Source organism: Elgaria multicarinata, chromosome 1 (assembly GCF_023053635.1).
Source record: "Elgaria multicarinata webbii isolate HBS135686 ecotype San Diego chromosome 1, rElgMul1.1.pri, whole genome shotgun sequence".
Taxonomy (NCBI): Eukaryota; Metazoa; Chordata; class Lepidosauria; order Squamata; family Anguidae; genus Elgaria; species Elgaria multicarinata.
Genome location: NC_086171.1, coordinates 158,458,625 through 158,530,713, shown reverse-complemented (window position 1 = coordinate 158,530,713; position 72,089 = coordinate 158,458,625). Strand labels below are relative to the sequence as shown.

Below are 72,089 nucleotides of genomic sequence, written 5' to 3'. Positions count from 1 at the left end.
AATAATAATAATAATAATAATAATAATAATAATAATAATAATAAGGCTCCTACCGGCAGGGCAGAAGTGAGGGAGCATCATTTTTTTTCTCAACCCCACCCCGCATGGGAGGGAAACATTGATAGCACCTCTGAGGCTCACCTACATTTCCCTCAGTGTTGGGGGCATGATGGGGTAGGGCTGGGAGAGCTTTGGATAGGGCATATCTGGAGCCTCCCCTACTCCGCTGATGCCACACTCTCAATCCGCCCATTCAACATTGGAGAGGGGACATTCGTGGGGATAGGGAGAAAGGATGGGAAATTCTCCTCCAGCATCAGCCTTAATGGGTTGCCTCTTATCACCTTAGTATGGGCCAAAACTCCCTAAACATCATCTTAAGACAAGAGTTTAATTATGCTTCAGCTTAATATCTTGTTAAGTATTCCTCTCCTCTCAATGAGTCATCTGTCCTCCCACTTGGTGGTGATAAAGTGGCTTAACAGCAGGACTCCTCTACTCAGCTTGATTGGTTTTTTTCACACTGGGTCTCTGGCTGGATCCTGGAGAGCAATTAGCCAGTGAGGCAAAGATTTCTTTTTTCTTATGGCATTTCTGCATTTGTTTTTTCAGGTTTATATCTTTGGTCATCGATAACAACACAAGAGGTCCATCAGTCTAACAATGGCTATTAGTCAGGATTGCTCTGTGGAACCTCCAGGCTTAGAGTTCGTATACCTCTGCATACCGAAGTCTGCAGGAGCCTTGCCCACTTTTGTAGAGTGACCATATACAAAAGAGGACAGGGCTCCTGCAGTTTTAACTGTTGTGATGAAGAGGGCATTTCACCAGGTGCTGCATGGGTCCAAATGACACCTGCTGAAATTCCCTTTTTTATACAATTGTTAAAGATCCTTGTCCTCCTTTCCATATGGTCACCCTAGCTCAACTTTATCATGCAAATAATGGCTGACCTTGCAAGGAGTGCAACTAACCACCTTGAGCATCACTTTAGCTGCCTTGAGCACCATTTTCCCAGTGGAAAGGCAGGGTACAAATCAAATCAGAACAAACCAAAGGGCAGTATTCAATGGCACTCCTGCACAGAGTAGACCCTAGTGTATGTAGGACTACCATTGGATACTGCCCAAATCAATCAATAGCATACTGTTGGCCCAGTAACATGCTGAGAATAACAGAGCTAGCCTTCCTTGGGAGCCCTCTCTTGTGGACCCCCCAGACAATCTGACTACAGCCTTTAAGTGTCGGTGGCTCTTTCAATACTCTCAGTGTTATTTTCATTCTATCTGCTGTGAGACTCTGACATTTTGTGGTCCCATTTTTTTTATCATTGTTTATTTCCATTCAGAAACCACTAATCGAAGAATCACGTACAGAGTTCTATAGTGTCCCAGTTTCACACAACTGCTGAAGCTCAAGTGCTTTCATTCCTCCTCTAGAGAAGGGTCCTTGCCCACCCTGTGCTGGTTCTATTACCCTGATGAATCTCAGAGCAGAAGCAAAACAAAAAGCTCTTTCTCCCTGGTCTTGTCTCTGCCTATCTAACCAGCACTTGAAATGTTATCTTCCCTTGACAGCCGCGTTCCTTCATTAGGATGCTTGCATGACATCTGACGGAAGGGTCTGTCATGGGAGCAATTGGTATTGACTAAGGGTAGGAGATGACAGGCTTGGAATCTCCTCTGAGAAGGCTGCCAGAGAAATGTCTGCAGGCAGCTTTTTCAATCATCCCTTTTATCAGCACTGATGTTAACTGTCCTCTATACTGCTGTTTCTCATTTACTGGGATGGGGCCCAGAACTGGGACTTGGTCTGCTTCATACCAATCCTAAGGAGACAAAGGGAAGATAACATATTACTGATGTGCTGCATTGTTAGCAATGAAGTTTTAAAGAATTATTTTTATTGTAAGTTTTCAAAAAAAAACTAACCCAAAAAAGAACAAATATTGTAGCAATGTGTCAATATATCAATTTCATCACATCCATATGCAGTGTGTGTGTGTATGAGAATTTGGCTTTCAAAGAATTATACATAAACTTCAACAAAAGCAGACCTAACATCCAAATCAGCATCCATTTGCAGGTTGCATCTATGCACCAGCCATTCAAATTTTGGTGGCCAATTCCGCAGGGATGGGAGCAGCCCCTGGTGGTGTCCAAGGGAGTAATGCAGCCCCCGGACTGCTGGATGTTGACCACCCCTGCTACACACATGTTGGGGTCAAGCCCTGCTGAACTCAGTTTTGAGCAGACATACATAAGCTCAGTCGACTATTCAGCAGGAAGTGTGTTTTGACTTACTCAGTGGTTTTCCATGTATCTGATGAAGCTAATCTAGCTGGGCTGTGGTCTACACTTCATTCAAATCTCACTATTCAAACAGACTGAGGACCACTGCAGTAAATTTAAAGTGTCACAAGGGAGTCTTTCAGCCTGCTAATACCTTACAATGAAAAGCTGTATGTTTGATTTCATATTCACTGACCCTGTTCAGACAACATGCTAAGCCATGGTGATTAAGCATTTTGAGCTAAATGTTACATTATGGCTTAGTATGTCATGTGAACCATTTCTAACCATGGTGGCTCCATAACCACTGTTTAAACACACTCACTAACCATTTGCTGCAAAAAGGTTAGTAGTCAATCCATGGCTTAGAGTGTTGTCTGAACGGGCCCATTGTGTTTTTCATTTCCGAGTGCTCAGACCCCAATATAGTGTCAAAGCTGGACTGGGATGAAAGAGTTCTATTTCAGTCTGAGAGAGAGAGGGGGGGGGAATCCGCACGTCGTTCTCAGGGCGCTTCTAAGCGACCCCAGTGCGGCCCTAAAGCAATCGTGTAACTTACCTGGAGAAGAGCCAAGGAAGAGACGTCCTTGCCGCCGCCGCTGCCGCCGCCGCCCAACTCCCTCCTCGCCGGCCGGCTCGGAGAGTTCGGCTGAAGAAGGTGGAGTGGAGAGCGGAAGAAGCTCTCCACCCCGCCTTCTTCCCCCGAGCTCTCCGAGCCGGCCGGCAAGGAGGGAGTTGGGCAGCGGCGGCAAGGACGTCTCTTCCTCGGCTCTTCTCCAGGTAAGTTACACGATCGCTTTGGGGCCGCACTGGGGTCGCTTAGAAGCGCCCTAAGAACGACGTGCGGATTCCCCCAGAGAGAGAAAGAAGCCCACCATTCCAGAGGTTCCAAATAAGCACATCTTTTCAAAATCTATGTGCACAATAACCTTAGCATCACCTCTGGCAAATTCTTTGTCTCCTTGATTAATTCCACTTTTCTTCCCTCCACATCACCTGGTAATTGAAAAAGTCACGGAGTCAGTTTTGTTCTTGATTGGCACATTTTAAACCTTTTCACATTTTAACCCCCAAGACAGCTTAGACATGGGGATGGGGGACATCTTCATTGTCTTCATTTTAGTTACTAAGCTCAGATCCAGAGGTAAAAGGTGAGAGCCTTTTTTGGCTGAATGGCGGCATAAAAATACTTAAATAAATAAATTAAATAAATAAAGGTGTAACCAGGGCTGTGAAATGGTCGGAACCTTTTAAACCCCCAGCCTACCAAAGAGAAAAAATCTCATTGCACACTGCAAAGGAAAACAGGGGGGATCTACACTACTGCTTTAAAGCGCTTTAGAACAGTTTTGACAACTGTTGGGGCCCAGGACACACTGCATATACAGTTTTCAAAACGTTTTCAAAGTGCTTTAAAGCGCTTTAAAAGCAATAGTGTAGATCCCCCCCTGGTAGTCTCTCTTTTTACCCTCCCTTTCCATTTCTGAACAACCCACTGGCTCCCACGCTTTGTATTTCAGCCACACAGACTAAAAGGAAAGGCATTTCTCTCTCTTTTGTTCACTGCCTTCCCTGCTGGTCAATCAGCCAGCTGGAACTCTGTTTCTTGACTTTTTCTTAAGATCTTGCCAAGTTTTCCTTATCTTTTTACCAAGTTTTTGTTGGCTCCAGGGAAATTTGTCTACTTTGAACATATTCCCTCGTCCTGGCCGTTTGGAGAATGACTGCATTACTGAGTACCAAGAGAAGGTATCTTTTTTGACCCACTTTTTCTTCTGACTAGAATCATAGAATCATAGAATAGCAGAGTTGGAAGGGGCCTACAAGGCCATCGAGTCCAAGCCCCTGCTCAATGCAGGACTATTTAGGGATGTGGTAGCAATGAAGAACAACCCTTCTTCTGGCTATTCAAAAACAGTCTGTGAGGTAGTATTCCTCAGTGACCCAGGGATAAAGTTTGTCTCCAAAACCTCAACATATACATACTCAGTGAATTGGAAATGAGGCTGCCAGGTCATTTCTCCCCCATGCTTTCCTCCTTACCGAACTGTCTTCCTCCCATAGCTGCAAAGCCCTCTGCCTCCAACCTCAAATATCTGTGACCTTTTTGTACCCCAACACTCACTTTTTATTCTACTACCCACATTGTACTAGAACAGAGATGTACAACCTTTTTGGCCCTGAGGGCAGACATGTGCTCACATGACTAAAAAGTTCAAGGGGGTGGAGCATCTCCCTTATAATGGAAGTTACAACAACTGGGATTGTTTAGCTTGGATAAAAAGCTGAGTAAGGGGAGACATGATAGAGGTGTACAAAAATATGCATGGTGGATAGGGAGACCTTTTTCTCCCTCTCTCAAAATACTAGAACCCAAGGTTTTCCCATGATGCTGATTGGTGGAAGATCCAGGACAGAGAAAATGAAGCACTTCTTCACACAGCACATAGTTAAATGATGGAATTTGCTAGTATAAGGTGTAGTGATGGCCACTAATTTGGATGGGTTTAAAAGGGGGTTAGACAAATTCTTGTAGGGGAGGGCTATCAATGGCTACTAGTCCTGGTGGCTATGTCTACCTCCAGTATCAGAAGCCATATGACAATGTACAGCAGTTGCTGGGGAACATGGGTGGGAGGGTGCTGTTGCATCGTGTCCTTGCGGGTCCCTGGTCGACAGCTGGCTGGCCACTGTATGAACAGAATGCTGGACTAGATGGACTCTTGGTCTGATCCAGCATGGCATTTTTTATGTTCTTACAGGCACACACATGTACACACCTGAATTTGAAAGATAAGGGAAGGGTTTGTATTGCTAGCACTATCAAAGGAGCCCCTTCCTTATCTCTGATCTCTATGCAGAAGTTGGTGAGAAGGGAAGGGATTACCTTGCTAGTGCTAGCAAGGAAAACCCGGGACAGTGCTGATTTTTTCAGTAGTGGCAGATGCAGGGGGATCTGTTGGGCCATCAGAATGGCTTGGCGGGCCACACTTTTCACAACCCTGCCCTAGAACTCACTCGTTTGCAGTATCATCACTTTAAAATTGGATCATAACCTTGTCTATCCTCCTTTCTCCTCCCCATAATTGGACACACGCACACAACACATGTTTACATCTCTGTTAGCAATTGCTGGGACTGCTAACTTATGTGGTATCTTTAAGCTATTGTCAACCCAATAAATGGCTGCTCTTATTCAAACTCTTGGAAAACAAACTCCTTAAATTTGTGTATTTTTTAAATTCTTAATAAGCAACATATTATTCTTTCAAAGCCTTGGTCTCTAACCTCTGAATTCCTTTAATATCTGGGTATCCACTTTCAGTGTGCAGTAACTTAAAGTTAAAGGTTCGCTTACATGTATTCAGAGTTCACATCAGGTGGCCTTAGCCAGTACATGTTTATACATCCCACCTTTATTCATCTTAATATACCTCACCCCAACCTGATACTTTCACTCAGGAGCACTGGGTTCCTTTCCTAGCTCTAGCCAAGGTCAAGTGGTTCCAGCAGAGGACTTTAATTATGTTTCAGTTTCATTTAATCCTGTCTAATTCAGGAAAGAAAGCAACTTTAAATTTGCCTGGTTCTGGTTTTATAGCTATGTATGGAACAGAAAATGCTTGTTTTCATGCCAGCTTAAATGGATATTAGAATTTCATCGAGTTTCCCGAATTAACCTCTCAGAATAACACCAAAACAATGAAGTAATAGTCATTTCAGGGCTGACTCTCCCATGAGGCAGGATGAGGCCCTTGCCTCAGGCGATGGGAGATCATGTCCCAGCTCCAATCCACTGTCTGGAGGGCTGTGCACCACAACCAGTGTATTTCCTCAGTTGTGGCGGTGCCTGGCCCAATGCCTCACTCTCAGGGTTTTTTTGGCACTGCACCATTGCTCAGTGGCGCAGGCAATCTCTGCCAAAACTTTGCCTGCAATGCCTCATTCTGAGGACCTCTCAGAGGAAGGTATCAAAGGATGAGCATGCAGCTAAAACAAGGCAGCCAAAACAGAACAATAACCAGGAGGGAAGAGAAGGAGGCAGTGGCGAGTCCTCCAGCCTCAGGCACAGCATCTTGCACCAAGTTTAGTAGCAAGTTCAGTAGTTTCAGGGGCTTGGTGCTGTGGAGTGGAGGGCTTGAGCCAGTGGAGGCTGGTGACTCCGACGTCAAAGGGGCAGTGAATCCACTCCAGGTTTCCGTCGGAGCCATCCAGACATCTAAAAGAGCTATCCAAGGTGCAAAGCACCTTGTGTAGCTCCTCCAGAGTTTTGACAGGCTCTGACGGAAACCTGGAGTGGACTCACCACCCCACTGACATCAGACCCACCAGCCTCTACCAGCTTGAGCCACTGTATATAATCAGGCAACATGTGTGCGCTACCCTCCTAGGCAGCCTGCCATGTGGCAGTTGAGGCTCCACAACTTAAGCATTTCAATTTGGTTTCTGTTGGTTAGATAAAATTGAAATATGAAGCGCATTTTGTCACTGGATTGGCTCTGCATGTTTCTCTGCTTGAAGGTGGGATTATACATGTCAGAGTCTTTGAGCCTGACAGCAGTGAAGTCCTGGGGGAGGTAGAAAGGAAAAGGGAAATAGTGCTGGTGAAGCAGGGTCTAGTGTGGCTTCCAGGTGGAGGGATCCTAGCCCTTGCTATCAGAGGGCATTGTGCAGCTCTTCCAATTTTTCGTCCTTAATGGATTTTCCATGGTAAGAAAAAAGATGAAAGAAGTGGTGGGAAAAAACAGAAAAGAGGCAGTGAGATTGCATAATACTGTCCTCACCTGGAAGCACCCTTAGATCTCATCTTGGGATTGTCATTTCTCCCAAAAGTTCTGGGCTAATCAAATTGCTTGTAGATTTGCAAGCCTGAATAATGATTGTGATGTGACCTTTTTCCAGGACACAGATCCATTTCACAGTGGCCATTGACTTCACAGCTTCCAATGGTAAGTTGTTAGGTTTTGGGGTTTTTTTTATAGGGTTGAGTTGTTTAAACCATGGGTTGTTTCACCGGGCTGCATGCTTAGTTTGCACATTACGAGAACAACCTGGAGTTAACACAACAACAAATTGTAGGTTAACTCTGGATTGTTTAAACCCTTAACAACTCAGAGTGTCTGAGTTCAGACATCACACTACGAACCTATGAACAGGGAAATTGTAGGTTGTTCACTGAAAGTAGATGAGTGTACCGGAGGCAGTACACTCCATCACTCCAACTCATCCCTGACAACCCATGGTTTAAATAATCTAGAAGAAACAGGCAAGAGTGGTCAAAAAAGCCAGTCATTCTACAATGTAGTACTACAGTGCTGCAAAGGTATTTGAGAGTGGATGAAGGAGGAGGGAAACAATCCAGTGATTAAGAAAACAAGCCACAGTTTGTTTGATCATGGTTTGTATGGCAACAAACTATAGATTAACCATGGATTAAATAAATCATGGTTTAGCATTATGTGCGAAGTAGGACAATGTGTTGTAAAAATTAGATCCAACCCACTTTAGAAATGAATGGGCTACACTCTTTCATCTACTTTAGTTAAACTGGAATGAAGGCCAACATGTAAGCAAGACCAATGCTTGTTTTGAGTGATGAGTACACTAATCTAAAAGAGGTGTTCACACGCCAGGGAAATAGCAATTGATCAGGGCTGATCTTATTTTGCTCACACAAAGCAGTCTGATTCTTTAGAGATGGGATTTCGCTCGTACACTTGACATGCATCTGTTTATATTGTACTTGTAGCTAAGTTCACTGAATAGCCAGTCTTACTATGCAGGCCGAAGAAGACAATTAAAGATAACTACATGGGATGTAAGAAAACGTGTACCAGTACAAAGAGCATATTGCATGGACCAACCCAGCACATATCATTTGCCATACGTTTGTTTCAGCCATTTATATTCCGCCCATAATATTTATCCCAGGGTGGTTTACCATGCAAATTAGAACAAGATATACAATAAAACCATTAACAAGAGTTTTGAAAACATAACACAATTAAATGCCAATTTAAAAAGTGTAGCAAATGATTCATTTCCAGTGCTTAGAATATAGCATCCTTTCCATATTAAAAGAAACAAAAACACTAAAATGCCTGAGAGAATCAAAATGGCTTAATCTGAGGCCCAGGTGAGGCTTCTTGGGAAGACAGTTCCATGAGAGCCAGTGTGGTGTAGTGGCTAAGGTGTTGGACTGGGAGTTGGGAGATCCAGGTTCTAGTCCCCCCCCCCCAGCCTTGGAAGCTCATTGGGTGTCTTTGGGCTAGTCACAGACTCTCAGCCCAACCTACCTCACAGGATTGTTGTTGTGAGGATAACATGGAGGGGAGGAGGATTATGTATGCCGCCTTGGGTTCCTTGGAGGAAAAAAGGTGAGATATAAATGTAATAAATAAATAAATAACTGGGGCTCCACAGGTGAGAAAGCCCTGTCCTTTGTGGCATTGGTGGAGACTTCGAGCGTCATCAGACAAGCATTTTATCGCATGCTCACTACTGCCTACTTATGAATGTTTGCACATCCTTTAGACAACATCGTCCGCCTTCTCCGCGCCTCCTGCTCTTTCCACTCATTTTTCATTCGCAAAATAGGCCCCTTTTAATCCACCTGTTTTTTTTTAATGGAATGTGCTGCCATTTCCTGCTGTGTGCAGGAAAAGCAGCGCAATAAAAACAGACCCTGAATGGGCCACATGGTGGTTGCTGCTTTCTCTTTCTCTTCCTGTGTAAAGAGATTGTCACTATTGTGCCATAGCGACAGCAGAGAAATGCGAAAATCCACCTGTCTGATGACACTCTTCATGAATGTGACTGGCTGCCAGACAGTGAACCAACTCCTCTCTCTCTCTCTCTCTCTCTCTCTCTCTCTCTCTCTCTCTCTCTCTCTCTCTCTCTCTCCCTTTGGCAGGCAACCCTTCTCAGTCTACCTCCCTTCACTATATGAATCCATACCAGCTCAATGCCTACGCTATGGCACTGAAGGCTGTTGGCGAGATCATCCAGGACTATGACAGTAACAAAATGTTCCCGGCACTTGGATTTGGAGCCAAGATTCCACCGGACGGGCACGTGTCCCACGAGTTCCCCTTGGTACTGACACCTCCCTTTGAATCACACTGGCGCTCAGAAAGGGCTTCTGAGTTATGCTTTGGTTCCACTTAGATCGAGTGACAGACCGACCGGCCCAATCTGCCAACATTCTCCAATGCCTTTTCTTGACAGAGCAAAAAGTCATGGGATCGCATTTGCCAGAAGCTTTGCTTCACTGGAAGCAGAATTAATAAATCTCTTAGGATGCCACCCTAAACACATTTACTTGGGGGTAAGCCCCAATCAACTCAGGGGGACTTACTTCTGAGTAAACATGGATAAGATTTCATTATGCATTTTGCCTTCTTTGGTTAGAGTCTGATCCTTCAAGGCCTGTAGAAGTTTTTCAGAAAAGAACAGCTTTGACTACCAAGGTTAGGTTAGTGCAGACACAATGTTTGAGGTGGGGGTGGGGGTATTTCTTTATTTCCCTGTAAAATCAGCATGAGCTTGAGCAAAAAGAGAGGGAAATTGTCTTAACTTGCTGCTGGTAAACCTCTAAATCTCCAAGAGACAGCTCTCACTGCACTTCTCTAATCTGTCCTTGGTGCCATTCATTATAATCCAAAATGTCAAGTTACACTTGGCTGACCATATGGAAAGGACAACAGGGCTGCTTATCTTTAACAGTTGTGTTGAAAAGGGAATTTCAGCAGATGTCATATATATGCATGCAGCACCTGGAGAAATCCCCTCTTCATCACAACAGTTAAATCTGCAGGAGCCCTGCCCTCTTGATCAGATACAATAGAAGGAAGGGCTGCTACAGCTTCGACTGTTGTGATGAAGAGGGAATTTCACCAGGTGCTGCATGCATACAAATGACACCTGCTGAATTCCCCTTTTCTATGCAACTGCTGAAGATACAGGAGCCCTGTCCTCCTTTCCATATGGTCACCCTGTTACAGATTACTTTAAAGGCATAACTGGCACAGCTACATCTTTAATTTATAGTTTGACCCTTAGGTAGCAGTTCCTTTGGCCGGTTGACCTTTACTAAAGGGAAGTTATGATTTGAAGCAGACATTGAGCATTGGGGTGGGTGGGATTCAAGAGGGGAAGGAAGGGAGTAAGGACACAACCTCTGCCTGGGAACTTTCCCTCTAGTTGTGTCTCTCTTTCTCTGCTACAGAATGGCAACACTGACAACCCTCATTGTAGTGGAATAGAAGGAATCCTTGAAGCCTATCACCAGAGCCTCAAGACAGTCCAGCTCTATGGCCCAACTAACTTTGCACCGGTGGTTAACCATGTGGCCAGGTATGTCCCACAAGTGCAAGGTCCCATCACAGAGCACAACAGGTGATTGCTATGAGATGAGTAACTGCTTCTCACTCCTTCTGACTAGCTTGTTTCTCAAACTTGAATGGGTGTATCAGCACATATGGCCGATTTCTCATTCCCCCAGGATCTCTCTCCTTAACTAATATAACCCTCATGATGCCAATGACCTCATCTTTAGTGTTGGACCTGATGATACCACCATTCCTATTTTCTCAATGTACCTGGGGCTCATCTACACCTGCAGTCCTTTGGGGAGTGGAGAAGGACAATCCTGGAGTTTTCCACTTCTGGGATCATCCCTCAGGGGCCACAGGCCAGCGAGTTGACCCAGAAGTAAAGAGGGACAGTCCAGGGCAACATTATTATTTTTAAAGGAGACATTTGCGCAATTGTGCAATTGCACAGGCGTGATCCTGTGCGAAGGTGAGATGATGATGATGATGATGATGATGATGATGATGATGATGATGATGATTTAAAAAAACAAAACTCGGTGCTAGAAGACACCAAGCACCATCCCAAAGATGGTGAAAATGCTCTCCCCCTCACCCCCAATGCCCACGGACTCTCCCCCACAGCTCTGTGCCCATTTCCTGAGCCCTTCTATGTGCGGGGAAGAGGGAAGACCCTGGGAGGGAGGGTCACACTGCCTGCAGAGCTCGGGATGGTCCTGAGTCAGTGGGGGGAAATGGGAAAAAGCAGTCCCAGCTATCCTGGGGGAACTGGGTGCTCATTCCCAGTCCACCCCAAGATCAGCTGTGCGTCATTTGAACACACAGGGATGACCTTGTGACCACCTCAGGATAAGTGGCAGGTGTAGATTAGGCCCTGGTCTGCCACTGATACAGTAACATTCAGAGGTATCCCTACTAAGTGCATGTCTACACCAGCCATTTATCCGGGGATTGTCCCAGGATCATCCCTGTGCATCCAAATGACACACAGGGGAGCCCAGGAGCAGGCAGGGATGATCCCTCCATTTTCCTGGGATAATCCTTAGGTGTAGAAAGGGCCTATGTTAAGCTACGTGCTGTTTCCAGCACTTGACCAATGCATTCATAGCAGCCTCCCTCCATTTCCAAGAATATATTCCATTACTCATAGTTTTGTTATAACATATCCATACAGAACTAGTCACACCTACAAGATACAATAAATTCCCATCATTTCTACCCACTTGTTCTGCTACAGCTACACGGGGCAGTGGCTTGCAGGTATTGAAGAACCAATTCCTATCATTGTGGGCAGATGACCGCTTCTATTCTGGTGGCTCCTTACAAACTCACTGAAAGAAAACTGCATAGAGATTATATTACTTTTACTGAGCTGGTGTTCGGCTGCCATATGATATGCTTGAACTGGGCATGCCACAGATCCCTCTCCCCTAAACTCTACTGTTCTGGAAGATTCCTTCCTTCCTTCTTGTGACAATAGCAGCATAAGTTGTTTTTATATGGGAGGAGAAGAGGTACATTTTCTCTTGATGAGTTCTGTTCAGTCACCCCAGAAATGTCCAAGACTGGAAAATAGGACAAGGTGCTATGAACAGTTGCCAGAGAAACAAATCCCTTGCTATTGCTGGCTGAAGGTCCTGTAAGGCTAAATGTGGCCCAATCATGCAAACGCCGTATCACATCAGGCTACCGCTAACTGCAGCTTTTGGGCTGTAGAATGTGGGGGGTTTCAGTTCAGGATTCAGACCACCCTGGCACAAGCCTGTCTCTGTTCCTGTCTTCATGTGATCTCCTCCTAACTCAGGTATGCTACAGCGGTGCAAGATGGCTCCCAGTATTTCATTTTGCTCATCATCACTGACGGTGTGATATCGGACATGGCCCAGACAAAAGAAGCTATTGTCAATGTGAGTAGTACACAAATTGGAGCTATCCTGTTCAGATTTGCAAAAGCGAGATGAAAAGCTTTAGGTTCAGGTGGCCAGTGGAACATGTTAGCAAGTGAGGTTCCTGGGATTTAGTTTAGCTACAGAAAGAGATGTGGTCTTCTAGCTACAGCATAGACTTGTTTACCCTACTGCAAAAAAAGAGAGAGAGAGAAAGTCAAGTGTTCCCCAGGGCTGGCCCAAGACATTTTGTTGCGCTAGCTAAAGGACAAGATGGCTCCTCCTCCCATTCCAGACATGAAAGCCAACTGGACTAGCAGATGAATCTGTCTTCAACACTGGTGATGAGACATCCTCCTCCACTGCACTGAGCACAGCAAGATAACTTAGGGGGTGCAGAGCAGACCACACAACGTGCAGGTTTCTCCTCCCAACACCCTGCTGCTGCCACCGCCCAGTATCTGCTGCCTGAACCGACGGCTTCACTGTACTAACTAAAACGCAGTAAATGCCCATTTAACTAATCTTGGGAACTATTGAAAAGTGTGAATAGGCTGCTACTGCTGCTTCCCACCTTATAGCCAACCCCTGCTACAGTAGAATTACTGATATAGTGTTTATAATAAGATTTAGACTTTTTGGTACTTCACATAATTATCTCTGCAAACCTTACATAATCCTATAATATAGATTAGTCTTATTATCCTTACATTACAAATAGGGAAAACCAAGGTAGCAGCAGGCCAAAAGCCATGCAGTGAGCAGATCGGTGGTAAGATTTAAACCAGGGTTTTCCCAACTTATTTATTTATTTATTTATTACACTTATTTACCACCCCATAGCCGAAGCTCTCTGGGCAGTTTTTTAACCATTGTGCTGCCTCAGCTGTTACCTCCTGCCTCATCACAGCAACTGATGAAAGCTTAAGGGTGAGGAGAAAATGACTTGCCCAGGGCTACTCTTTCATGGGCTTCAAACACAGATCTCCAAGACCTCTTTGAACATCCCCTGAACTAGCTGTAGTTTCCTATTTACACCATAATTTGCTTTAAACACCCACTCACTTCCTTGGGCAATTTTCCTTTGTTTATCCACTGTTTGCAGCCATTATGACACTGCCATGTGCTTTTGGTTCCAGTGGTGATGAAATTTGCTCATTATTAAACTGTTGCAGAGCTCCTTTGTTAAAGCATGGCCAGAGATCACTCCAAGCAAAAGCACTGATTATGACCACTTCTGTGTTTAACAGGAGAAAAATAATAATCAGTGATTGCTAAAGGGGAAGAGAAGGGAGCTAGGTAATTGGGTAATAAGGCAGAGAGAGAGAGAGAGAGAGAGAGAGCAGTAAGAACAAACACAGGCAGCGTGGAAAACACAAGGAACCTCTATGATTTCTTTGCCCTTGTAATAAACGACACAATGGCAAAGCTCATTATCAAGAAAAGGAGCATGAGGGTCAAGGAAAGGATGCAGAAAGTTTTATTTTCATGCAAACAGAGCAGCATAGTTTATTACAACCTTACCCAATCTGGTGCCCTCCAGATGTGTTGGACTGTGGATTCCACTTCCGTGATGTAGTTATCACGAGGATCAAAATAAGTGTGCCATATTTAAACTGTCAGGTGTATGCTAGGCATGTCATGTTTTCCGAACCCAGATGCCATGGCTTGCTGGAGGGGGAACAACCCTCCAATAACCCATGGGCTGTTGTAGAGTTAATGGGGAGTTGTTTCCCCATCCAACAAGCCTTCCCCCCTGGGTTCAGATGACACAACAAGCCATGCCCGGTCGATGAATATGGAAATGATGCCCAACACGGCCATGTTTTAAATAAGCCACATTGGCTTAGTTTGATCATGTGATCCAAGTCAATCTGTTAGTGTGGCTGAGAGTTGCACTGCCACCACCATTTCTTAAATGAACACATACACCCAACCCAAATTATACATGTGAACATGTAATCGGGCATTCAAAGTGATAGCAATCATTACATAAATGAATCACCATAAAATTGCTATGTATCTACAAGAGGCCTAAACAGCCTTCACCTTAATTCTAGAATTAGGGCTGACTTTCATTCTAGCTTGCTTATTTTTCTGTGACACATGAAGAAACAGCTGCTCTGATCCCACTTCCTGCCCTGTTCTCTTTCCTTCAAAAGCGCAAAAGGACTGGCAGCGTGGCCTCATTTCTGACATGTTGTTTTATCGCTTTCTGCCTCAAATGCCTGCTCTTTCTCTTTCTCTTCTCCCCATCTCAAATGCTCTCCAACCCTCTTTCCCACCAACCCATCTTTTCTCCCTTGTTTCCTGTTGGCCCTAAGGCTGCCAAGCTTCCCATGTCCATAATCATTGTGGGAGTTGGACAGGCTGAATTTGATGGTAAGAACCTGATTTGTGTTACATTATCTCCAGTAATGACATGTGACTTTCGTATGCCTTAACTAAAAGGCTGGTTGTCTGCTTCTGCTTCTGTTGGCAGCTGTTACGACATGGCTGATGCCAGAGTAATAGAGCCACAGTCCTATGATTCACCAGCAGCAAAACAACAGCAGAATGTGTTAATGTACAAATGTTCATCTGCTAGTGTTAAGAGCACAAGCGTGAATGTAGCCACACAGAGAATAAGTCCCACAGCAACTCTGGCATCAATACCAGCCATGTTGTGCATCAGCATTAGCAGTGCATTAGCCATGCAGAGAAGGCGCCAATCAATATATCACGAAGAAGTTCATGGTATCACCCAAGCCATAATACACATCCTCCACACACAATGCGCAATCAGGCTCTCAGAAGGAGACCACAGCATCCTCTTTGATATAGACTGTCCTGGCATAGCAGCCAGCTAGCAGAGTTAGTCATACTCCCATTACTTTAAGTGATGCATTGTAGGAGCTTACTTGCATTCTTGGGCTTGTTTGCAAGTATGCTCTGGGACAGGGACACAGCTACCATCTGCCATGCATGGGAGAGTTGTTTAGCCAGTTACTCCTAATGGCACAGGCTGTGCGAATTTGGGAGCTTTCTCTTTTTTTGAAGGTTTAGGTAGATAGTCCTATTTTGAAGGTCCCCTTCCTTATGAGCCCCTCTCTCTTGCATACCCATGTGGGATGCCTTGTCCTTGGAGCCCCAATTGCAGCAGCAGAGTTGAAGGTCCTGGTGAGTGCTCTTTTTGGAATCTCAAGGCAGGTAACCTTGAGATTAAACATTCTGAGAAGGAAATGTTTAACATTCTGAGAATTCTAAACATTCTCAGAATTCTAAACATTCTGAGAAGGAAAATGGCATTCATCACTTCTGCATTTGTATCTGTTGTCCCTTGCGTTGGGTATTTGCCGTTTGTGTAGTTCTCCTTTCATCCAAGTTCTCAACACCGAGCTTTTCTACGCAAGGTCTTTGTTGTGCGCTCATCATTCTCTACCCATGGTTGTTTACGGGTTCTTTTGGGGATGTTGTGACTCTCTAGTTTGGCTTCTGTTTGTAAACAGCACTTTTCACAAGTTTTTTTTAGAGCAGGGGAAATGGGTTATTTTTCTGATGATGAAAGAAAGTGTGATTTCCTCTTGTGTATTTATTTATTTATTTATTAAATTTATATACCGTCCCATAGCCGAAGCTCTGGGTGGTTTACAAGACTTAAAAACAGTGAACATTAAAAAGTATACACAATTTAAAACCATCAAAAATATAAAAATGACAGTATAAAACAGTATCCATTTAAACAATACTATTCTGCTATACCACAGAGTCACCTAGAGGTTATGTAGTGGAAAAGCAAGAAAGGTGCTCAGGTCTCAATTCTGCAACAAAATCAAAAGCAGATACAGAAGATTAACAGCCTCATGTAGAAAAGCCCCAAGTTCCCACTTATGTGTACTTAGATGTGCAAATACATACATACATACACACAGAGAAGGGGATACTCAGTGTTTGTCATACTCACTTTGTACTTTGGTTACACAAGTTCAATGGGGGTAGGCGGTGGGGAGGAAGTTGAGGAAGCAATCAATGGATCTACACGTCTGCTAATAAAGATCTGAACACATGTCAGACTTCATTTAATAAAGCATGATGAACCAACTGCAGTATATGCTGAACTGCAAAGTAACAGCTAACCACTCTCATTCACTTGTTTAAGCCACCAATTACACATTTCATGCTTCATATTTGACAGTCTCCAATGCAAAAATCTGTCCCTTGCAGAAAGTCTGCATAATGAAATTAACAGGTAAAGTATAACATATTAATTATACCATCCATCCAGTGAACAATGAGAAATGGACATTGATAGAGCCATTAGCAGCGCAAGTTACAATATGCAAAGAGAAAATTGAATGTGTGATTCCAGATTAACTCTCTGGAAGAAAACACTTGGGCCATTTTCTCAAATTACCTTCTTTAGGTAATTGATCTGCCAATCATCCATGGCGCAGATGGACTTTTGGGAGCTGTTGTAGTCTTTAACCTCATTCATGCTGTGTGATTAACCCTTGTTACTTCCATCCCCCTTTGTTGCAATGGACAGCTATGGTAGAGCTGGATGGCGATGACATCCGAATCTCATCTCGTGGGAAGCTTGCTGAACGCGACATTGTCCAGGTATTTCAAAGAGAAATCTTTCTTCCGCATCATCTGCCTGCCCTGCCACTTGCCAACCTGAAATTGTGTGCTGGTCATGATGCAGAAATAGGCAAGAACTGAAGAGTTTCTGGCTTGGGCTGGGTCAGTGGGAGCTCCCATAATACCTTCCATGTTTGCAAATCCCAAGTGAGGGTCAGCACCATCCACATTGTCTCACCAAAATTCGTCAAGGAAGCTTTAAGTAAATAGTTCATCAGCTCTGATGATTGTATATTACTTTGAATATGGACAAGTATAAGAAAGATAGAAGACTGAAGGTGGTATGGGTGGAAGGGGCCATAACCAGTGGTGTAGTGGAACCAGGGCTCACAGGGACACAGTCCCTGCACTTCTTTATTATCCGGGTTGATGGTGTCTTCTGCCACCCCCCTCAGATTCTTCTATTCCCTCTGAGCTTAGCTGCGATCCTCACAGTAGCTGGAGGGAACTGGATTTTCCTAGCAACAATATATTGTTCCCTGTTGCAGTGCAAAGTATCTGGGGACAACTTGGTCTTGAATGGGCAATTAAGGCCCATTGGTTTTACCAAAAAAAAACCCTGCTCCTGGTGGGTTTGACAACTGTTAGAGCTGGTTTGCTGATAGGGATCAACACAGCTGCCTGAAATTTTGGGGCTCTCCTTGGGGGCGTGGCTGTTTGGACTGTCATGATCAGCACGTACACTTCAAAATATACCACACCACCACTAGTGAAAACTAGTGTCAGAGCAATAGCTCAGTGGTCGAGTGCATGCTTTGCATTCGGAAAGTCTCAGTTCAATGCCTGGCATCTCCAGTCAAAAGGGTCAGCTAGCAGTTGATGTAAATGACCTGAGCCCAGAAAGCTACTGCCTTTCAAAGGAGACTAAACACAGGGCTACATGGTCCAATCATTTGACCTGCGATAAGGCAGCATCCTATGTACTTAATATTAGCAGTTCCCCAACAAACAGGAGCCTCTGTAGAAGAACTTCAGTTGGGTTCTGCTTTACCACCTGTGATCTTCCTAGACTACTGAAATAATCTGCTTTCCTGCTTTAAATGGGTTGGAACAAGGATCTGCCTTCTGTAAAAGGAAGATACCTTTTGCGAGAGGAAGGCCTCTGCTCATGGAAGGTTCCTCTGCCCAATTTTGGGGCCTTCTCCCTCTCCCCCCACCCCACCCCATCTTCACCCCATTCAACATGGTCTCCTGACTTTCGGTAGAGCATTTTCAGAAGTCTGGAGGAGCTGCCATGGGAAAGGGTGCGGGGAAGTCAAGCTCAGTTGATCAAGCATAAATCTGAATCCAACCTGATGTCTCTGGCATGTTATTTGTTTCTCCCAGTTTGTCCCATTCCGAGATTACATTGACCGCACCGGAAACCACGTCCTGAGTATGGCACGGTTGGCTAAGGATGTCCTCGCTGAGATCCCAGACCAATTCATCTCCTACATGAAGGGACGTGGCATCAAACCCATCCCAGCACCACCTCCTTACACCCCCACAGGCCACACTCTTCAGACAGAAATCTGAAGATCAGGAGAGGAAAAGAGCACTTGAGACAAAAATGTAGAAGTCACTCTCTTGTGTCAGCTGGCAATTTTCCAGGGGCAGATGTCAAGTGATCACACCACAAAATGAAAAATCCACAGTGTACTCTTTCCCCACCCCCAAAAGTCCATTTTGGGAACTGGTTTCTGCTGTAATTCTGACACATGCCAAGATGTATCATTGGTAGGACATTCCAGCCTTGAAATACAGCAACCTGAGGAATATGTGAGTTTTATTTTATTTTTAAAAGGACAAGCCCAGTCACTGACAAGCTTCCTTATTTCCTTGTTGGGGTGGTCGCCAAGGTGAGAGGAGTCCAGTCTGTCATGATGAAGCTTACATCACTCATTTTGCACATGATATGTGAGATGGAGAAACAATTTCCCCAAATCTTCCAAGCATCTCTCCGCCTCCCCCTGCCCATGCATCAGGAGTTTCTGATTATTGGGGGGGGGGGGTTTCTAGCCCATGTAGAGTCCATCTGCTGCCTCAAGTCTTTCCTCTTTGCTTTGTAATGGCTCAGCTTTTGGATCGACCTGGCAGGCTGAATATATTGTGGTCAAGTAACAGTGTGATGTCGTCTCTGGTGCTGCTGGTGTTGCTGCTGTTCCTTGTACTGCATCCTGTCCTTTGGTTGCTTAATCCCCCTTATTCTTTGTAAAGCTACATTGGGAAATATTTGTGCAGGCCTGAATTATTTGTTTGTTTGCCTACATTAAGTCCTGCTTTTTTACTTCTGTAAAGTCCTGGTTTTCTGCAAATTGCCCTCTAGACTTTGAAACCTGAAAGTCCTATGCAGGGCATTACTGAGATATTCTGAACATGGGAGAAGGAAATAAAAGGTGGGCCTGATTGACCTTATCGCAGTTCTGTTTGTCAGCTTGGTGGCATGACATCAACAACCCATCTCCTTAGATAGGACAGTCTTGAAGTTTAGGCTTCAAACATAAGTTCATAGATGGATGTGGAAAGTTTGATTCCCAGGGTTAAGTAGAAATATGAGCCATGCTTGTAGCTCCTTCCACATGTCCTCTATTGCACTTTTGTGTGTCCTTCTGTCATTTTCAGCCTTTGAAAACTCCCTAAAAACTCCAGACTGGCCTCAATCACAAAACCTTCATGCAGCACGCAAGCAGGGATGGGTAACCTGTTCCCCTCCCTCCAGGTGTTTTTGGACTCCCAACTCCCATGAATGCCAGCTGGCATGGCCAAGGGTCAGGGATGATGGGAGTTGTAGTCCTGTGACATCTGGAAGACCACAGATTCCCATCCCTGCTGTAAAGCAGTCAGGCATGCAGTATCAGCAATCCCCCAAGTGGTCCCGTCTCCTCTCTGAAATGCTCCTCTACAGGGCAGTTTGTTTCAATTTATGCCCCTGTCCTACCCCATTGATTCAGGGTGGCTCAACTTTAAAAGTTCACACAGTTCTCAGCCAAGCAGATCTTTCAACCCCACCTCTCCTAAAACCAGAAATTCCAGACAAGTGGCCTTTTCGGATTCTGCTTCACCCAAAGAGGATGTCCCCCATTGCCAGCATCCAAACATCCTCCTTATTATTCATTGTCCATATTCTTCCCCAACTCTCCCAACCCAGTTCCCTTACCCCTATCACTAACCAAGCACACTACCTGTGCATTCCACCCTCTCACGCATAATCAACTCCTCCCACAAGAACACTTTCCCAAATGGCCATCGATCAGTTGCCACTCTTGTGGGATGCTAGTTCAGCATCTCCCAGAGACAATGCGTTAAGCACTAGAAGAAAGTTAAGGGATAGAGGCATAAACAATAAGACCGAGGTCTAGTGAGTTCCTGCTGATAAATTAACTGCCACAGTTGGAGCTCTGAAGGTGTTGCTTACATCAACTAAGAAAAATGTGCTCCTGCCGCCTTTTTTCAAGATTTGATCCTTATTTGGCAAAGCATTTACCATGCATTTAATGCATTTGTAAAAATCCAAACCTTCTTCCCTCATTTGAACTCTTTGCTTTGGAAATGTGCTCGGGTGGTTGTTAATTTTGGACAAGAGCCCACCTCAGGGAGCCAGCGCTCTGTATCCTTCTGATTCACTAGCTTTAAGGTCGTTTCTACACCAGCCCAATAGGCCGGCCTGGTCACAGCCAAGTCCGTGTATGTCCATATGATGCACAGGAACACCAGGGGGTGGGTGGGGGATGGGCATGGGTTTTCCCAGGGATTAATAAACCCTAGGAAAACCTGATTTTCCTGCAGTCTTGGGATTGTCCCAGGACCATGGAAGTTGTGTGGCTGCCTGCCCCTGCTTCATCCTGCCTCCTAGTGAGTAAATGCGAGGAGGCGGGAAGCAGGCATGAGGCATGGAACTCTTCAGGCACTCTGTGCCCATCACAGTGTGTGTGTGGGGGGGCTAGGATTGGGGTGGGTTGTTGTTGCTTTTTTAAAAAAACCTTACAGTTTTGTTGGAGTGCAAGTGCACTGATCTCCACTTTTTTTTTTAAAAAAAGAAAATGGCAGGGCGTCATCCCTCCTTCCTCCCGGGATATCGCGTGCCATGTGTGAATCCAGGGGGAGGATCTTGTGAGCAGAATATTGCAAGATCCTCCCCCCTCCCAACCGGATGGCTGGGATGTGTAGAAAGGCCCTGTGAAGATGAAAGAAGCACTTAGCCCTAGCCTAGCCATTACCCCAAACCGTATACTTCAGAAGTGACAAGGAAGCAAACTAAGAAAACTAAGCAATTTCCAAGTTCTTCCTCTAGAATGAATTTATCTAGGGTTGGTTAAAGAAAAAATATGGCTAACTTGGTTACTGCAACTGTGGGATCCTTGGAGTTTTTATTTCCTAACAACATCCAATTCACTTTCTTCTTCCCCAATCTGTATGGGAAGAGGGAGCTGTGTTTCCCCCAACTCTGGACCAGGCAGCATGGGTCAAGATTTTGGCCCATAGCAGGCCTACTCCATGCTTTGCAAAAGGGAGGCTCATTTGTTGGAAATCCATTTCCCTATGAAATAAGAGGGAGGTCTCTACTGTAAACCGGGGTACCAGTGGAACCCTGCAAAGCTGAATGAATGCTTAGGGTAATGCATGCTATGTAATTACAGGCATTATTTTCTCCAGGTGGCTCTCTCTCCTACTTGTGTATCATTCAGGAAAAATTGGAACAATTTTGATCCAGGCCACAGTCAGACCAACCTGGTGGCTGGAATGGAAAGGGAAAGAGTCTATACCTAATGGGAGCAAAGATTGATTCACCATTTACCTTTGTGACACCATCATGAGTATACAGCACTACAAGGAGAAACATTGTGAGGTTGTAGTCTCCTTTCTCACCACATTAGCTACATTGGATCCAGGTTATGCCTGTCTAAGTGGCCTTACTCTTGCTGTGCCATTTAGCTCTTTGCACAGCAACATTAGAGATGCTATCTTGGTGGTGGGCAAGTTCATAAATTCTTACAGAGCTAGTCAGCCAACATGTTTTATAATGCTCTCGAGAGCTCAGCGGTGGATTTCCTTTGGTGCTTGAGATGCTCAGAGTATCTTCAGTTTGGACAGTGGATTGTAACTGACACTCAGTTTCTCTTTATGATCCAGATCCTCTTTTGATGCAGGATAACTGGCGTACTATAACTCAGCCAATGGTTCTCACTTTGGGGGTGGAATTACTGTATGAAATTAGCCAGCCCACATGGTGAATAGCTCAGACTCAGGGAGCAATCCTGAACTACTTCTATGATAAATGGGAGCTTTGCCATTGACTTTGCTTTGGGATGTGGATCATGCTCCAAAACTGCAACCTTCAAGAGCTGGTGGTCTTCCAAACTCCCAAAGGAAGAGAGGGGGTGGAAGTATTACTTCTCTGCCTCCTTTCTTAGACATAGCAGTATTCAGAAATTCCCCACCTTCCAACACCACTCAAAATCAGAAGCCTCCATAAAGGAGAGAGAGGGAATATATAACACTGCTGTCCAGTTCTGGAGGAGCAGCGTTTTCCCCATTTTAAATTGTACCCCATCTGTCTGTGCATTGTTACATCATTACAAGCATAACTGGGAGGTGCTATGTACCTGTGATTTTTGTGTGCCACATTGTGTGTGTACAAGCGTATGTGTTGGGTGAAGCATGCCAATGCAGTCCTGTTCCCAGTTATGTGCATGGAAGAGCAAGATGGCTTACATCATGCAAATGTGTGTTCTGCTGTGCATGGATGAAATGTGCAGGTTAGATACAGGCATAAACAGTTTGCTATGCATGTAACATCAGATATTGAGTTGGGCATACCTGCTGAATCCCAGGCCCATAGACTAGCTCTCAGGTGGTGGTGGTGGTGGTGGAAACAACAGGAATTCTCCAGGTAGCCTCATTTGAGATCATGGGGATACAGTCTATTGTAGCATGCATACAGTCTACTCCTCAAATCAAAGCTTCCTCTGGTTTCTGATGTTTCTTACAGCCATCCAGCATGTTCTTGCCTGTCGCATTTCCCTTCCCTATTCACAACTATTTTTATTTGCATGGCAATGACTTTTATCTCTTTTATGCTACCGTGTTCTGCATCGAATGTCTAATGTAATATGGTTTTTATTGGATTGCCTTAAACTGAAATAAATGATTTCTTTTATTAAAGTAGCGTGTGAGCTTTTATCTCATGGCATGTGTGGTTTATCAAAATGATCAGGGGTCCCAAAATTGGAAGGCAATCAAGAAAAGATGTGTTCAGGACAGCTAAAATATCCTGAACATTGTTACAAATATAACGATAAGGAAGCAGATAATGGAACAGTACTTTTAGAAACACAGTCTGAACGAATAACATATTACTCTTTGACCCTGTTCAGACAACACAGTAAGCCACATTGGTTACGCATTTTGAGCTAAACATGACCTAGCATTCCTAACCATGATGGTTACATAACCATGGTTTAAAAACACTCACTAACCATTTAGTGAGGCTGCAAAGGGTTTAGCAGCCTTACCATGGCTTAGCACATTGTCTGAACAGGCCCTTTCTCTCCCTCCTTGTGCCTGGATAATATTCTTTATATATATATATATATATATATATATATATATATATATATATACACACATACACACACACACACACACACACACACACACACACACCATGTAACCCAGCAATAAATGCTACAGATCTTTACACTTTGACAAAACAACCAAAACACATACATATTTATTAAAATACACTTACAGTTTTATGCATGCCTACTCAGAAGTAATCTCACCTAGTTTCAATGGGGTTTACTCACAGGGAAGTGTATAGGGTTGCAGCCAAAGCTAGATACAAATCCAGGTTATATAATCCGTTCAAATGTCATGGACCAATTGCTTCATACACTAAAATTAAACGATTTGGGATCTTTCACCATAAACTTTAAAATTATCACTGGCTTTTGTAATTAGTGTGGCATGTCTGGGACAACTGACACTGTGTATTGAATTCATACAGGCTAATGTGTAATTAACATTCAAAAGGACTGTGGCTGCTGACAAAGTGCTGTGTTGGTTTTCTGCTCTTCCTTGTTGAGCATTAAAAAATTCCTCCCTTATTTTCTCTGTTCCAGCTTTGCAAAATGCTAATACTCTCTGTTGGAAACACACACACACACACACACACACACACACACACACACACACACACACACAGACTTGGTGCTGGGAGGAGGGATGTTAGCTCTTTGAAAGGCAGGGGAGTGAAACAAGGATACCAGTCCAAAGAAGAGGAGAAAGGACAGGAAGCCATTGGTAAAGGCTATAAATGTCAGCTAATACATAATAAAGCAAAGCCCTTCGCTTAGTATTCTAAAAAACATACACTGTTTTCCAATAGAGAGCTGAGGATTCCTAATCACATACTAATGGGAACTTAGTGTTTCATGTCTTTCATGATTTATTTAGTCAGCATTCAGAAAGATCAAGAGTTTGTTCCAACTACAGCAAAATGTCAGCCTCACATACCTGTGCTCCATCAAGTATGATCTTTGCAGAACTCCACAGTGTTTTAATTGGTCCCAAACCAATGGGCTACAGGGTTGGCTTCATAGATAAGGTAGGCCTTCCCATCCACACCCTGGCATCCGGTAGGATTCTGCAAAATGTTGATTCATTTAAGGACCCACACACAGTCTCCAAAAAGTAGGGATATTTCAGAAGTGTCCTTCAGTGCAGGGGAAGGAGCTCTTGAGAAAGAGAGACCTAGTTCACATGGCATGACAGCCCATTGAGGGTTAATTTAGGTTTGAGGAATCCTCACACATGCCACCTGACAGTGTAAATATTCAATCCAACTCCTGAGTTTGTCATTATGTGTGAACCTGGCCAGGGGCGGTTATGTCAGGGTTTAGATAGCCCTGACATAACCCATGGTCTGTTGTAGAATTGTGCATGGTTGCTTAACCCTCACATAATTCTCCCCAGCCAGATTCACATACAACAACACCCCCATTTCGGGGGTGGCCCACAGCAACTTCTTTAGGCTAAATTAGTCCTTGATTGATTGTCATGACATGCAAACTGGCTGAGAAAGACTGAGATTATCCTCGTACTGAATGCCAGGGAAAAAGTTTGCTTCCTAGTAGAGAAAGACTGATAGGTGGGAATGCTCAGAACCACCATTTCCTTCACTTACATGATGTATTGCCATCATCTTCTTCCAGACATTTGAATGGCTCAGTTCACATGCAAGTTGTGGGCCAACATTGGGTTGACCAACCTAGCATCTTTCACAGTAAACAGAACTAGTTTAAATCCAGATTAATATGTTTTAATGATGTGTGGTCCAAAGTCAATCCCAATGAATTCAGTGATGCTTACTCCCCAGTGTGTGTATAGGATTGCAGCCTTGTTCATAGCACCTGTGATTATTCTAATTATTCAGTGCTTTGCCTTCAAATATTCACAATAATAAAGATATCAGTAAAAAAATAATAGCAGACCTACATGACAGTCTTTGTTGGAGAGGTACACAAGCTCAGAGAGCTCACTATGAATTGCAGTTTGCAGAAACTATGCTCCTTTGTTGCATGTCCTGCAAGTCCCAAGAACATTTGCTTCCATGCCCAGAAATATTAGGGAAGCTAAAAACAACAACACTTAGAACAGGCCTTAGACTTCTCTATACAAACTTCTCTAGACTTCCTCTATATCAGAGGAATCTGCTGTCAGGTGGTTAATTAATCACATAATAATGCTAGAATGGGGCTCATCTTTTACCTGTCACCTTTCACATCTGTCACTTGAGTTGGCCAGGGCATGCCTGATGAACATGCAGCAGTGTTACACCATTGCAATGGAAACAGAAGCAGACACAGAGGTAGCTAAGGACGTTGTGGATGATGTCAAGCTTGAATGCAGGTCCAGTAACTGAAACAGCTAATACATATCCACGAAGCTCCCTACTGGAACCCACAAGATAGTGGCACAAGTGTAGGAGATCAAGAAATTCTTTCTGGCATGGAGGGAGCGTGGCTACAGAACTCAGTGGGATGTTCATGGAATCATCCCACAGTGGTGTTCATGGAATCAATGTTAAAGAGAAGGTGGAGGACTCTTGCAATCAAGGAGAAAGAGGGCAGGGTGGGCATCAAGAGAAGGCATGGTTGAGCACCTGCTGAGGGTCCATACCCCAACTGGGGCCCACTGACAAGAGCCCCCAGGACCTTCTCTTCCTCTTCGCCATTGTAACCTGCTTGCTCACTCACCTCTCACTCTGGCCCAGACAGCAGTAGCTGTGAGAAAAGCAGCAGTAGATGCCACTGCCTACTTACACCGTTTCTTTGCCTGCCAAGCAAGCGGTAGCCATGATGAGAAAGCGGATGAGGAGCAATAGCAGCTGGAACCAATGGCTGCGAGAAGGTAGAGTCACTGAGGGACGGGGGCACACAGAGAGTGTCTTACCCAAGGGCCCTCAAATCCTGGAGCCGGCAGATGACTTCAGGTGAGCGTCAGTGGGAACCATAGCGGGAGCTAGAGCCACAGTGCAGCTCGAGGGTCCATGGAAGGAAGTGGATCAGCCCACCCAGCCAACCACCCATATTCAGAGACTTCTTCGACTCTAGTTTTAGTTCCCCTTGCGTGACCATATGGAAAGGAGGACAGGGCTCCTGTATCTTAAACAGTTGCATAAGAAAGGGAATTTCTGCAGGTGTCATTTGTATGCATGCAGCACCTGGTGAAATTCCCTCTTCATCACAACAGTCAAAGCTGCAGGAGCTATACTAGAGTGACCAGTTACAAAAGAGGGCAGGGCTCCTGCAGTTTTAACTGTTGTGATGAAGAGGGGATTTCACCAAGTGCTGCATGTATACAAGTGACACCTGCTGAAATTCCGTTTTCAATACAACTGTTAAAGATGCAGGAGCCCTGTCCTCCTTTCCATTTGGTCAGCCTAGCTATGCGACGTGTTAGTGCTTGTCTTCCTTTCCTTCTGAAGCAAGAGAGAAAGCGATGGAAAAGTCAATCAATCAAGTTGCCGCCAGCTTACGTCAAGCAAATTCCTGCAGAGTTTTTTGTTGGTTTTTAATGGCCCTGTTCAGCTCTTGTGCTCTCTAGTTGGCATTCAGATTCATTATTCATGCTGAACAGCAGGGTTTGTATCAGAAGCATCTATCTTGCTGGAGAAATTGGTTTGTATTTATGTTTCATTAGAATCTCTCAGTGATTATTGAGGCAACCACTGGGGGGGGGGTTGCAGTAAGAATTGCTTGGAGAGGAAGCACAACAAGGATCAGAGTTAATATTTTTAAGTACCAGCAGCCGGTGGCCATATAAAAGGGGGAAATATGAAAAGCCGCTGGAGAGACGCACAATAAAATAAAATTAATCTAAGGTTAATAGTACTGCTTTGTGCTCAGACTTCCTATTTGCATTTCTATAACTGATTCATTAACAACTCGTACCTCAGCCGCACTTTTTTCAAAGGCAACAAGCGACATCTAGAGGCCACAGACCATCTCAGTAAAATGCTTTCTTCTCCATAAAAGGAACACCTCTATAGCGTGCAAAATCCGTGTCGATTTTTCAGGAGGGACCCACAAACAGAAGGCAACCCTGATTGTTGCCTTCTCCTGCCAATGGGCACTACAGTGTGAACTGTGCTGAGATACTGGTATTTTATGGTACTTGTTCATTATTGGTTGCTTTTACTGGTCTGTTTCCTTACATTTGTAATGAGACTACAGAGAAAAATCTGGGACAGAAATATAATAAATAAATAAATAAATTAAATAAATATTGATCACCCTATTAAAGGATAGAATTTGGTACTTTGAAGAAAATATTCTGATTATCCACTTTCTTTTCTTTTTCTTACAAGGATTTTAATTGTTAAGACTGCAAAGAAGTATTTGGAAGAATTGACAGACTGATTTAAATTGTACCCACCTTGGCACTCAGGAGTGCATACACTTATAAATAAAACTTGATTGAGTACATGGGCAATACATGGAGAAAGCCCAGAGGTTAGAGGGGGGCACTTAGGAGAATTTCCAGGACCAAATCTGTCAGAAGACTAGAACCCGGAGTCATCCCATGAAACTGATTGATGAGAGATTCAGGACAGATAAAAGGAAGGACTTCTTCACACAGTGCATAGTCAAACTACGGAATTCACTACCACAAGATGTGGTGATGGCCACCAAATTGGATGGCTTTAAAGGGGAATTGGAATGTGCCGCTATCTCCTGCTGTGTGCAGGAAAAGCGGCACGATAAAAATGGCCCTTGAATGGGCCACATGATCTTTATTTACTTCTTCTTTCCCCTCTGGGCAGAAGAGGAAGTAATAAGGGACAAACGCAGGGCAGGAGAAGCGACGGTAAGGGCTCCACAATTCAAAAAGGACGCAGACAAGCTGGAGCGTGTTGAGAGGAGGGCAACCAGGATGATCAGGGGTCTGGAAACAAAGCCCTATGAAGAGAGATTGAAAGAATTCGGCATGCTTAGCCTGGAGAAGAGAAGATTGAGGGGAGACATGATAGCACTCTTCAAATACTTAAAAGATTGTCATACAGAGGAGGGCCAAGATCTCTTCTCGATCCTCCCAGAGTGCAGGACACGGAATAACGGGCTCAAGTTAAAGGAAGCCAGACTCTGGCTGGACATCAGGAAAAACTTCCTGACTGTTAGAGCAGTACGACAATGGAATCAGTTACCTAGGGAGGTTGTGGGCTCTCTCACACTAGAAGCCTTCAAGAGGCAGCTGGGCAACCATCTGTCAGGGATGCTTTAAGGTGGATTCCTGCATTGAGCAGGGGGTTGGACTCGATGGCCTTGTAGGTCCCTTCCAACACTGCTATTCTATTATTCTGTGATTCTAAGGAAACACGTTTCTTCCCATTGTGATGACACTGTGTCAACAGAGTGCTGGACTAGATGGATCTTTGGTCTGATCCAACATGGCTCTTCTTATGTTCTTAAGACATTCATTATTATTATTATTATTATTTATTTATATAGCACCATCAATGTACATGGTGCTGTACAGAGTAAAACAGTAAATAGCAAGACCCTGCCGCATAGGCTTACAATCTAATAAAATCATAGTAAAACAATAAGGAGGGGAAGAGAATGCAAACAGGTACAGGGTAGGGTAAGCAGGCACTGGGTAGGGAAAAACTAACAGTAGAAAGTAACAGTAGAAGTCTGCACAACATCAAGTTTTAAAAGCTTTAGGAAAAAGAAAAGTTTTTAGTTGTGCTTTAAAAGCTGTGGTTGAACTTGTAGTTCTCAAATGTTCTGGAAGAGCGTTCCAGGCGTAAGGGGCAGCAGACGAAAATGGACGAAGCCGAGCAAGGGAAGTAGAGGCCCTTGGGCAGGCGAGAAACATGGCATCAGAGGAGCGAAGAGCACGAGCGGGGCAATAGTGTGAGATGAGAGAGGAGAGATAGGAAGGAGCTAGACCGTGAAAAGCTTTGAAGGTTAACAGGAGAAGTTTATATTGGATTCTGAAGTGAATTGGAAGCCAATGAAGAGATTTCAGAAGCGGAGTAACATGGTCAGAGCGGCGAGCCAAGAAGATGATCTTTGCGGCAGAGTGGTGAACAGAAACCAACGGACTGATGTGAGAAGAAGGAAGGCCAGAGAGAAGAAGGTTGCAGTAGTCCAACCGTGAAATAACCAGTGCATGAACAAGCGTCTTGGCAGAAGAGACAGACAAAAATGATCGAATCCTGGCAATATTATACAGGAAAAATCGACAAGATTTAGCTACTGCCTCAATATGAGGAATAAAGGAGAGCGAGGAGTCGAAGATAAAGCCAAGGCTACGAGCTTCCTTGACCGGAGTAAGCGTAACATCATTGACAGTAAGAGAGAATGAGAGATGAGGAGAAGGTTTAGGAGGAAAAACAAGCAATTCAGTCTTTGCCATGTTAAGTTTCAAGCGACGATGAAGCAGCCAAGCTGAGATATCTGAAAGACATGCCGAGATACGATCGTGAACATCAGGAGAAAGTTCCGGAGATGACAGATATAGTTGTGTATCATCGGCGTACAGATGATATTGGAGGCCATGAGATTGAATAAGCTTGCCCAAGGGCAACATGTATAAGGAAAACAACAACGGGCCAAGCACCGAGCCTTGCGGAACCCCTACTGAAAGGGGTGTCTTAGAGTGCAATCCTATACATGTCTATTCAGAAGGAAGTCCCACTGAACATACTTCCAAGTATGTTGGTATGGGATTGCACCCCAATGTGAATATTTTGTTTGGATAACAGAATTTGGCTTTCCTTGGAGGGTACTTTGCTTTTGTTTGTCCCAGGTTCCCTTTAGGCCTACCCAAGTTGCATTGACAAGAACAGTGGGTGGGTTTGTCCTCGTCCCATCCTTTCCCAGCGAGCAGCAGTGGTGTAGTAGTCAATTTTGAAGTGTAGGTGCTCATCATGACAGCCCCCAAGGAGCGTTCCAAATATTCAAACAGCTGTGTTGATCCATTTCCACAAACCAGTTCTAGCAGTTTTCATCACCACCAGGAGCAGGTCTTTTGTAAAGCTAATGGGTCTTAACTGCCCATTCAAGGCCAAGTCACCCCAAAGTACTTGGCATTACAATCAGTAAAAACAAATTGTTGCTGGGAAAACCCATTTCTCTCAGGTACTGTGCGGGTTGTAGCTAAGCTCAGAGGGAACAGGGCCCTCTGAGGGGGGTGGCAGATGACATCAGCATCCCTGCTAATTAAAAAGAAGTCATGATCAACCAGAGCCAACAGGTGAAGTCCTCCATCATAATTTATCATGGTCTTCCTAGCAACCCAGTGACAAACAGTGATCCATATGTAGGGTGACCATATGAAAAGGAGGACAGGGCTCCTGTACCTTTAATAGTTGCATAGAAAAGGGAATTTCAGCAGGTATCATTTGTATATATGGGGAACCTGGTGAGATTCCCTCTTCATCACAGCAGTTAAAGCTGCAGGTGCCCTGTCCTCTTTTAAATCTGGTCACTCTAGTATAGCTCCTGCAGCTTTAACTGCTGTGATGAAGAGGGAATTTCACCAGGTTCTCCATATATACAAATGACACCTGCTGAAATTCCCTCTTCTATGCAACTATTAAAGATACAGGAGCCCTGTCCTCCTTTTCATATGGTCACCCTACATGGCATAGGTGAGTCTTCAGAATAAAATGTATGTCTATGCACGTCTTCAGTGTTGTTCCTCAAAGAATAGTATACCTTTTAAATCCTTTCTTATGACTGGAAGAGTGCTGGATCCAAATGACTTATATACATTTCTTCTGCCTCTAGCTCACCCTTAGCAGCTATAGGTGTCATCATTTTGGGTTTAGCCAACTCTGCTCCTGGTGCTGGGTCATCTCGAACCTCTCTGGCAAAGCAGCTTTTTCAGGTCACCCTGAAACTGATCAGAAAGGGAGAAGCAGATGAGGGGGCTCACAGAGCAGTTAGAGTAAGCCAACACGGTGGATAAACTGGAGGCAACAAACCCTGCCGGCGACTGTGGAAGGGTGTGGGTGGCAGAGAGGTATATTACCACAGAACATGGGATCCACATCAAAATAAAAATGACTAATACAGTCAGGATCATAACAGTGGCTTTCTTGTTGAGCCGAATTCTTGCTGATGGATGGACCACCGCCATCCTCCTAAACCACAAGGATTGGACAATTCTGGAATAGCATAAGACCAACAGAAGGACAAAAGGGAAAAAGGCAACCCCCCCAAAGAGAACAAAATAGAGGTGTGTCTGCCTCGGCGTCATCAAAAGCATGCAGTACCTGGCATCTTCAATCACAACAATGCCTTGATGCATCCAGTTGGGGATGGAGACAGTGAAGCCCATGAGCCACATGAGCATGCAGAGCAGGGACCTCTGAAACGTGTTCGTTGAGAAGGAGCAGGTTGGATGTACCACTGCCACGTACCGCAGGATGGAGGTGGCTACCATGCTGTAAAAGCTGCAGAACATGGTCCACATTGAAAAACTCTGGCTGCTTATGCACACCGCCGAACCCATCTCCCAATCCTCATAGACGAAGGTGAGCAGGAGCACAGTGACGTTATAGAGGAGAAAAATCAGATCAGAGATGGTGATGTTGACCATGAGAGTGCTGGTCATTGCGCAGATGGAGCTGCTGGCACTGCTGCTCTGGAAACCTTCAATCAGGACCAGCAACATGAACAGGTTGCCAACCAAGCCAATTAACAAGATGACGCCGCAGAAAGAAGCAAAGGTGTATCTAAGCTGAAGCACCGCCAAGCCTCCAAAGCGATAGTCAGTGATGTTCCAACAGGAAGAGGTGTTGAAGGTGTTATTGGAAGCAAGAAATAAACCTTCACAGGTTGTTGGAAGCTCCATCATTCGAGCTTGATAGGAGGATGACACTGAGCATATATGAATCAAGAAGGAGGAGGAGGAGGAGGAGGAGAAGAAGAAGAAGAAGAAGAAGAAGAAGAAGAAGAAGAAGAAGAAGAAGAAGAAGAAGAAGAAGAAGAAGAAGAAGAAGAAGAAGAAGAAGAAGAAATAGTACAACAACAATATGTTCATTGCTCAATCCACAGATCGTTGCAACACATACAAACTTGACATTTTACTATACTACATATGGTAAAAATTACATATGGTTAAAATTACAGAGCTATCAAATACATAACATGCATTACTGAAATGATAGTAAAATGGGAGCACAGCAGACATACAGAAACCTTTAATTACTTAATGACATTTCATTTATATCTCTGAATCTTTATAACAACTCACACCGATAGTATCTAAAAACCTTGCTCTACATCTATTAGCTTTTACTGCAAATAGTGCAACCCTTTGTATCACATATGGGTCGGTTGAATGTAATAAATAGCTCAGTTTTTCCTGTTATAGTACTAGCAATCAATCGAGTGCCCTTTATTTTATCTGCCTGGAAATGACTTTCAGACTTTGGAGAGAGGCATGTGCATTCTAGCATTCAGCCAGAACAGGGATGAGCAACGTCAGAGGGTCTAGAGGCCAAATTCTAACACACACACCCAGAGCCCACCATGCACCCCCTTACACACACACATACACTCATTCTGGTGTCAAAATCATCACTGTTGAATTGCTGCTGAAATTCAGCAGCACAGTAAGCTGCCTTATACTGAGTCAGACTGAGTCCAGTATTGTTGACACTGACTGGCAGCAGTGGCTCCCCAGGCTTTCAGGCAGGGTTTTTCTTTCTGCCTACCAGGCAATGCCAAGGATCAAACCTGGGACCTCCTGCATGCAGAGCAGGTGCTCTATCACACTGAGCCATGGACCTTCCATAAGCCTAGATTTTCCCCCCTTTAAAACATGGCATGTGGGGATTGCATGCTTTGTTTTAATGCATAATAGCACTCCCAGAAGCCCCAGGGGAGAGTGTGAACTTGCAATAAAGCAAGGTGCATGCTCTTTGCATGCCTTGTTTAAAAGTGAAAAGGCACCCTCTAGGTTAGCCTTTCCCAACCTGGCATCTTCCAGGTGTTCTGGAGTACAATTCCCATTATATCTAGCCAGCATGGCTTGACTATGATGGCTGAAGGATGACGGAAGTTGCAGTCCAACACATTTGAGGGCTGCCTATACGGTGTCGGGATGCCACCGCAATAAGCAAACCCCCATGCTTTTGCTGCATCAGGGTGGCGGTGGCTAATCCCGATGCAGCAGCAAAGGTGCAGGGGTTCGAGTGCCTGGGTCCACCCCCTGCCCAGGTGGACAGTGACAAATCAGGGGTCGCCCACCACCCAGCCATGCCTCTGCATCAAGGATGGAGCGAGGTTAGACAAAGGAAAGGCTGTGTTTGCCTTGCTCCATCCTGAAAAGTCGGGGTAAATCCCCAACTTTCAAAATGCAATGCTTCTCTGGAATGCTCCACTGTGGCTTTGAGGTGGCTGCTGCATCGTATATTCGACGCAGCGCTACCGCAGAGCCACCTCCCAGCTTCCAGAAAGTATAGACAGCCCCCTTGAGAGTGCCAGATTAGGGAATCATAGAATAGTAGAGTTGGACGGGGTCTATAATGCCATCGAGTCCAACCCCCTGCTCAATGCAGGAATCCACCCTAAAGCATCGCTGACAGATGGTTGTCCAGCTGCCTCTTGAAGGCCTCTAGTGTGGGAGAGCCCACAACCTCCATAGGTAACTGGTTCCATTGTCGTACTGCTCTAACAGTCAGGAAGTTTTTCCTGATGTCCAGCCGGAATCTGACTTCCTGTAACTTCATCCCGTTATTCCGTGTCCTGCACTCTGGGAGGATCGAGAAGAGATCCTGGCCCTCCTCTGTGTGACAACCTTTTAAGTATTTGAAGAGTGCTATCACGTCTCCCCTCAATTTTCTTTTCTCCAGGCTAAACATGCCCAGTTCTTTCAATCTCTCTTCATAGGGCTTTGTTTCCAGACCCCAGCTCTAGGGACAGTATTCAGTTGCAGTTGCTAGAAGATGAAAACTTACCAGGCCGTTGTGATTTAGAGACAGATTCCAGAGAGGGACGCTGTTCAGTAGTAAATCATGGCAGCTACAGGTTGAGATAGAGATCAGCTCTATAATTCCTGTATCTGTTCCCAGCAGACGTTGACTTATATTACTTTGCATGGCTTATGGGGAATTGGTGTGTGAGAGAGAGGGGGGAGGGGGAGGGAAAGAGAAGTGTTCTCCCCCAGTCATTGTAGAGGAAGAGGGGGAGGGAGGTGGTTGGTTAAAGTCACCATCAGTTCTCCACATGTCACAGCATGTGGGTGATTATAGACAGGGGAACGCACACATTATTTTAAGCTCCCCAGCAATACACAAAACCTTCATCCCCTGTGGAGATGGAAGCTCATTAGGAATCTCATGGGCATGTGTGTCAAGGAAGGTGACTATCTTAAGGCTGGTGCCAAAAGAAATCCAAGTTCCTGTTATTCACCTAGGCCTTCTTTACTTCCTTTCAAGCATAGCTTGTTGTGCTTGGTGATTACTATTGGTCTTCCTCTGTGTCTCATGTTGACAAGTGTAGTTATTGCCAAAGCAGAGCTAATGGAGAGCTTTTTAACATGAGTCTGCTAATTGGCTGTTAATCCACTGTAACTACTTTCAGTTTTGTGGCAGAACTGAGATCTGAGCACTACACAAGAAACATTTCCTTACTTGCTTTTCCATCATATAGCCTCTAGGTGGCACTGTGGTATAGCAGAATATGCAAATACACAAGAGGAAACCATGCCTTCTTTCACTTTCACAATTAAATGCTGCATTTTCCCAGCTCTTAAAAAAACTCACTGAAAGTGTCAGTTAGACACAGGAGCAAAACTGGGGGGTTATGATGTCATCTAAAGAACCCGTAAACAGCCATGAGTAGGGAATGATGAGTGAACAATAAATGTATCAGGTAGAAAAGCCCACGAGTAAATCAAATGTCAGGAGATGGGGCATTCAATGAGACAGAAGAGATCTGAATGGAGAAAAGTGGGTAGAGAAACTTAGAAGCTATAGCTTTGGATAAGGCTGCTAGAGACAGTGGGCTTCTCTACTTTAAGCAACAATCCCACACACTAACTGAGTTTTCTTCTTGCAGAGACTTTCCAGGATTATGATGGGCACAATACACATGCCTCCGCCTTTTCTCTCTCCCCCCACCCTTTTTTTGGCACTCTCCTTGGTGGGGAAGTTCCATATGTTCCATTTATACAGACAGCAGATGCTGCTGTAACATTACAACAATATTCTATTATCTCATTTATTGCTGCATTTTTGGCAAGTTAAATCATGGCAGAATAAAGCTAAAAAATGGTGGGAGAGGCACTGGAAGATGACAATGTCATGCAAAGGACCCGTAAACCAATCTTGATTGCACTACATAAGTTCCATGTGAAAGAGCCCACTGCAATTAGCTGAAACAGGAAAGTGCATCCCAAGGATCAGAGCCTTTAGCAGCTGTAAAGCCCTGTGGAAGTGGATGTACTGCATGTACCCTAACTTGAACAAGTATGTGCAATCTGCAGAAAACATCTCTGTAGATCTAGCTACAGGACAAATCTAATTTTGAGCCCACATTTGTTCTCAGGGAGGATACAGCCAGTCTAAGAAAGCAGCGAACCAGCAGGAGGAAACAGCAGAGCTTACACAGTTCTCCCTTTGTAAGCAGCTTGTAGCAATTGACCCCAGTGCTCTTCAAATCAGCCAGCAATGCAACTTATTGGGTACAGCTTTGTGTGCAGGTTGAAACCACAGGCCAGCTACCTCGAAATTAAACAACCTTTAGGAGCTTCCGTTTTCAAACAGACATACAATATATCAGGAATCACATTGCTCAAATAAAAATAAACTGTGGAGCCACATCCCTGGCACATGGAAGTGTGTGTCATGCTTCTGCTATTACTGTGAAGGAATCACACATTTCTTTAAATCACCCACGTTAGCTAGGCAGTGTGCTTGAGAACCTGGCTGACTGGGAGACCATAATCACCGCTGTTATTGTTTCAATTGTCTTGGTAACCGGCAAAGCAAAGAAAGTGGCAGGATGATCTTGCTCAGAAAACTGCTGGAAATAATAAAATCTTTTCCCTGCACAACTGAGTGCAGATTGTTTTTCCAAGCTTTAGTTCTGATACTTAGCAGAAACTGTCAGTTCCATTGAAGACCCACCCCAAAGCATTTGTCAGAGACCCAGCATGTCTGAAGTTGCTCTGTAACAGTGCAATCCTCTGCACGTTCACTGAGAAGTCAATACTAATGAGTTCAAAGGGGCTTAGGCAGTGGTGGCTGGTGACTCCGATGTCAGTGGCAGAGTAAGTTTGCTCTGGGTTTCAGTCAGAACTCTAAAGGAGTTATCCAAGGTGCTTCACTTTCCCCAGTTTCACACCTTGGATAGCTCCTTTACGGTGGAGTGGTTTTATTGAACCACGAACTTTGGAGCCACCAGCCTCCACTGGTCTTAGCCCCAGGTAAGATATTTGCCCAAGGTCGATTGGGAGATTGTGACTGGATGATGCTTATAAGTAACTGGTGATCATAGGGTAGGAGTAATATGAAGCCCTCTTAGTGCTCTCAACAGGGAAATAAGGACAACTAAGATGAGTTTTGCCCACATGAGAACAAAGCATTGACATAAATGATATATTTACCGTTTATTGAATTTATAAAATACTACTCAGTATACCTTAACTCCATTGCAGTAATATCTTTAAGAGCATACATTTGGGGAGATATAATCATGATCATTGGAACAGAAATAAAGTTCTCTGTCTTATGTAAAGGTTGGAGAAGGAAAATTGGAATAAAGTATTTGTTAAAACATAAACCAAAATAGATTCATTCTTCAGATGCTCAGATTTCTCAAATTCTAGTTCAAGACTGTAGTTATGAAACTAGACCTCAAAATTACCTGTCCCATGACATGTTATAAAGCCTCCAAAAACATCAGTTGGACTGGGGTAAATACGAACGTTATAGCCTAAAATAAAAAAGGGTATCATCCTCAGGAAACAACCAGGAACAAGAGTAGACCTCTAGCTATAGTAAAAGCAAAGCCTTTGAAGATCTAAAGGCACTCCAGCAGCCTTCAGAAGGCATGCACTCAGGATTGGCCCCCATGCCTGCCCTCAGGCACAGGTCCCCTGCCATTTCCCCTCCAGTTCTAATTTGCTCTGCACCACTCAGGATCAAATGGTAATCCTGCATTGTCCCAGATCTTGTGTACGCCTGCAGGTTTCTCTCCCCAGGTGTTCATACTGCCTCAAGCAACCCAAACTATAGCTGTAGTTTCCAGGTCTTCCCTGTCAACACCATTAAGTAGGTGGTTTGTCAGGTCAGACTTCTGGAGACCTGCCAATCTGGAAATAATCACATGTAGTAGAGACAAAGAATAAATACTGATAATTAAATTAATTAATTTTAGCCACCTAGTTGTTGTGATGGGCCTGAGGGGGTTAAGGTCTTAAGAAGTAGTCTCTGGGCAGACTTACGATTGTTCTGCCAAGGACCTTGGACAATGATTATCTCTAACCATCCAGCTCTGCACGTGGGGGATGATGTCATGCTGTACGTGCACCCGAGCCGATAAAAGATCTCGGCCACGCCAGTGATCTGGTTCCTTGTGGCAGTTCGGATTCTGGTGCCTTAGGCTGAGAGGGAAATGTTTTCTTTTGTCTGCAAGGCTTTTAGCCCGCAGAGGTGGAGTCTGTGGAAAGTTAGTGTGGGGCTGGATGTCTTGGGAAAAGTGTGGCTGCTTGTTCAGCAGGGGTGGAGGGGAGAGTGTGTGACTGCGGGGGTGTTGTGTTTGTCCTTCCTGCCTTAAATGTTTCTGTGCTGTGTTTTTCCCCCTTATGTGTGTCCCAGCCTTGGGATGTGGGAACTCCACCAGAGTTTTAGTTGTAATTAATAAAGTATTTTGACCTTTATGTGGTGTGGCTGTTATTTCTGGGTGCTGGACTCAGACCGGGAGGAGGAGCAGGGGGCAGGCTCCTTCACAGTTTCTAATGGCTTAGGGCACATATGATCCATGAAAACAGACTATATATCACATACATCTATGTACCCAGGCAAGCACATGTCAATCTGGTGATATGCCACTGGTTGAACAGTGAATAAGAATGGACTGGTGACAACAGAGGTGGCTTTGCATCATTGAAGCCGAAAAGGCAATGCTGTATGCTTTTGATCTAGAAATCCAGGGACAAGTTATAGGGAAAGAAGAAAGGTCCTAAACTTGTCTATTTCACCTGACTCCATGTATTTTTCCTAGAATCTTCTCACATATGTGTGTGGGAGGATCAATACAAATAAAGTTAGTGATTGTGCTTAAGCTCCATTGAAAAAAACAGGACAGGTTAGCTAACTTAAGCGCTACTGTTTCAATTCCAGTGGTAATGGAGCATCACCACATGGGGGGAAATCGCGGTTGCTTACCGTCGCTTCTCCACCCACACGTTTGTCCCTAATTACTTCCTCTTTCAAAAGTAAACAATGTGCACGTGGCCCATTCAGGAGATAGCAGCAAGTTCCATCTCAAAAAATAAGTCGGACTTAATGGGGTATTTTTTTGTCACACAAAGAAGGCTAGAAGGGGCAGGGGGTGACGTCATGAGAGGGACCCACAAAAATCCATGAGCGCTCAGTAACAAGTGTGCAATAAAACGCTCATCTGATGATGCCCTTAGTTAGCAACAAAAACAAGAAAGTCTCATGAAACCTTAAAACAAGCAAAATCATTATTGATTTCAACTGGACTTTAGCACAATTCACTTTATTTGGACCAGTACCTTCATGTTAAAGCTGGTTTGGAATAGGTTACTCACACACACACAAAATGAAATATCAAAACCCTGAATGAGTCAGAAGCTTTTATGTTTAAATGGGGGGAATTTTGCAAAGATCTATTTCTAAAGACTAATGGAATAGGGCAAAGGAGCAGGTCAAAAGGTCAGAACCCAAAGTGGACAGAATTATGGACTCCCATGACTCTTACCTTTGTTCAATATGCACCACCACCACCCAAATTAATTTCATTTCTATACCACTCAATAGCCAAAGCTCTCTGGGCAGTTCGGAAAAATTTAAACCACAAGGTACAGCATAAAATATTAAATATTTTATAATATAATAAAAATGTAAAAGAAATTCAGGCAATCTCCTTCCCTTGGTAGTGCAAGATTCCCCCCCCCCAACTGCTTTGTAGTTGAGGGACAGAGCAGGGTTGGAGTAAACAGTATCAATAACCTGCCATAGGCTAGCCATATATCCCCCCTTTTTTATTTTAAACAGAGGGTCTGCCAGAGCATTGTCATCTATTTTGAAGGTGTTCTCTGTTTGAAGGGCTGCCAGTCCAAGTCCTGTATAAAGGTATAGAACCATCAGAAGAAAGAACTAGGCATTGAGGTGGCCCATCCACAACACCTGGACAGGCAGCACACAGGTCACCTGGCTACAGTTTTCCACACTATTTAAATTATAATGATCATTTCTAAAATTGCATCTTTACAGAAGCATTGCAAATTTTATGCAAATCAGTGCCCTCTTTTGTCCTCTTTTTGCTGGTGCATGTTCTCTTTTTTTGGTAATTCACAAGAGGCCTCCTTACCAATGAGGAGTGTGTGGCCTGAAAGAAATGCAGCGTGGTGTGGGGGAATCCTGAAGGTCCAACTTGAGAGGCCTGGAGATCCACATTTGATTCATAGGCTGGAGGTTTCCTATCTCTGCTATATAGCTCTGAAATCTGACTGTTGATTGTAAGATTCCAAATGGATTTCTTTGCAGGGGATTGTTTCTCACGCCATTGTTTCTCACTTAGACCTCATTAGCCGATTCTATGAGGCAATAGATTTCTCAACTAGAATATTAGACGTTAATCCAGGGACTTTTTAATTCCCAGTCCGGAAGCTTCAGCACAATTAATTTTCCCTCCAGTGACCCACTTCTGTTGTTGCTACTAGAACTATTTGAAGTGCACAAACACATGTAATATTCCTTGGGAATGAATCAGTGTCCAATTAATGGCACTCAAAAGTCAGAAATAACCAGAGCAAAGCATCACTTGGTAGTCCAGGCAGAAAAGCAGCCTATCTCAAGAGATACAAACTGAGTAAATATGTCCAAGATGTGGTAAAATAAGTTATGGATAGAAATGGATAGCTCAATCATCAGCCATTTTGAAGTTCAATAATGCAGTTAAAAAGAAATGGCCCCATAAGACTTTCTGGGGAACAATACACCTAGGCAGGGATTAATATGCAGCAGTCTCTTTGTGTACCACAGACGTAAGGTCTTCCAGACAACCATCTCTTTCAGATGAAGAATCCAAATAATTCAAATATTTTAAACTGATGCGAATTCACAGCTCATGAAAATTATGTCTTTGTCTATTGTTATTTCACTGGAGGCCGGTGGTTCCAATGTCAGTGGGGTGGTGGTTCCACTCCTGGTTTCAGTCAGAACTCTAAGGAACTATCCTAGGTGTCTCGCAGCTACTTTGGTGTTCTGACTGGTTCTGACTAAAACCTGGAGTGAATTCACCACCCCACTGATATTGGAGGCCCTGGTCTCCACTGCATTATTTTGTCTGTCTGGGCTTTCTCTGTTTATAGGTATTCATACAAAGGATCCCTCAGCCAGCCTACATGGAGGAGGGGGGGGTGCCACGACACAGGCTCTGAACAACAGACCCAGCCGCAGCTACTCCCTGCTCAAGCCAAGCACCACCGCTTGATACGCCTGAGGCAAGGGATAAGAACCACCTTCCTCCAAACTATGTGGAGAAAGGGGTTTAAAATGGAGAAGGATTTTAATATATATAATAATACGCTGTGAGTTATAACTGCTTAGGTGAATGATTGTCAGAGTGGGTGCTAAATGTGTAAACTTAAGATGATAAGTGCCAAACAAACACATGGGATTTTTGTGGTAGTTTTAAAACAAACAATCAAAATTTATTTTAAAAAGTTCACAAACTTTGTTTCAACTAACAACATTTAAAAACCTTTTTGAATCCTTTCATACAATCCTGTCACTCATTCACATACGCGCTTTCCTTTTTCTCACACAATCACTCTTGAACTTTCTTTATTATCAGTATTGATTAATATACATCCACTAGGTGCACACCACACTCTAAAGACACCACTCACTACACTGACCCTCAAATTTCCCAGAACTTAAGTACCATAAACACAGAGAGCACTGCAGACTCTAAGAGTACCTAACAAGTCTCCCTAAAAAGTATTCTCAATCCCCTCAGTCATTCCCTTATATATCACTCCTCCCCCCTCCCAAGACATTCTAACTCCGCCCACTCAGGCCAACATTCTAAAAACCAAAGACTTACAAACTGCAGACATACATTTGGAATTGACTTGTGGGGTGTAACGCCACAGGGGGAAGCATGCTTGCTCCATACATTATCCTAGCCTCACACCTTTGGCAGGGCCTATACAATCACAGAGCTCCTCACGTACTACCCAACACTTCTATCTTATCCACATGGATGGGACCTAGTTGGCGATTTCCCTTCCTGACCCTCTGAAAGAGGTTCTTCAGTCTAGCTTGAAATTGATAGGAGAGGCAGAAGCAGATGATGGGATTAACGCAGCGGTTGGCAAAGGCCAAGAGGGATGTCAGGTGATAAGCCAGGTACATCGGGGCTGGGGCTAATAATCCATTGTACTTGATAAAGAAGATCACCAGCCAATATGGGACCCACATGACCACAAGTGCCACCACGGTGATCAAAGCCATCACTGTAGCTCTCCAGTTGACTTGCAAGCTGGAGGCTGAGTGTATAGACAGGATTCTCCTAACCCTGAGGGTGGAGATGATCTTTGAGTAGCAGAAAATCATCAGCAACAATGGGGGCAGGAACCCCAGTCCTCCCAGGAGCTGTAGGTAAAGGTTCATCTCTTTACCAACCATTCGGTTCACACAAAACGCTTCCTCCTCCACATGAATCATCTCAGAGTGAATGCAGAGCGGAGCGGAGAGTAAGAGGCAAACCACCCAGATGAACACACAAGCCAGAGCCATTTGCTTTGGGGAGACGGACATCACGCGCATCGGATGGATTACAGCGGCGTAGCGAAGCAGCGAGACAACCAGCATGCTATAGAAGTCAGCAAAGGAGATCCACAGGGACAAGCTGTGGTTGGCGACACACAACAGGTGGCCCAAGCGCCAGTCCTTGAAAATGACATTGGCAAACATCACAGGGATGTTGTAGAGGAAGAAGAGAAGATCGAGCGCCACAATGTTAATGAACAGGGGCTCCGTCAGGCGCGCCACGTGGCTGCCGCTTTTTCTCTGAACCCCTCTGATAAGAACCAAGAGCAGCAAGATGTTTCCTGGCATGCCCAGGAGGAAAAGGAGACCGTAGAAGACAGCAAACACATTCTTGCTGTAGAAGTAGAAAAGATCACTCAAGCCAGAGCTGGTGTTATTCCCCGCACTGGAATTTAAAGCCATAATGCAGTAATCCTTATGTAATCTGTGCCATAGAGTTTACCAAGAGTTGGGCCCTTCCTTCTGTTCCCTGGAAATAAAAAGATGACATTAACGGTACTAAAAACAACAGTATTCACCTTTAGTGAAGAAGAGCCTATCACATCCCAAGGCAGTTTGTCCTAATTTTGAACAACCGAGAGCTTTTTTACATGAGCCAATTATTGCACACTCATCATTCCCTATTCACAGTTGTTTACAAGTTCTTTAGACGGCAATGTTGTGACCCTCCAGTTTCACTCCTGTTTTTAAATTGGATTTTCAGTGAGTTTTTTTAGAGCAGGGAAAATGAAGTATTATTTGTGGGGGTGAAAATAAAAGCTTTTTCCACTTGTGTCATTGGGCTATTCTGCTATACTACAGTGCCACATAGAGCTCATGTAGTGGGAAAGCAGGAAACGAAACACTCTTTGTGTGGTGCTTGTATCTCAGTTCTGCGACAAAACTGAATGTGGATTCCTGCATTGAGCAGGGGGTTGGACTCGATGGCCTTATAGACCCTTTCCAATTCTACTATTCTATGATTCTATGATTCTATGTAGATACAGCGGATTAACAGCCTCAAGTAGAAAAGCGCTTAATCTATGTATGTGTGATGTGTCAAGGGAGGGGGAATATGAACATATCACCCTAACTATGTATATAGCAGTGAATTCCTGTATATGTGCCAAAGGCACACAGCACACACATTCAGGGAAGAGCGAAATTGGGAGACCACACGCCGATGGGATTGTCGCTATATCTCTTTGGTCAATACCAGGTAAGTACCAAGACTCACTTGACCAGACTGAAGTCTGTTAAGTGTTTAGTAAAGCCAAGCACTTTAGGAGGTTTTGAAATACAAATGGAAAAACTTTGTTGGCAGTTACAGATAACAGTTTTAACCATGCATTCATGAACGCAGAATTTCTTAAATCCTGCACTCAGTAGATTAGATAGCGCCAGCCTTCGCCAACCTGGTGTTTTCCAGATATTTTAGACTTGGGGCTTCTCTAAATGAGTGATTTATATAGCACATTCATGACTGGCTACTCACAGAAGTTTGCAGGTCATTTTGATGATTGCATGAGCCTCTTGCAATAACTTTGAATATCCCAATTCTTCTGAAATATCTCGGAATTTCCAGCCACGTGCAGCCAAAGATCCACTACAAAACACTCACTAAAGGGTGCTGTCCCATTCAATACTACGAGCACTGAGAGGTCAGGAAGTTTTCCTTTACAGACCACGTGGTTGCCCCTCTCGTCCCATGCAATTCAGTTCATTACAATTGTGCAAGAGAAGCAGGAAGCAAAGTGCTGGTAAGCAAAAGCAATGTCCCTTTAATTTAAAGAAGTTGTCAGACTCCCATCAGACTCAACCAGCATGACCAATGGTTAGGAATCCTGGAAATTGTAGTCCAAAACATCTGGAGGGCACCAGGGTGGGGAAGGCTGCGGGAAGCTCCATAGCAGGACCCGAGCCATGCAATTCCTTATATTTTATTTTTCTGGAGGGAATTACTGCAGGCATTATGTTTCACTTCATTCTAAGATGCTATTTGAGACCGGCCTAGTGCCTCCCATAAGATGTCTCTTGAGCTACGAACAACAGTATAACAGCAGCTGATAACCATCATATAAGTACCCATTTTATTAGCCAGTGTGGTGAGGGAGGAAGGGCAACATTCATTTGAACTCCCAGAATCACAGCATCTTCTACATACCAGACAGTTGGTCTGATGGCTTGGCTTGAAGAAACACAAGAAGAAGGCGAAGCAGGGCAGCTCTTCATAATCCTGAGCAAAGACCAAATGTTAGCTCATCTGAAAATGACTAAGCTGTGACATGAACAGCCTTCACATATTACAGCTTAAACACCGAAATGATAAACAGGGGTATGCAACCTCTTAACCAAGTTTCTGTTAGAGTATATGCCAGCTGTTGCTTTGCTACTAACAGGGATTGATTCCAGGGTAACGGCTGGATCCAATGGAGAAATCACTGGCAGAATGGATTCCTCCTCCCCACTGCAGCGTCCACACACCACCACAACACTATCACCACGTCACTGCAGGATCTGCTAGAGCAGCTCTGGGAGGCTGCAGGGCGAGCAGAAGATGAGGAAGTCATGTTGAGTCCCAACAAAAAGACTTGCTTTACATGGAAAGATACCAATAAGGAATTCACAAAAGTTCTGCTGTATTGGAGTGTAAAAGCATGTGGGTTCTGCAGGAAAGAGGCATAAGCAGACATTTAGATATAGATACTGATGTGCACATGGTTCATGAATCTTTCCAGCAAAATATACATGGATTATTGCATTCCGCCCCCCACAGAGATTTGTTAAAGTTTGTTAAATTCTTTCATAACCGAACTACTTTATGTGAGAATCAGTCCAGAAGTTCCCTTCCAAAAATTCAATTGAGTTCAACGTCATTTTGCCTGCTGTCTAGTGGACGAGGAGCCAGTTGCTTTATCTCTGTCTAGTAAGGCAAGTTCTACAGGGCAGATTTTAGCTTCATAGCAGAACATGCCTGCAACTGGACAGTCTTCACTCAAGTTTGATTTTTGGTACACATCGCAAGATAGAAAAAAGTAGGTCTGAATTCCACAAGGATCGTGACGGGCTTAGAGCATTATAATTTCCTTGTGCAGGTGGTCTTTTACCTAAGCCAGCATTCCCCAACCTGGCACCTTCCAGATATTTTGGACTACAAGCCCCAGCAGCACAGATGGTCAGTGTTGATGACAGTTGTAGTCCCAGGGAGCACCATATTGAGGAACGTTGACCTAAGCTGTCCCCTGGCCTCTGCTCAAAAATGGACTCCTAAATAATCATACTTCCGAAGAACCAGAATCTGGACTCTACCCTGCCACTCTCAGGATTTCAAAACCAACAAGTTTTCTCTATGGAAATAATTTCTGGGTCACTAATAGCATGCAGTACAAATGATGTAGATCACCACTTCCAACAATCTACACGTTTTTCCACATAGAAGTGAAGACTGTGTAGGAGATTTGTCACACATGAGGTAGACAAGTGTGGACAACACCACATCTAATCTAAACTCGTTTCCCCAACTTCCACCACCCTTTAATTATAAACTTTCAGCAGACATTTCATATGTTTTGGTTGGAGGAGCCAGATCGATCAATCTCACCTATTAACTTCCAAATGAAGATCCCGTTCAATTCTCATGCTTTAGCAGCATGCTGGACTTCTGAACAAAGAATCATACCTTGATGCTGGTCTCTGGATTGGGTACCACTTAGAACAATGCCAATGGAATTGTAGTTTGTGCTGTTGTGGTCAGAAGCATTTTCCTTATGACTTGTTTCCGTCACTTTTCAGAAGCTCTGCAGCCTGATTAATATGCTTCACTTTATAAAGAATGTGTGTGCGTCCTTGCACACACAGAGACAGTGTGTTGAGGATGCTTTCTTGCAGCTGCTCCACCAATGAACACCTGCCTGTCAGCATCAGAGCAAAGAAGCAGCCAGCTCAGTTGCAGAGGGTCATTTCTCTCACCTTGGAGCAGAAATCAATCTTCCACCAAGGATGGAGTGAGCCATTCTTCTGCTGCTGAAGATACAAATAATTATTTATTTTCAAGAAATTAAGGCTCAGTTTAGGGATCAAACACCGCTACAAGGGCAGATTGGCAAAAGGGCCCAGGTGTTTTTTTTTGGGTGTGTGTGGTGGGGGGCATTCTGCTCACCTCCCCAGCCAGGTACTCTATTTTGTTTAATGACGTCCAGGAAAGGTTTGGGGGCACTGGCTTCTTAAGTGGCCTTGTGAAATATTATATTCATGTTCAGAGCAAAGGAGTCTAATGGTGTGCAGTGTGTGTGTGTGTGTGTGTGTGTGTGTGTGTAAGTAATTGGATAAGCTTGGATATGCTGCCTGTGTACCTTGTAGGAAGGGTAGCAAACTAGTAATTGCATAGCAACAATATTTCATGTACAAACCATTTCTATCAGGGGGAATGTGGGTTTTGGGTTTAGAACCCCAAGAGTTGTTTATTCAACATTAGGTCCTTTTTGTGTAGCCAAAATAGAGCTGTGCACAAGTGGCCTCTCAAAATTCTCCACCCTATTTGTGGGTAGAGAAATCGGGGGTGGGGGGGACAATTTCACTGAATTTCTCCAGTGGGAGAAGTTCTCCAAGAATTTCTCACAGGTAAGCATAATCATTGGCAAGGGTTGTAGAACAGCTTCTTCTTCTTCTTCTTCTTCTTCTTCTTCTTTTCCTAAGGGTTGCACTGCCACTGAAAGTGGCAACAGCATCAACTGTGATGACAGCCTGGCCCCCATTTTGCATTCTCCACAATGGCCCATATATATCTAGCATCACTCCAGGGCATTGAGGGGAGGGAATGCAACCATCACAAACAAACAAACAAACAAATAAATAAATAAGGTGAAGAAAATAATGGAGAAAATTCTGATAAGTGTCCTTTTATTCCTAGGGGGTAAGAAAAGAAAAACCTCAGGAATTTCCTGAAAGTTTTATTTTACCGTGAAAGAGGCTTCCATTTTTTTACCTCATCCTCAGGGCTTTTTATATTTTATTTTGAATGTGTGTTGGTGGTGTTTTTTACCTTAACTAATCACTGTGAGGTGGCTGGGGGTTCTGTCTGTATTTTTCTTTCTATTACATATCTCACCATTGCTCTACAGTCTCCCAGGCTGCCTGCACTTCCTGATCTGAAAAGGTACATGAGGTATAAATTTATAATGTCTTCCCCTGAGTGGGAAGTGCAAGAAGCCAAAGAGGTTACAGGCTGTCGGAGTGATGGCTGTACAATAAAAGACAGGACACTCACGCACACACTCCTCAGCCATCTCGTAAACAAGGTAAGCACAAGAACCCAGAACCAATCCCATGAGAATTTCTCCCCCAAAAAATTCTCCTTTGAATTTCTTTTCAAAAGCAATTTCTTTTCTATCAAATTGAATGAGAATGGTCGGATTTTTCGCAGGAGAAATTTTCAGCACAGCCCTATAGCCAAATGAGTTCCACATTATTGTTTGGATCTGGCCTTTGGTAATCCAACTTCTAAGAAGAGGGGCGTTTAATATTTGCTGATGAGGGGTGTGGTACTGTAACTCCAATTGGCATTTTGGGAAGCACCTCTCTCACTTGCATGTGTCAGAAATGTGCAGCAGCATGACTGTGACCTAAATCATATCCATTACAGTTTACTAAACCCCCTTTATATTCTCTTTTTTAAAATAAAATCTGGAAGAAGTGGGCTTGTTAAGAAGAAAAGTGAAAAGAAGAGGAAACAAATGCCATTATTGGAGCATAGGAATCCAGGGAGGCAACATGTATTAAATAAGTAATCTCATCTATTTCCCTCCTTTAATAAGGATCAGCTGTATTCTCCTTATTTGTTTGCCTACCTTTAAAAAAACAAATAAAACACATTAAGACCTATGAGAACACTATGGGCTTTTCTACAGGAGGCTTTTATCCTGCACCTTTAACCAAGGCTTCTGCTTCTGATTTATTTATTTTATTTTTTGTGGGGGATTAAGATTGGCTCCTTTACACACATCCCCCACCCCCCAGGGTTTTTCTTTCTCAGCCTTTCTATAAATTGCATTAAAAAAACCAGTAGCTGGCGCTGTGGTATAATGGAATTGCACAAATTCAAAAGGCTCCAATAACAATAACAATAACAACAACAACAGTAATATATTTATTTGTTACCCGCCTCTCCCTCTGGATCGAGACGGGGTACAACACAAATAAAAACACCATAAGATACATACAACTAATTCAAACGTTTAAAACCAGTGCATCATTAAAAGCAGCAAACAATTAAAAAAGGCATCTTAAAATTCAACTGGGTAGGCCTGCCAGAAGAGATCAGTCTTTATGGCTTTCTTAAATTCTGAAAGACTGTTAAATTCTGGAAGACTATAACACTGTTCAGAAAAATACCAGACTTTTTTAGGGGAGGGGGAAACCACGATAATGGTTGAAAAGCACAGGAGAGGCTCTGGAGGAGGATGCCCATTTGTTAGTGATAATTTTTTGTGTGAAGTAAACAGTAATGGATACAATTATCCTTTGGATGTGTGTCAAGAAGCTTTGATGATATCGGCAGCCTAATTCTATAGGCCTGTGGATTGCACTACAGCAGCTTCCTTTCAAACAGCCCTACAAAACCTGCTAGGGAATCCTTTCCCCAAACTCCCAACTTTTGGTTGAAGTTGATATGCATTTCACTGGACTTCTGATCTCCAATAGCTCGAAAGATCCATCATCGCTCCATCCAGAGAAGCAGTTCCTGTGAGGCATCTTTGAAGTGCAGTGGAAGCGAGGAGGCCTTGACAGTAGATTACTCTGATGGCTACTGTTGTGGAAATCCTTGGGATGGGTCCTCCGGTCTCAACCCCACTTCCAAAATAAACACCATGCAGTGACATAAGAAGCTGCCTTACATCAAGTCAGAGACCATTGGCTCACCTAACGTGGTATTGTCCACTGACTGGCAGCATCTCTCCAGGGTTTCAGACCAGGGTTATAGTCCTACCTGGAAATACCAGGGATCGAACCTGGGACCTTCCGTGTGCCAAGCATGTGCTGTGCCACTGACTTAGAACTTTTCCCTACAGTGCCATTGGGCATTTAAATGAAAAATTTCTTGAATTGTTTTAATTTTTAAGCTAATATATTATCCATCTGTAATAAAGATTTTTTGAGTTATGCACCTTTTGACATTAGTAGTCAAAGCCTACATGTGTTTTTCCTCCTTAAGTGCAAAACTGAACATGACACAACTTGTTCCTACCACTGGCGAGAGGCCAGCAAAAAAAAATCTCGCTGTTTGTTGTTTTACAGCGGGGAGAGCATGTTTTTGTGGCTCACATCCTTTTACTTTTCCCCTGTGCACACTGCATGTGCGGAGTAAATGTAAACTTGTTATGCCAACCTCTCCCAATCAAGTATGCAAGCCCATTTCATTCACTCCGTCCAGGAGGTTAAGCGAGAGGGCAAAGATTCAAGCATATCAGGTACAACAGGCATCGGTTTCAGGGAGATGTGGAAATCTGTTTTGCAACTGCATCACCAGAAGGAAGAAACAACCAGAGATAAGGAAGTGAGGCACTAAAAACAAGAATACAAGATACAAAAAATAAAAAATGAGGTAGGGTGAAAATGGCTGTGTGGCTTGATCGTGAGAATGGAACAGAACAACCTAGGGCTTTTCAACATGAGCTTTTCAAGGTGAGGCTATTTAACCCGCTGCACGTTCTTCTGGTTTCTTGCAGAATTAAGATTGGAGCTCTACATGAAGTTACTTTTGTTTCCTGCCTTTCCGTACTTTCTGCTACATAACCTCTAGATGGCACTGTGGTATAGCAGAATATTCCAACTACACTGGTGTGAGGACTTGCAGGTTTCCCCACTCCAACCCACCCCTACAAAAGTGCTCTTTAAAAATGGAAGTGAAACTGGAGGGTCACAATCCGCTTCAACAGATGGGGGAAAGGACAGGTTGCCTACCTGTAACTGTGGTTCTTCGAGTGGTCATCTGTGCATTCACACATATGGGCTCTGCGCCTGCATGGAGCCTCCCTTCAGAGCTTCTAAAGCTGAGGAAAACATTTTTTGGTGGGAACACTCCCTCACCATACTTTGTGTGTTCCCGCCCTAATCCTCAGTTCCTTGAGACCGAAACCAGTCTTTAAAAAATGAGGCTCCACTCACCTCTGGTATCAACATCCTCAACATTGACACCGAAGTGGGGACGGGGGGTGGTTGTGTGAATGAAGCACCACAATTACAAGTAGGCAACCTGTCCTCACCAGAGGAGGGTGAGGTGTCCTACTGTAGCACTGATGAAAGGACAGCCCTTCCGAATTGACAGTCAGAACAACCCGCCACATTGAGCTTATAATGCTGCACAAAGGTCAAAGGGGTGGCCCGCGTAGCAGCCTTGCACAAGTCCAGAAGCGGAACTCCTTTTGCAAAGGAAGTAGAAGTTGCGACCCCCTGGTTCAAATGGGCCTGAAGTTGAGAAGGGATTTGCAACTTTGATAGTCAGTGTGCCAATTTAATGGTGTTAGCTTGTTTTGAAAAAGACAAACAAAATGACACGTCCCCACCACATAAGCCTCTCCGAGGCAAAGGAGACAGTGTGACCATGGGAGGGTGGCAATTTACTGCCACACTGGGCGCACTTTGAGAACGGGGCATTCAAGGCCATGCGCCTCAGAGTCCTGAGGTGGACAGAAGAGATGGAAAATATTAAAGAGTACTATTATTATTTTTGAAGAAAAAAACAACGAAGAAAGAGGAAAAAAGCAAAGAATAAGGGTAAAAAATCCTCAACAATAGTTAAGCAATGGACTTCTGCAATGAAGTTTCCAGCGAGGTCACCGAGTTGGCAGTCAAAAAGGAATTGAGAATTAGGGCAGGAACGCACAGAGTATGTGCAGTACAATGGTGGGGGAGGGTTCCCACCAAAAAACATTTCCCTCAGCTTTAGAAGTTTCCAAATATGTGCGATCCCATATGTGTGATGCACAGAGACCACAAAGAAGAATCACAGCTCCCTACTGTTGCTTCTCTGCCCCCACTTCTGTCACACAATACTTCCTCTTTCTTAACTGAGAAGAAAGAGGAAATAAACGACCATGTGACCTATTCACTGGGCATTTTTATCATGCTGCTTCTCCTGCCCAAAGCAGGAGATTATGGCAAATTCCATAAAGCACCATCTAGAAAAGCTCATAATTTGCAAGGGAGAAATAACAGCTTGTGGAGGTGCTGGAATCTCCCCTGCCCATTTTTTCTTCCCTGCTTTATTTTAATTACATTTATATCCTGCAGTGTCCATGATCCTCCTCCTCTCCAATGGCACACAAACACCTAGGAACCTTGACTGGGGGGTGGGGGGCGTCAGGGAAGGTTTTAGTAACATTCCAAAATGCATCGTCACTACAAATATAGCTGCCTTTCTCTACTGTTTCTCTGCACAGTAGAGAAGCAGTGACTGAGATTCCTGGATTCTAATTTGCCACTTAATATCTAATTCAGTCCCAAGGTTTGCTGTATCAGCTAACACATTCTCAGCATAGGACATACCAACTGTTATGCTAGAGCAACTACAGATTAGCGTCTGGATACTAGATGAAGAATATGTTATGTCCTCATGGTGTTTATTTTGGATGAACTCATTAAATGCAGCATCTATCTGATCACAGTAGTTCAAAAGTGCCTGTGCTAGGTGTGAATGTGGGTGCCTTAGGGGAAAGACATGGGATTTTTCCTAGGTCTTGTGGCTGTGGAGAAAACCAACATGGGAGTCAACTTTTGCTTGTTACTGATTGGCGGCTCTCATTACAAAGACTGTGTAAGAGGTTGCATTCTAAAGAGTTTCATCACCAAAATTGCAACTCTTGTGCTTCATTCCAGAGGCACTATTATAGGGTGCTTCATTCCAGAGGCACCCTATAATTGTGCTTCATTCCAGAGGCACTATTACACACACACACACACACACACAGAAAGAGAGAGAGAGAGAGAGAGAGAGAGAGACCTTAGCTAGACTGAAGGTTTATCCCAGGATCATTCCTGCCTGCTCCCAGGATATCCTGTGTGTCATTTACACGAATAGGGATGACCCCAGGACGATCCTGGGATAAACCTTAGGTCTAGCTAAGGCCAGAGAGAGAGAGAAGTAGGAAGTGAGATTCAGCAAGGTCCAAAACCTAGGTTGACCATATTTTGGAAACCAAAAAGGAGGACAAAATGGCCGCTTCCAAGGGGGCGTGCCCACCAATATGTCCAGCCCCCAATAGGGCGTGCCCACCAACATGTCCAGCCCCCAAGGGGACATGCCCACCCAAACATGGCCTTTTGCTTAACAAAAGACCTTAACCAGCAGGGTTTAAGGTGTCTTCTGAACAGGCCCACAATCTTGCAAAGGGCATTGTGGTCATATCAAACTCTGACAAATAAAAGGGGAAAGGCAACATCGAGGGGGCGGGGAGGTTTGACCTGTGAAAGGAAAGGCTCTAAGGGATGGTGAAATAGCTCTGAATTCACAAAATCAGACCCAAAGTGAACACGGCTAAGCTGAGCTTTCTCAAAAGTGGTAAAGAGGCAGATGCAAACATCCTCAAATGATGTTTTAAGATACTCCTTGAGATAGGGTGACCATGTGAAAACTAGGAGAGGGCTTCTGTATCGTTAACAATTGTATCGAAAAGGGGAATTCAGAAGGTGTCATTTGTACACATGCAGCATCTGGTGAAATTCCTCCCCTGTTTTGTATCTGGTCACTCTATTATAGCGCCTGCAGCTTTAACTGTTGTGATGGAAGAAGGAATTTCACCAGGTGTGGCTTGCATACAAATGACACCTGCTGAAATTCTCTTTTCTCTACAACTGTTAAAGGTACAGGAGCCCTGTCCTTCTGTTCTCACAGTCACCCTACGAGATACCAAAGCCCTGCCCTCTTTTTCATATGGTCACCCTACAAAAATGTTAGTATTTGTACACTCAAGTCATGGGTGCACTTTGATTTAGCTCCTTGCTGTGCGGTGCTGGCATCTAAAAAGAAAAGTTGAGTGTTTTCAATATTTGGCTTCACACAGTCAGGTTTTTGCAAGCCTCCAAACTGCTAAGGACCTCTGGTAACTTAAATAAGTCCTCCCGGGGGGGGGGGGGGAATACACGCTTGGAGCCATTGTAGGCTGTAACTTCTGCCTACTGGAGCCCATTCCTCAGTTAAACCCAAGCAAGGCAGGGGTCCCCAACCTCGTGCCAGTTACCAAGGGCCCTGGTCAGCAAAGCCTGCTGTGTGGAAGCAGTAGGCAGGGAGTTTCAAAACAGGCTCCCCCAGAAATGAAAATAGATCCATTCAGATTTTTTCCCTATGGAATGAACTCAGTTCTTTAGGGGAAGACATGAATGACAAGCAGCCAACTGTACTCTTGTATAAGGTTTAGGCATTATTAATAGAGCAAAGGCAGCACCAATCACTGATGCCAACTCCTGGACTCCTGAGCAAAGGCAGGTCTTGAGAGAAGCATGTGCAGCAGTATAGGGATGCCCGGTTCCCCCATGGACATCCTCAAGTGAACAAGAAGCTTCAGTGTAATGCTCAGAGGATGCCCCCCCCCCCCTGACAGGGCTACAGTGGGAACCAGGATACTTAGCCCAGCCAACAGCAAAAGTAAGTATAGGCAGTGCAGGTGCACAATTGTTGCCAGAGGGAGAATCTAAAGTGTCAGAAAGAGACTTCCCAAAGCAGCAAACAGAAATCCAGACTCTTCTTAAAACCCTCGCCACTGGAGGAGGCAATAATCCTAACTGCCAAAGAAACCTCTCCCAGAAATGCACAAGGGAAATTTCCCCTCAGCCAGAGAAGTTGAGGCTTCACTTCCTAAGCCAAGTGAGTCCATGAAAGGGCCAGTTTTTAAAGATCCCCCAGTTTGAGTGAGCAGACCCAGTCTAAAGTTTCTGCCATCCCAAATTGTAAACAAAATCCTGTGGCATGTTTAGAAGTAGAAATTACAAGTATAAAGCCTGTCAAGGAATGCTGTATAGCACAGAAAGAACATTCTCAAGAAACACTACTGCTTTAAAGTGCTTTAAAGCACTTTGAAAATGTTTTGAAAACTGTATATGGGGTGTGTCCTGGGCCCCAACAGTTGTCAAAACTGTTATAAAGTGCTTTGAAGCAGTAGTGTAGATCCTGCCTTTGTCTCTTGAAATGGTGGTAAAGTCTAGTAAATAACTCCTTGTATTTGTTAATGAGATTTTGCTTCCTAATAAATAGTCTACTTTAAAGGTAGAGCTTCCAACTGCAGGAAGTGTCTACCTGAAACACAAATTAAGTTTTAAAATTAATTCTGTGCCTAGAGTGACCAGATACAAAAGAGGGCAGGGCTCCTGCAGCTTTTATTGTTGCGATGAAGAAGGAATCTCACCAGGTGCTGCATGCATACAAATGACACCTGTGGAAATTCCCCTTTCAATACAACTGGCAAGCAAGAAGCCTAGTGGTCTCAGCAGGAGCCTTTCCTCTGGGAGGAGAGGCTCAGTGATTTCAGCAGCAGTGTGGCACCTCCCCCCCAGGTGGTGGTAAAGGCACCCAGCAATTTCAGCATCATGACCCCATGCCTCTGGGCAGTGGGGATGCTTGGACTCTTCAAAACTGATGGTACTTACAGTTGAGTGTTTCTATAGGCATTTGCTGTAAATAAGAAATCACATAGGTGGTAGCAATGCTGAAGAAAAATCCCCCCACCCAAACAAAAGGAGCAACTCCTTAACTCCTAACAGAGCAGTTCCCAGACAAAGAAATCAGAATGCAATTAGTAACAGCTGACTGCAGTGTAACAAACATTAGGGGTGAGAGGAAGACTGTACCCAAGAGGTGGACCTGGTTGTGGGCGTATCTGCTGAGGGTGAAGGTTTAGGGAATTTGGCCTGAGATAAAAAGTCATTAAGAAGCTTGCAGCAGCAGTCATGTTTCTCAAGTCCTTCAGACAGAATTGTCACCAAGCAATCTCAAAAAACCCAAAGTAAATATTAATATTCCCTCATGTCTGGGATTTTTACTCTCTCCCCTGCCCCATTCCACAGTTCAGTCCTTAATCTCTCTCCTCACTCTCAGGCACCCACCCCACCTCCAAACTTCCATGTCCCTTTTCAAGAAAAACCTCTGCCACAAATCACCCATTAGATGCACTGCTCCCTCACAGTAAAATTAACTGAAAGGAAACAAAAGCCATGGGTTCCCCCAGTCTAGAGTCTTCAGCTACAGAAGGGGAAGGGGTCCATTCCCCCCTCCTTCCCATAAGCAGAGTTAAAGGGGATTGAGGACTGGCGCTGTTGCTCAGTAGTAATGCACCTACTTTGCAGGAGAAAATCAGCTTTGGAAGAACCAGTTCCCCCACAATTAAGTAATTATGTATGTATGTATGTATGTATATGTGTGCGTGCCAGTTTGTCACATTACAGAACACCGAAAAGCTCAAGGCTGAAAATTCCTACTCAGGAGCAAAAGGGGTCTACTCAAGTGAAGGAAGAACCACCTGTGAATACTAACGAGCCAGACTCAATTCAGCTGCAGCTACAGAGCCCCAGTGCATATAATCTCTCAGTATTCCCAGTTCCTTAGTTAGGTAGAGAGTTTGCATAAGGGAGAAACTCAAAAAAGAACCAGTTCTCTCATGGCTTTCCGTCCTTCCTGAGAGCAGCACAAAGGCCCAAGTGGCACTATGGGGGTAACTGGGCCACACGAAGCAATGAGCCTTCTGTCTCAACTGTGTTTTACCTGCTAGTAAGAGTGCCTTCTCGCTTGGCCTGGACTGTTTCAACCTGCAGCTTTGCTGGTAAGGATTTGCCATCGGGGACTGTGGTGACTGGATTAGGTCAGAGGCTCACCTGGAAGTGGCTGATAAATGAACCAGCCCTGCCATGGGCTTCTTTTCTGGGAGCAGCACAAGGGACCAACTGGCACCATGAGGCTTACTGGGCCGCACAAAAAACACCCAGCCCTCTGCCTCAGCTCCATTTTACCTGATAGCAACAGTGCCTTTTTGCTTCTCCAAGCTCTATTTGGTGGCTGGCCTGCTTACCTGGACTGTTTCAATCAACAGCCTGCTAGTAAAAGTTTACTGCTGGAGACTGTGTGGTGGCTGGATTGGGCCAGAGCCTCAGCTGGAAGAGGCTCATGAAAGAACCAGCCCTACTGTGCCTTCCTGGGAGCAACACAAGGGCCCAACTGGCAGCATGGGGCTGATTGGGCCACACAAAACGCCTCACCCTCTGCCTCAGCTGCTTTACCTGCCAGCAAGAGTGCCTTCTTGCTTCTCCAAGCGCTGCTTGGTGGCCAGCCTGCTTACCTGGACTGTTTCAATCTGCAGCTTTGCTGGTAAGGGTTTGCTGCTGGGGATTGTGTGGTGGATGGATTGGGCCAGAGCCTCAGAGCCTTAACTGCTTTAAAGCGCTTTATAACAGTTTTGACAACTGTTGGGGCCCAGGACACACTGCATATACAGGTTTCAAAATGTTTTCAAAGTGCTTTAAAGCGCTTTAAAAGCAGTAGTGTAGATCCCCCCCTGGAAGATGCTCATAAACATCCAAACCTATGGGGAGGGGGGCTTGCCTGGCTTGTTCCCAAGTGGTGCCTTGCCCCCAAATGTGGGGCAAGCTGGGCATTTCTCTCCCCCTTCTTTCTCGCTTTTCTTATTCATTTTCTCTCTCTCTCTCAATTCGGGGGTAGGGATTTTTACAAACCAGGATGTGCCAGGATAGAAGGGAGGGTAAGATGGAGGTAGAGGGTGCTGCCATAGCAGTTGTCATGGATAAGGGAAGGTCTGGCACAATGGGGAGGAAATGTTATCGAAGCTGTGGGGGAGCTAGATGGCTACAAGTCATGGCCCTTTCTGATCAGATCCCCACCCCCAGGTTCCTGGTGGACTGGCTACTGAACCCTCTGGCTTGGTTTATTTATTGCATTTATATGCTGCCCCATAGCCGAAGCTCTCTGGGCGGTTTACTAAAGTTAAAAACAGTAAACATTAAAAACAAACATACAAAATTTTAAAACATAAGCATAAAAACAACAGTATCCTTGTGGAAACAGCTATTCTGGTTGTGGTGCTGGTGGTGAGTGCCAGGTCAGCTTGCAACAAGACCTCACTCATCACTGAGCCATGGTTCAGTGAGCTGGGCAGTGTAGCAGGGTGACCATTTGGAAAAGAGGACAGGGCTCCTGTATCTTTAACATTTGTATTGAAAGGGGAATTTCAGCAGGTGCTGTTTTATGCATGCAGCACCTGGTGAAATTCCCTCTTCATCACAACAGTTAAAGCTGCAGGAGCTATACTGTTGTTCCCTGCCTCAATCAAAATGGAGAGGTGGGTAAGAAATAAATACTTTTATTATTATCAAATACAAAAAGGGGCAGGGCTCATGCAGCTTTAGCTGTTGTGATGAAGAGGGAATTTCACCAGGTGCTGCATGCATACAAATGACACCTGCTTAAATTCCCTTTTCTATGTAACAGTTAAAGATACAGAAGCCCTGTCCTCCTTTCTGTATGGTCACCCTATGGTGTAGACATGACCCAGCTTTGCCCATCTGGTTATTTAGTGCAGACCCAATCTAGGCTTGAGGGCCAGGGTTGGAAGTTGCCATGATCCATAAAAGTTAAATCTTGCTCACCAGGAGCTCCTCTATGACCTGGGATAGGCTATGAGGGCCTGTACCTTGTGCTGGGCCAAAGAGACAGATTAGGGATACTATTGGTGTACCACCCACCCTGCTACCCAATGGGTTCCCTGACTGAGCTGCCTGAGGAGCTCTCAGATGTGGTCTTGGGAAATCCTAGGGCCTTGGTCCTGGGAGATTTCAATATTCACGTTGAGGCTGCCTTAACAGGACCAGCTCAGGATTTCATATTCTCCATGACAACTGTGGGGCTGTCTCCATTTGTCGCAGGCCCGACACACAGGGCAGGGCATACCCTTGACTCGGTCTTTGCCTAAGGGTGTGAGGGGGTGGTCTGGATTTTGTGGGGAATGGAAATTACCCCATTGTCATGGTCAGACTACTTCCTGGTGAAATTTGGTCTTACACAGTGGCTGGGGTGGGGGCAAATGCTCCCCCCCCCAAAAAAGAGCTTGCCACCCCAGTTGCAGTGGAGCAGGAAAGAGTGGCAAATTCAGCTGCTCTCCCCATCCCACTCCTGCAAAGGAAGGCCAAGGACATCTTTCTCACTGGCCCAGCCGCTGCCTTCACTCGCTCTTCCGCTCACTCCCCCACCCAGCCGCTCCTTGCTATGAGCTGCTTTGCCTGACCTCTCGCGACAGTTGCTGACCAAGGAGAGAGAGAGAAGCTGTATGTTTGAGTGTTCTCTCCTTAGCTCTTTCTCTCTCCCCACCCCCAAGTCTGGACTCCACCAAGACTGAGAGAGAAAGGAGGGAGGGTTAAGGAGGACTCAACATCAGCACTTTTTTCAGAATGTTTGCTAAAACAATTCTTATCTGCCCTTGCTAATTTTAGGGTGTCCAACCCCCTTTTTTTCAAGCTGTTCTTTTGGTAAACATGGTAGGTGTGTATCTTGTTTCACCTTAAAAACAGAGCTGCAGCACAATCCTAAGTATGTCTACACAGAAGTAAGCCCCACTGAGATCAGTAGGACTTACTCTGAGGTAAATGTGCATAAGAGTCAGCCTGAAAAAGAAGGGAGGGTGAAGTAAAGACAAGAGAAAAGGATACCGATGAAGGCATTGTAGAAATAGAATAGCAAGATAACTGTGGGATGTTTAACCATATTTAAAGAAAATAAGTACAGTAATGATTAGTGCCCTTAAAATTAGTGCCCCTCTCCTTCATTCATGTGTAACTGTATTTTAGTCTCAATCAAATAATTGCAACAGTGAACCAGCTAGGTTTTCCATGAGAAAACTCTGTACCAGGTAACAGATAGGGTTTTTTTAGGTGTTTTTAATTAAAAACATATCCTTTCCTATAACAAAATGGTGCTTACTCCTAAGTAAGCATGTTCCACTGCAAAAGGAAATCCTATTTGATTCCTATATTCATGCTAGTGTGGCATGATGAGTTAAAGGCACAATTTTATGCATGTTTAGACAGAAAAAAGTCCTTCAACTCTTAGGGCATGCTGGCTAGGGTATGCTGAGAATTGTAGGACTTTTTTTTCTTTCCAAGCATGCATAGGGTTGCACCTTAAATGAGTTTAAAATGTAAAACTCTTCACATGTGTTGAAACACACACACACATACGTGTGTGTTTTAAATGAGCCATGTATCCGCTTCTAAATCTTGTGGGGCCTTAATAGGAGCATGTACTTTGATCTTTTAAAATATTGTATAACCTTAATTATAGACTTTTTAAAAGTAATGTTTTAAGATTCTTGTATTTGTTTTTAACACATGTTTATTGTGTGTGAAATGGTCTGAAGACTTAGCCAGTAAACTTTTGATCGATTTTTTGATTGATATAATTGCTCTAGTATCAGGAATGCAGCAGCTGTCAGTGTGGAAGGTATATCTGCCATTTGAACTGAAGTGATACATTTTAAGATCTAAAGGGGCCTATAAGTATCTAAAATTGCTAAACAACACCATTGTAAGCTACTACCTGATTATGCAGAAAGAGGTGCCCAGCCAATTACTACACTTTGCCATTATAGACAGTGAGGGTCCTGGCAAGGGGAGGAGTGGGTGGACTGGCTTCTGCCATATTCAATAGAGTGCCAGAGGCCGCCTTTACCTGTTGCTTCTTCCAAGCTGCCCAGGCCCCTTATGTGGGTTAAAGAGACAGAAGTGGCACTGCAGCAAAAAGGGATGTGAGCAGCAACGTTTGGGCTAGGGGTAAGATAATTTGTGGGTATGTAGTGTGGTTTGGCTTGAATTGCTTGTGTCTGGGTTTCCTTGGCTCTCAAAACATCTTTCTGGACTGTACCTGCTAGTTATATGATCCACAAGGCCAGGTTGTGGTATAGTCCTCCTTGGCAGGGGTTTGCACTTGCTAGAGAAAGGTGAACAGATGTTAAGAGAAGCATAGGGAACTCTTCTTTTGGTTTCAAAAGCTATAAAGTGTCCTGTGACATCGTGAAGACTCATAACTTTATTAAGGCATAATAAGCTGTTGTCAACTGGCCTCAAGTGCCAAAATGACTTGACTGGCTTGTGCACTGTGACTTTTTTTGAGGGGAGGGGCATCAAGTAATTTGCTATTCCACTTTGGGCAGCAAAATGTCTTCAGGCGGCCCTGACCGAAGATGGCTGTAAGTTAGATACAGAACAACATGCATTGGGTTTCCTAGCTGTACAGGGCCCAGGTGTCTCAGGCAGGATCTACACTACTGCTTTCATAGAAACATAGAATAGTAGAGTTGGAAAGGCCTCTAAGGACATTGAGTCCAACCCCGTGCTCAATGCAGGAATTCACCTCAAAGCATACCTGACAGATGGCTGTTCAGCTGCCTCTTCAATGCCTCTATTGTGGGAGAGCCCACAACCTCCCTAGGTAATTGGTTCCATAGTTGTACTGCTCTAACAAGAAGTTTTTCCTGATGTCCAGCTGGAATCTGGCTTCCTGTAACTTGAGCCCGTTATTCCATGTCCTACACTCTGGGAGGATTGAGAAGAGATCCTGGCCCTCATCTGTGTGACATCCTTTCAAGTATTTGAAGAGTACTATTCTGTCTCCCCTCAGTCTTCTCTTCTCCGGGCTAAACATGTCCAATTCTTTCATTCTCTCCTCATAGGGCTTTGTTTCCAGACCCCTGATCATCCTCATTGCCCTCCTCTGAACCCCCTCCAGCTTGTCTACATTCTTCTTGAAGTATGGTGCTCAGATCTGGGCACAATACTCAAGATGAGCCCTAACCAGTGCCGAATAGAGGGGAACCAGTACCTCGCATGATTTGGACACTATACTTCTATTAATGCAGCCCAAAATAGCATTTGTTTTTTTGCAGCCACATCACACTGTTGGCTCATATTCAGCTTGTGATCTACAACAATTCCAAGATCCTTCTTGCTTGTAGTATTGCTGAGCCAAGTATCCCCCATCTTGTAACTATGCATTTGGTTTCTTTTTCCCAGGTGTAGAACTTGACATTTATCGCTATTAAATTTCATTCTGCTCCAGCCTGTCAAGATCACTTTGAAGTTTTTTCTGTCTTCCAGGGTATTAGCTATCCCACCCAATTTTGTGTCAATTGCAAATTTAATAAGCATTCCCTGCACCTCTTCATCCAAGTCATAAATAAAAATGTTGAAGAGCACTGGGTAAAGGACTGAGCCCTGTGGTACACCCCCCATTACCTCTCCCCAGTTTAAAATGGTTTATAACAGTAGTGACAACTGTTGGGGCCCAGGACACACTACATGTACAGTTTTCAAACCATTTTTCAAAGTGTCATATCCTGCTTGGTGTAGATCTTGCCTCAGTTTGCTCTTACTTTCCTTACACTAGGAGTCTACCCTGTACTGGTTCAAAAGTAACTGTTTCCTAAAGAAAGTGTTCTGTCTGTCTAATCTGTATGTCAAGAAAATGTTTGTGTAGTGACTCTTAACTTGTTTGAAAGCTTTTCTACTTACTGTAATTAGAATTTGGCTCATACATGCTAGATTAAAAAACAAACACCTACTGGGTAAATTAATCAATATATGACTTCAGAATATATGGTTAGGATAGCAGTTTTAGTGTGAGAATATACCATTATTTTTATTTCAGAGAACTTATGTGAGACACAGCCCGCTCATCTAGAAATATACTTTGCCCCTTCTGTGCTCCCCCCCCCCCCCCGGAGTTTCCTTTCTGGTGCTGCCACTGGCAGTCCCTCCCTGCAAGAGTGGGGGACCCATTAAGATGGTCTGTCCCCAGAGACTTATGAAATCCAAGTGGTTCCTGAATGCTTTGGGAGAATTTTCAGTAGCCAGAGCCAGCGATTCTGTCAAGGCCCTTGTCATACTAAGGAAGGATGCAGTGCAAAGGACCATTGACGCAATCACTCCTGAGTGCCCTTTTCAACACTGTAGGACTTGGAAGGTGCCGTGGTTTACTGGGGAGATCAGGGCAATGAAACAGGTCAGAAGATGGCTGGAGTGTAAGTGGCGTAAGACTAATCATGAAGGTGACCGAACATGCATAAGAGTGTATGATCATGCCTACTGCATGGTGGTGAAGGCAGCAAAGAAGGCTTACTTTGCTGCCTCCATTGCATCAAGCTGTTGTCTAGCTAAGCTTTTCAGAGTGGTTCAGGGATTACTTGCATCTAACCCACCCAATTCAATACTAGAACCTCGAGGGCTCACTGTGATGAGTTCGCAAGACACATTGAGGATAAAATTGCTCACCTTCACGCTGGCTCAAATGCCACTATTGATTCAGTGTCTGTTGAGGTGTCCAGTGCATGGTCTTATCCTGTTTTGTGGGATCAATCCCAGTTTTTGGAGCCTAGGATGTGGACAAGACACTAGCATCGGTTCAACCCACCACATTTTCCCTTGACCCTTGCCTGTCATGGCTTATCTGAGCTAGCTGTACTGGCCTTCTCCTGGCTGTACTGAATGGCAAATGAGCAAAGAATCCCTATTGAAATGCAGCTTCTGCTTGAGGGACACCTGAAAACTAACGTGTCTCTTTGGATATTGCAATTAGTAAGTTTTACCTTTTTTTTAGTCTTATTGTGTGTGTTTTGTTCTTGTACGTAATTGTACATTTTCACTTCTCTTCCCCAGCTTCTCTATCTGCTTGATCAGCTTGCTTCAAAGAAAGGTAAGTGCCTGGGATTTGATTTTATTACATGTTTTGTGGTTTGAATTGTTGGGAGTTGCATTTTACTTTGTCATGTATTTTGTGGTTTGAGAGTTGGTTTGTGTCATTCTTTAGCATTTATCACACAATCTTTTGTGTGTTTAATCAGAAGTAAATCCCAATGGCCCTGTTCAGAAGGCACCTTAAACCATGGTGGTTAAGGGTTTTTTGTTAACAAAAAAGCATTAACCACTGTGGTTTAAGGTGTTGGGTGTTTACTGAACAAGGCCAAGATCTTTGACTGTGAAATGGGAGGACGCCAGGTTGGGGAAGGATGGTGTAGAGGAAGAACGGCTGGCCGTGACAGGGTTAAATACACCTTACCAAGATTCCTTCATGGCTTTCTAATGGTGCTTTCGCATTTAATACTGCATTTTGTTTGTTGATGCATTTTGTGGATTGAATTGTGGATTGAATTTAATTTGAGATGCATTTTGTGGTTTGACATGTGGATTGAATTTCATTTGATGATGCATTTTGTGCTCTGAATTGTTGGAAACTGCCCAGAGAGATCAGTTGTGGGAGTTGGTTAGTGTCATTTTTAGGGTTTTATCACACACCTCTACCTGTATTTAATTAGAAGTAAATCCCAACGTCTTTAACTGTGAAATGGGAGGGTGCCAGGTTGGGGAAGGATGTTGTAGAGGAATAACGGCTGGCCATAACAGGGTTAAACACACCTTACCAAGATTCCTTCATGGCTTTCTAATGGTGCTTTCATATTTAATACTGCATTTTGTTTGTTGATGCATTTTGTGGATTGCATTGTGGATTGAATTTCATTTGATGATGCATTTTGTGGTTTGACATGTGGATTGAATTTCATTTGATGATGCATTTTGTGCTCTGAATTGTTGGAAACTGCCCAGAGAGATCAGTTGTGGGAGTTGGTTTGTGTCATTTTTAGGGTTTTATCACACACCTCTATATGTATTTAATTAGAAGTAAATCCCAACGTCTTTAACTGTGAAATGGGAGGGTGCCAGGTTGGGGGATGGTGATTTAGAGGAAAACTGGGTAGCAGTGATACGATTAAAAAACCCTTACCAAGATTACTTCCTGGCTTTATAAATGTGCTTTTGCATTTTACATCATAATATATTTCGTGGTTTGAATTGCTGTGGATTGCATTTTATTTTAATTAATTTGCAAATATAAAACTTAAATATCAGCATGCAAGGAGTAAGTAGTAAATTGCAAATACTTAAAAAAAGAAAGTCCAACTATAGAGTCCAACACTATAAATACACAGTACAAATTTAACATTAGTTCTTAGGCAGATTTAAAATATAATTAACTAATGAGAGGATAGGTCCCAAATCAAAAGGAAGGCTGTCAGTTTATTACTGTGTATTTTAATGTTTTCTCCTGAGAAACTATTGTAATGATAACCTATTAAAGACATTTCAAAATCGTGTGGGTGCTTTCATTTCGTTTGTGCATATAATAAAACACCGGCATTCTGTTACAAAAGTGTCATTTTTCTTTTCGCCTCTTAATACTCTCAAATGTTCAATAAGTTTCTGTCAGAGTTACTTAACATAATACATTGTACCATCTCCTTATGTTAAAACTTTCTGTGTACTTCCCAAATTTGGCAATTAGCATTATAAGTAATGTGTAATATGGTTTTAACAGTTGTTCTTAATTGTCCAAAGAATTTAGTTGTAAGACCTTGCTTGTGCTACCTTTTAAAATATTAAGTTGCTTATAAGCTTTCTCCCAGGTAAGTGTGCAAACGAATTATGAATTTACTTTTCACAAGGTGAGAGTGTAATTTGTAGGCGTTAGAAAACAGAATCATAAAAACAAACACAGCAAACTTCCCATTCATTGGGATGCCAGTTACTTAAAGTTATCCTGCCACCCGTTAAAGGTGAATAAAAACTGTGTTAGACACAGCTAGTATCCCATTCATGGGATCCCAGGGACTTATAGCTACCCTGCCACCCGTTAAAGGGTTGGCGGACGTAAAACTGTGTTATACACAGCTAGTACCACAGGGACTTAAAGCTACCCTGCCACCCGTTAAGGGGCTGGTGGATTAAAAAATGGGTTAGACATAGATAGTGTCCCATTCATTGGTATGCCAGGGAGTAATATCTACCATGCCACCCGTTAAAGGACTGGCTGACTTAAAACTGTGTTAGACACAGCTATTGTCCCATTCATTGAGATGCCAGAGACTTATAGCTTTACTGCCACCCGTTAAAGGGCTGGCTGACTTAAAACTGTGTTAGACATAGCTAGTACCCCAGAGACGTAAAGCTAACCTGCCACCCATTAAAGGGCTGGTGGATTTAAAACTGTGTTAGACACCGCTAGTATCCCATTCATTGGGATCCCAGGAACTTATAGCTACCCTGCCACCCGTTAAAGGGTTGGCGGACGTTAAACTGTGTTAGAAACAGCCAGACCCCAGAGACTTAAAGCTACCCTGCCACCCGTTAAAGGGCTGGTGGATTAAAAACTGTGTTAGACACAGCTAGTAACCCATTCATTGGGATGCCAGAGACTTACAGAAACTCTGCCACCTGTTAAAGGGCTGGCTGACTTAAAACTGTGTTAGACTCAGCTATTGTCCCATTAATTGAGATGCTAGAGACTTATAGCTACCCTACCACCCGTTAAAGGGCTGGCTGACTTAAAACTGTGTTAGACACAGCTAGTACCCCAGAGACGTAAAGCTACCCTGCCACCCGTTAAAGCGCTGGTGGATTTAAAACTGTGTTAGACTCAGCTAATGTCCCATTCATTAGGATGCCAGAGATTTATAGCTACCCTGCCACCCGTTAAAGGGTTGGTGGTCATTAAACTGTGTTAGACACATCTTGCACCCCAGAGACTTAAAGCTACTCTGCCACCCATTAAAGGGCTGGTGGATTTAAAACTGTGTTAGACACAGTTAGTATCCCATTCATTGGGATCCCAGGGACTTATAGCTACCCTGCCACCCGTTAAAGGGTTGGCGGACATTAAACTTTGTTAGACACAGCTAGTACCCCAGAGACTTAAAGCTACCCTGCCACCCATTAAATGGCTGGTGGATTAAAAACTGTGTCAGACACAGCTAGTATCCCATTCATTGGGATCCCAGGGATGTATAGCAACTCTGCCACCTGTTAAAGGCCTGGCTGACTTAAAACTGTGTTAGAAACAGCTAGTATCCCATTCATTGGGATGCCAGGGACTTATAGCTACCCTGCCACCCATTAAAGGGCTGGTGGATTAAAAACTGTGTTAGACACAGCTAGTACCCCAGAGACTTAAAGATACCCTGCCACCCGTTAAAGGGCTGGTGGATGTAAAACTGGGTTAGACACAGGTAGTGTCCCATTCATTGGGATCCCAGGGACATAGAGCTACCCTGCCACCCATTAAAGGGCTGGCAGACTTAAAACTGTGTAAGACACAGCTAGTATCCCATTCATTGGGATCCCAGGGACTTATAGCTATCCTGCCACCCATTAAAGGGCTGGCAGACTTAAAACTGTGTAAGACACAGCTATTATCCCATTCATTGGGATCCCAGGGACTTATCGCTACCCTGCCACCCGTTAAAGGGCTGGCAGACTTAAAACTGTGTAAGACACAGCTAGTATCCCATTCATTGGGATGCCAGGGACTAATAGCTACCCTACCACCCGTTAAAGGGCTGGTGGATTTAAAACAGTGTTAGACACAGGTAGTCTCCCATTCACTGGAATACCAGGGAGTTATAGCTACCCTGCCACCCATTAAAGGGCTGGCTGATTAAAATCTGTGTTAGACACAGCTAGTGTCCCATTCATTGGGATGCCAGGGAGTAATAGCTACAATGCCACCCGTTAAAGGACTGGCTGACTAAAAACTGTGTTAGACACAGCTAGTGTCCCATTCATTGAGATGCCAGAGACTTATAGCTTCACTGCCACACATTAAAGGACTGGCTGACCTAAAACTGTGTTAGACACAGCTATTGTCCCATTCATTGAGATGCCAGAGACTTATAGCTTTACTGCCACCCGTTAAAGGGCTGGCTGACTTAAAACTGTGTTAGACATAGCTAGTACCCCAGAGACGTAAAGCTAACCTGCCACCCATTAAAGGGCTGGTGGATTTAAAACTGTGTTAGACACAGCTAGTATCCCATTCATTGGGATCCCAGGAACTTATAGCTACCCTGCCACCCGTTAAAGGGTTGGCAGACGTTAAACTGTGTTAGACACAGCCACTACCCCAGAGACTTAAAGCTACCCTGCCACCCGTTAAAGGGCTGGTGGATTAAAAACTGTGTTAGACACAGCTAGTAACCCATTCATTGGGATGCCACAGACATACAGCAACTCTGCCACCTGTTAAAGGGCTGGCTGACTTAAAACTGTGTTAGACTCAGCTATTGTCCCATTAATTGAGATGCTAGAGACTTATAGCTACCCTGCCACCCGTTAAAGGGCTGGCTGACTTAAAACTGTGTAAGACACAGCTATTATCCCATTCATTGGGATCCCAGGGACTTATAGCTACCCTGCCACCCGTTAAAGGGCTGGCAGACTTAAAACTGTGTAAGACACAGCTAGTATCCCATTCATTGGGATGCCAGGGACTTATAGCTACCCTACCACCCGTTAAAGGGCTGTTGGATTTAAAACAGTGTTAGACACAGGTAGTCTCCCATTCACTGGAATTCCAGGGAGTTATAGCTACCCTGCAACCCATTAAAGGGCTGGCTGATCAAAATCTGTGTTAGACACAGCTAGTGTCCCATTCATTGGGATGCCAGGGAGTAATAGCTACAATGCCACCCGTTAAAGGACTGGCTGACTAAAAACTGTGTTAGACACAGCTAGTGTCCCATTCATTGAGATGCCAGAGACTTATAGCTTCACTGCCACCCATTAAAGGACTGGCTGACTTAAAACTGTGTTAGACACAGCTATTGTCCCATTCATTGAGATGCCAGAGACTTATAGCTACCCTGCCACCCGTTAAAGGGCTGGCTGACTTAAAACTGTGTTAGACTCAGCTATTGTCGCATTAATTGAGATGCCAGAGACTTATAGCTACCCTACCACCCTTTAAAGGGCTGGCTGAGTTAAAACTGTGTTAGACACATCTAGCACCCCAGAGACTTATAGCTACCCTGCCACCCGTTAAAGGGCTGGTGGATTAAAAACTGTGTTAGACACAGCTAGTAACCCATTCATTGGGATGCCAGGGATGTATAGCAACTCTGCCAAATGTTAAAGGCCTGGCTGACTTAAAACTGTGTTAGAAACAGCTAGTATCCCATTCATTGGGATGCCAGGGACTTATAGCTACCCTGCCACCCATTAAAGGGCTGGTAGATTTAAAACTGTGTAAGACACAGCTAGTATCCCATTCATTGGGATCCCAGGGACTTATAGCTATCCTGCCACCCATTAAAGGGCTGGCAGACTTAAAACTGTGTAAGACACAGCTATTATCCCATTCATTGGGATCCCAGGGACTTATAGATACCCTGCCACCCGTTAAAGGGCTGGCAGACTTAAAACTGTGTAAGACACAGCTAGTATCCCATTCATTGGGATGCCAGGGACTTATTGCTACCCTGGCACCCATTAAAGGGTTGGTGGAAATTAAAATGTGTTAGACACAGCTAGTACCTCAGAGACTTAAAGCTAACCTTCCACCCGTTAAAGGGCTGGTGGATTAAAAACTGTGTCAGACACAGCTAGTATCCCATTCATTGGCATCCCTGGGACTTATAGCTACCCTACCACCCATTAAAGGGCTGGTGGTTTTAAAACAGTGTTAGACACAGGTAGTCTCCCATTCACTGGAATTCCAGGGAGTTATAGCTACCCTGCCACCCATTAAAGGGCTGGCTGATCAAAATCTGTGTTAGACACAGCTAGTGTCCCATTCATTGAGATGCCAGAGACTTATAGCTTTACTGCCACCCGTTAAAGGGCTGGCTGACTTAAAACTGTGTTAGACATAGCTAGTACCCCAGAGACGTAAAGCTACCCTGCCACCCATTAAAGGGCTGGTGGATTTAAAACTGTGTTAGATACAGCTAGTATCCCATTCATTGGGATCCCAGGAACTTATAGCTACCCTGCCACCCGTTAAAGGGTTGGCAGACGTAAAACTGTGTTAGACACAGCCAATACCCCAGAGACTTAAAGCTACCCTGCCACCCGTTAAAGGGCTGGTGGATTAAAAACTGTGTTAGACACAGCTACTAACCCATTCATTGGGATGCCAGGAACCTATAGCTACCCTGCCACCCATTAAAGGGCTGGCAGACTTAAAACTGTGTAAGACACAGCTATTATTCCATTCATTGGGATCCCAGGGACTTATAGCTACCCTGCCACCAATTAAAGGGCTGGCAGACTTAAAACTGTGTAAGACACAGCTATTATCCCATTCATTGGGATCCCAGGGAGTTATAGCTACCCTGCCACCCGTTAAAGGGTTGGCAGACGTAAAACTGTGTTAGACACAGCCAATACCCCAGAGACTTAAAGCTACCCTGCCACCCGTTAAAGGGCTGGTGGATTAAAAACTGTGTTAGACACAGCTACTAACCCATTCATTGGGATGCCAGAGACTTATAGCAACTCTGCCACCTGTTAAAGGGCTGGCTGACTTAAAACTGTGTTGGACTCAGCTGTTGTCCCATTAATTGAGATGCCAGAGACTTATAGCTACCCTGCCACCCGTTAGAGGGCTGGCTGACTTAAAACTGTGTTAGACACAGCTAGTATCCCATTCATTGAGATGCCAGAGACTTATAGCTACCCTGCCACCCATTAAAGGGCTGGCTGATTAAAATCTGTGTTAGACACAGCTAGTGTCCCATTCATTGGGATGCCAGGGAGTAATAGCTACAATGCCACCCGTTAAAGGACTGGCTGACTAAAAACTGTGTTAGACACAGCTAGTATCCCATTCATTGAGATGCCTGAGACTTATAGCTTTACTGCCACCCGTTAAAGGGCTGGCTGACTTAAAACTGTGTTAGACATAGCTAGTACCCCAGAGACGTAAAGCTAACCTGCCACCCATTAAAGGGCTGGTGGATTTAAAACTGTGTTAGACACAGCTAGTATCCCATTCATTGGGATCCCAGGAACTTATAGCTACCCTGCCACCCGTTAAAGGGCTGGCAGACTTAAAACTGTGTTAGACACAGCTATTATCCCATTCATTGGGATCCCAGGGACTTATAGCTACCCTGCCACCCGTTAAAGGGCTGGCAGACTTAAAACTGTGTAAGACACAGCTAGTATCCCATTCATTGGGATGCCAGGGACTTATTGCTACCCTGCCACCCGTTAAAGGGCTGGTGGATTAAAAACTGTGTTAGACACAGCTAGTAACCCATTCATTGGGATGCCAGAGACTTATAGCAACTCTGCCACCTGTTAAAGGGCTGGCTGACTTAAAACTGTGTTAGACTCAGCTGTTGTCCCATTAATTGAGATGCCAGAGACTTATAGCTACCCTGCCACCCGTTAAAGGGCTGGCTGACTTAAAACTGTGTTAGACACAGCTATTATTCCATTCATTGGGATCCCAGGGACTTATAGCTACCCTGCCACCCATTAAAGGGCTGGCAGACTTAAAACTGTGTAAGACACAGCTATTATCCCATTCATTGGGATCCCAGGGACTTATAGCTTCACTGCAACCCATTAAAGGACTGGCTGACTTACAAATGTGTTAGACACAGCTATTATCCCATTTATTGGGATCCCAGGGACTTATAGCTACCCTGCCACCCATTAAAGGGCTGGCAGACTTAAAACTGTGTATGACACAGCTATTATTCCATTCATTGGGATCCCAGGGACTTATAGCTACCCTGCCACCCATTAAAGGGCTGGCAGACTTAAAACTGTGTAAGACACAGCTATTATCCCATTCATTGGGATCCCAGGGACTTATTGCTACCCTGCCACCCGTTAAAGGGTTGGCTGACTTAAAACTGTGTTAGACACAGCTAGTACCCCAGAGACTTAAAGCTACCCTGCCACCCGTTAAAGGGCTGGTGGATTAAAAACTGTGTTAGACACAGCTAGTAACCCATTAATTGGGATGCCAGAGACTTATAGCAACTCTGCCACCTGTTAAAGGGCTGGCTGACTTAAAACTGTGTTAGACTCAGCTGTTGTCCCATTAATTGAGATGCCAGAGACTTATAGCTACCCTGCCACCCGTTAGAGGGCTGGCTGACTTAAAACTGTGTTAGACACAGCTAGTATCCCATTCATTGAGATGCCAGAGACTTATAGCTACCCTGCCACCCATTAAAGGGCTGGCTGATTAAAATCTGTGTTAGACACAGCTAGTGTCCCATTCATTGGGATGCCAGGGAGTAATAGCTACAATGCCACCCGTTAAAGGACTGGCTGACTAAAAACTGTGTTAGACACAGCTAGTATCCCATTCATTGAGATGCCTGAGACTTATAGCTTTACTGCCACCCGTTAAAGGGCTGGCTGACTTAAAACTGTGTTAGACATAGCTAGTACCCCAGAGACGTAAAGCTAACCTGCCACCCATTAAAGGGCTGGTGGATTTAAAACTGTGTTAGACACAGCTAGTATCCCATTCATTGGGATCCCAGGAACTTATAACTACCCTGCCACCCGTTAAAGGGCTGGCAGACTTAAAACTGTGTTAGACACAGCTATTATCCCA

At 44.2% G+C, this 72,089-nt stretch overlaps 3 protein-coding genes across 5 annotated transcripts in view; 1 reads left to right on the top strand and 2 right to left on the bottom strand.

The window, feature by feature from the left end:
• Positions 1 to 20,817, top strand: part of LOC134408431 (copine-5) — a 157,752-nt gene extending 136,935 nt beyond the window's left edge. For all 3 annotated transcript variants that reach the window (XM_063140715.1, XM_063140706.1, XM_063140723.1), the window contains 7 exons: positions 7,194 to 7,240; positions 9,205 to 9,386; positions 10,519 to 10,646; positions 12,429 to 12,531; positions 14,835 to 14,892; positions 17,036 to 17,109; positions 18,457 to 20,817. In XM_063140715.1, the coding sequence (XP_062996785.1) occupies positions 7,194 to 7,240; positions 9,205 to 9,386; positions 10,519 to 10,646; positions 12,429 to 12,531; positions 14,835 to 14,892; positions 17,036 to 17,109; positions 18,457 to 18,645 (781 nt within the window). In that variant the 3' untranslated portion in view covers positions 18,646 to 20,817. The remainder of the gene's footprint in view (positions 1 to 7,193; positions 7,241 to 9,204; positions 9,387 to 10,518; positions 10,647 to 12,428; positions 12,532 to 14,834; positions 14,893 to 17,035; positions 17,110 to 18,456) is intronic.
• A 10,656-nt stretch (positions 20,818 to 31,473) lies between these two features.
• Positions 31,474 to 32,478, bottom strand: LOC134406180 (C-C chemokine receptor type 1-like). Its single transcript, XM_063137513.1, has 2 exons — positions 31,898 to 32,478; positions 31,474 to 31,789 (listed from the first exon to the last, which is right to left on the bottom strand). The coding sequence occupies exons 1-2, from the start codon at positions 32,476 to 32,478 to the stop codon at positions 31,474 to 31,476; spliced, it is 897 nt and encodes a 298-aa protein (XP_062993583.1).
• A 9,577-nt stretch (positions 32,479 to 42,055) lies between these two features.
• On the bottom strand, positions 42,056 to 43,063 carry LOC134406092 (galanin receptor type 1-like). The gene has a single exon (XM_063137392.1). The coding sequence runs from the start codon at positions 43,061 to 43,063 to the stop codon at positions 42,056 to 42,058; it is 1,008 nt and encodes a 335-aa protein (XP_062993462.1).
• Between the last annotated feature and the right edge of the window lie 29,026 nt (positions 43,064 to 72,089).

Bases quoted from the DNA above. Each gene is read 5' to 3' on its own strand.
- LOC134406180 (XM_063137513.1), bottom strand. From the start codon at position 32,478: ATGGAGCTTCCAACAACCTGTGAAGGTTTATTTCTTGCTTCCAATAAC. The intron at 31,790-31,897 runs GTACTGCATGCT...ATGCTATTCCAG, and splicing joins GTTGTGATTGAAGATGCCAG to AATTGTCCAATCCTTGTGGT.
- LOC134406092 (XM_063137392.1), bottom strand. From the start codon at position 43,063: ATGGCTTTAAATTCCAGTGCGGGGAATAACACCAGCTCTGGCTTGAGT.